Source organism: Diorhabda sublineata, chromosome 4, assembly GCF_026230105.1.
Source record: "Diorhabda sublineata isolate icDioSubl1.1 chromosome 4, icDioSubl1.1, whole genome shotgun sequence".
Classification (NCBI taxonomy): Eukaryota; Metazoa; Arthropoda; class Insecta; order Coleoptera; family Chrysomelidae; genus Diorhabda; species Diorhabda sublineata.
This window is the reverse complement of record NC_079477.1, coordinates 27108591-27169538: the sequence shown is the minus strand read 5'-3', so window position 1 is coordinate 27169538 and position 60948 is coordinate 27108591. Positions and strand designations below refer to the sequence as shown.

The window sequence follows — 60948 nt, the reverse complement described above, 5'->3', positions numbered from 1 at the left end:
AATTGAAAAAGATATCAGAATTCTAAAAATTCAAAATTCTGAAACATAAAAAAATGGAGAAAGCTGGCAAACGAAGCCAGCACAACAAAATACTGTAACAAAAAAAACAAGGGGAGGAATCCACCCCAATAAAGGGATTTGTGAGCATACAAAGCGCCAACCATAATCCAAGCGATTGAACGGTATAATGATGATGATGATTACCTACAAAATGAGGAAAAGCATTTCTCCTAACTGTAGGGTTGATCTCAGTTGATAGGGAAATCTTTTATGAGTATGCAGTTAGTTCCCAACGGAAATGTTTTCCTTGGGAAGGGTCAAGAATCGAAATCGAAATCCAGTTAAGTCTGCCAAATATTTTTACGCTGGAATCACTTCGCCAACGAGTTGCACCAATCACAACCTGCTTGAACTATAAATTTACTTTATGAAGGACAGTAACAAAGTTGTATTAATTGATTTCGTTAGACTAAACATATTTTAAGAGTCAAAAAGCAAGAGTTAATAAACAAAAGTCGTAATTTTCCTTCGATGACAAGAGGGCGTCATTTTACATTTAAGTCGAGTGCGTAGGGTGATACGTCCTCCTCTTCCTCCGGACTTGCCAATTGATATTTTCATAAAATATTAGTGAAGAGCAGCCTGCAAAAATTTGTTGGGTAACCCTTCATAATACTAATTTATAGTTTAATAATATATGGTGGCTAGCCAGGACCAATTAAATGGAAAATTTCAATTTCAATTGAAATGAGGTACTTTAAGGTACGATGCTAACCTGGCCTCCAGCCTTCAGTGGTAGGAACAGTGCTACTTACTACTCAGTCCATTCAGAAGCAGCTATCTCAGCGTGAAAAATAATGGAACTAACATATAAGTCGAAAGACAAACGATAGACTGGTAAAAGTAGTAAGGGAGATCGACCACGAAAGAGGTGCAATGATAACCTGGACATACGAAGAAGAAATCTATTGAGGAAGAACAAACGTTAGACTTAGTATCAAAAAAAGGAAATGAACTAGTGACTCTTGAAACTTAGTATTCTTTTTTATTATAAATCTATTTTATAGACGAATAGGTACCTCAATAGGTTATTTAACAATGAAAATTAGAAATGAATTGGCCATTGTATCAGATACCCTAAAACTAGTTTCCCTTTCTTGAAACTGAATTGTATATTTTTTTACAAGCAAGCGGCTGCTGATATAAGAAAGTAGAGGTCCATTTCTTGATAGAATGTTGTTTGCATCTTATATTTTCTGTTACATTTAGGGTTGGTAGTTATAAAATTTGGCAACAATAAAGCGAAAATGAAAACAAAACATTATTAAAATATTGAACCTAAAAAAATTCAAAGAAACATTTAAACAGGAATCTCTAGGTACTGAGATAATTTCAGTTTTTTGTTTTACAATTTTTGAGATAACTTTCATAACTTGATGATAATTATTTTTAAATATTTTCATTCCCAATTGTTTCACATATTTCTTAAAGAGCTTTATTTCCTATTGTGTCAGTGGAAAAAAATAAATTTTAAAGATGAGTGTCCACGACTATTGGAAGTAAATCACATTCCTGGTGCACTTCGTTGTTGATGATAAGTGCAGAGTATCCGATACCAATTATGTTTGGGTTAAGATTTTCTTTCACCTTGTGGAACACATTGTTGGTTACAGTCGGCAGTCTCTCCTGGAAGGATGGTAAATCTAGTTATATTGAATCTGCGAGCCACTTTTTAACGACATTTTGGACATTTTTTGATAAGTAGTAGCAGAAATATCATGAATCTTGCTACTACTAATTGCAATATAAGCAAATATAACTGTATACTTCATGTACCAGTATTGAAATCTTAATTTTAAATCAAGAACACAAGTTGCCATGGATTTTAGCGTACATGTATTAAAAATTATCATGTGGTACAATATGTCGATGTCAATATAAATTCTGTTCCTTAAAATGTGACATAATTTTGTATAATTACTTCAACTTCCTTATTAATATGGATGATGATGAAGAAGAAATTGAAGGTAAACATATTTCCCATAAAATTTTTGTATACTGCAATCAATTGAAGTGTATAATATTTTTATTTTTACCATTGTTCTAATAATTACAATATCAAATGCTTTCATATGTGAATTATTTCTTAATAATTTATTTTTCATTAGTTCCTATAACTAACGACCTAGAGCAAAGAGTAGCAGAAGCATTTGCAGTTTTTGACCCCTTCCAAACTAAAATAATTGAACTGAAAGATGTACCTTCTATAATAAGAGGTTTGGGTTGTTGTCCAACTGAAGCAGAGCTTCAAGACATCATTTTAAGCTTAGAAACTCAAAAGTATCCCGGCTCTGTTCATTTGGTAAATTTTTTGCCACTAGTAACGGATTTGTTTACACAACATAAGTAAGTTTTACAATCACAAAGGGTTAGAATAATTACAAAAAAAATGTTGGATACAAATGTTGTTTGTTTGAAATTGTTGAATAGAACCACACATAATAAGGAGCAGAAAATAAATTTTGACAACTTTCAAGTCTTTCTTCCTACTAGTACTCGGTATTACATCGTCGTAAAAAATTTTATGTAGAATGTTTAAATACTTTACTCAAAACAACTTGTAGATTCCTTCCTCCAACTCCCGACAAACTTCTAGAAGCATTTCGAAGGCTAGATCCAAGAGGAATAGGTTGTTTAACAAAAGAAGAGCTTACCAATTTGATGACTACAGAAGGAGAACCTTTCACCAATGATGAATTGGAGGAAATGATGGAGATAGCTTTTGATCCATTGAGTAAAACAATCAATTACGAGTATTATGTCAATCAACTACTGGTGAATATTTCAATTCTATTTTTTTATGGCTTATTAGATTAATATTTTAGTATGAACCGGAAGGGGAGAAAAATGTGTATACTTTGGCGGATCGCATTGAAGCTGAAAAACCTCCTCCACCACCGCCTCGTAAGACAATGTCTGAATATTTAAGAGAAGCTGCTCAACAAGCAGAATAATAATCATACTGTACATTTTAGCAAAATATAATACTTTGCTGAATAAAAACGCATGCTCAGATGAAGTTCAGCTGATTATTTCGTGCAAGATCTCGCACATGCAACATTATCGGTTTGGTGTCATTTTGATTGCGTGCAAGCAGCAATTCCAATTACTTAGATTTGTTATCATCATTTTAAACCGGCCACAAAATATTGAAGCAAATTTTAGATAAGGTATTTGTTTAATTCACTTATTGAATTTTTGTTAGTGGCAGCCATAATGCAATGGCAAGAGACTTGCATAATGTTAAGCGACGTGCAATATTCACCTATGCAATATTTTGACCTTGTAAAGAACGCTTGACGTGATGCAATATAACGTGCAATGCAACGCAAGACGCAATATTTCTTGATCGAAAGCATGCGCAGATGAAGTTCACCTGATTGTGTCATACAACAAAAACCTTGCAAATGCAACATTTTCGATTTGGTGCCATTTTTATTGCGTTCAAGTTACATTTCTAGAGAGAAATCTAGTTACTTTCGGTTTAACAATCAACCTCCCCATCCACTGACAACTGTTTTCTTGATTACTCAGCTGGTCATGCTCATTTTTACTAGTGATAAAATATTAAATAAAATTTGAGGTTAAGGATTTGTTCACTTTTACTTATTTTTGTTACTGGTAGCTATGATGTGTGGGGAAAGTCAAGAGACATAATGTCAAGCAACGTGCAATATTCACCTGGGCAATATTTTGACCTTGCAATTTCTTGCACAATGTCAAGCGGCCTTAAGAAAGTGCATGCAATTTCTTGTACCATGACAAGCGGCCTTTAAGCACAAGCACCATATGAAAACCACAACTATAGATAAAGCTCAAGAATAAGCAGTCATGAAATTGCAAAAATAAGGTAACAAAATCAAAAAATAATGAAAGAAATCATAGAATTACTTATTTCACATCCATTATGATAATTTTTGAACAATTTGTTCAAATAGAAATATGGTATATGCCTGCCTATGCCCATTTATACGGTCTTACATACAAGTCTTCACCGAGATCAATTTCTACAGATATGTGTAGTTTTTGTCCAGGTTTAAGGGGTTTTTCAATAGCGATGACGCGGCGCTTCTATCTAGGGATATACTTGGGTAGGGAAGGAATGAAAAATTTGACAGGAAGTATACGCTAAGGGATTTTTGAAACCGTTGGTAATATTTGTACTGAACACACACATTTCGATAACCAAGTTATCTTCTTTAGAGACGTGAAGGTGAACTGAAACCTATTTTATACTAAATTTTTGCACCAATGAACTACTTCCCGCGAAAAATAATTGTAGGGGGGAAACGTCTTCAACGTCTTCATTACTTAACTACTGAACTATAGAGTGAGCTGTAGGGAATAAGCCCGTTGTTCCTAATTAAACTGCTCTACCGCAAATCAACTGCAAATTTGTTATTTTAAATACACCTTGTATATTAATACATTTTTGAAATTTACATAAAATTTTAAAACATTTTTGTCCAAAAGCTTTTTCCGAAAAATGCATACTTTTTGATTATTAATTTTTTTGTAAAAAATTTGACCGTTGCAGACCCTTTAGGAAGATACCTTTAAAGATATGAAAATGGTTTCTATTCGGTTGCTTTAAGCAAGGTCAGACGTATTTGAATCTATATTGAACAATATTTCGTTTTATACAGGGTGTGTATAAAAAGTATTCAAAGGTTAACTTAAATATCAAATTTCTTTATTTTTCTAAATAGAACTACCCGGTTTTTTCTATTTTAATGCATTCAGGAGTAAAAAATAAGGCAAATTCATGTATACTTTCCTAAACCTAAATCTCACCGTTATCCAGATATTAAATATTTGAACCGTTGATACAAAGAAATCAAAGAGTGTTTTTCTTTATCTTGTCAAGGTCTGTAAAAAAAATCAATCACATATCTATTAAAGTAAGAAAGTTATTTCAATAGATCCATCCTATACATAAATACTATTTACTGGTTGGTTGAACAAGAAATCTATTAATTAATTAAAAAGGCATTCTATTGTCACTTAGAAGTGAAATTATTGTTGTTATTTCCGTTTAAATATACTCATACAGCCTGATAGAAAATTATCAATAAGAAACTATTTAAATTATTCCCTTGTATATGCACATATTCGGTCAAGTTCTCCAAAACTTAGTAGATTTTCCCTTGCCCAATTCTGTCTCCAATTAACTCCATAGAAACCGCAAGGGGTCGGTATTGTCCCACTCTGCACCTGAAAGGGTCAATGGTAATATCAAAGGCCCCACATGCACCATCGATTCATATTGTTACGGAGGCTCTTTACCGGAACGGATTGCTAAATTACGTTTACAGTCTGTGGTCTCTCTTCTCAGATTTATTCTGTGGTTTATCATCGGAAGCGTTGGAGTGGAGGTGCGCCAATATTTAAATATTTTATATTTTATTTTATACTTAATTAGTGCTTGGAATCGAATACAGATTAATTTTTCAATTTCTGAGTTTTTGTGCGGTTTTTGAATTCCAGATTTCACGTGGAATTAGTGAACAATTCGGTTGTGAGAGTTTTATATACAGGAAAAATAATTATAACATAGAGGTAAGTTTTTTTTAAAAGGTTTATTGAAATAAAAAAAATGAGTAAATGTATTTTTTCATTACGAAGAAGTAAAAAGAAGTTAAAATATATATTATTAATAGTAATAATTACTAAAAAAGATTTATATTATACAGAGAAAGAAAATATTGTTTCGAATAACTTTCTAAGGGAATATACATATATTATACTTTGATTCTCTTTATTATACAGAGTACATCTGATAAATATACCTATTGAATAATAATACAAAAAGAAAGCCTTAATATTCGAAGTATAGCTAATCGAAATCATATAGTCTCCACTCAACGTTCAGTAACCTCTTTGAAGCCTTTGTAAAACCATTATTTGGTCCTAGTTCTCACTACATCCTTTGGATTTAATTTTTTTCCCTACGCCTGAGATCTAAATAAATAATAATCTACTGGATTAAATTCTGGATGTGGTAGGAGTTCGATACCACCAAGTTCTTGGATCTTATTGCGCGTAAATTTCGCATTGTCCTGTAAGAGAACCCGCTTTAGTTTACCTTCAGTATCTGAAGACGATAATTTGGTTATCGAAACGCGCATCAATAGTGTGTTCAGCAAACTAAACCTGTATATTTCTCCAATAAAACCTAATACATTTGGATCAGATGTTCACTATATATTTCGGCATTGATAACTCAACCATCTGGAATGATTTAGAAGTATACTAAACCTTCATAATTCCACCATATACATAACAAAACTTCCCTCGAATTGACCTCTCTTTTAGACTGGTTCTGGTAATTGTTCTTTGTCTAACAACTGATTTTCTATGTTCAGATTGTTTATTCGACTCAAGTAACAATTCGTTATATAAAACTATCATATTTTGGCAGGGCAAGGAGCTGTATACATGTCGTTGGTCAATAGATAAGTTGGGATTTTAAATAATATTCCAGGATAATAGGCAGTTGGCTGATGGCGCGCTACGTATGCCTATTCTCCCGGAGTATTAGCTAAATACCGGACAATAGATTACACAAAAAAAAATTTGTTTGGTGCCGCTAATTCTATGTTATAATTTAGTTAATTAGTCCGCAAGACGTCGTGGTAAGCTGTCAAAATCGCGAAGCTACGTTCAGGTTTGTATCGATCGATCATAACAGGTTTAAGTAATGAAAAACTAAAAGCTGGTATTTTTGATAGTCCACAAATTAGACATTTAATGAAAGATAACGATTTCATTCATTCAATGAATAATTTAGAAACAGAGGCTTGGAAATCTTTTGTTGCTGTTGTAAAAAATTTTCTAGGAAATCAGAATGCCGAAAATTACAAAGAATTAGTTCATAAGCTCTTAATTAGTTTTAAAAATCTTGGATGTAATTTGAGCATAAAAGTACACTATCTGGACAACCATTTAGACAAGTTTTCTGAAAATATTGGAGCGTATAGCGAAGAACAACGAGATTTAAAGGTGATGGAAGATAGATACCAAGGTGGCTGGGATGAGCATATGATGGCAGATTACTATTGGAGTATTACACGGGAATGTCCTGAAGACATCCACCGGAGAAATTTTAAAAAGAGGTGCTTCTAACCTGTAAAATAATGAGTAATTTAATCTATTTAAATGTTTTCAATTAATGTTCTTTTGTTTTTTTAATAAATTTATTAAATGTTTTTTGATTTATTTACCATTGCGAAATCTCGAACACTACACGTAGCATTAAAAAAGTAAGTATCACTTTTTTATCAGGGTACCGAACGTACTTGAAATCTGTTTTACTTTTAGCGGCACCAAAATCATTGTAGGCCTGTGTTATTTGTCGAAAAATGACCAAGCGATTGTCTGTTCTCCTGGGACTCTAGCTAAAATTCGGATAACAGACTATTGGGTTTACAGAATAAGATAAAAAAAAAATGAAAGAAGTCTTATTTGTTTATTTTTTGCATGCCAATCAATCATTTATTGCAACACGTGAAGGCTTGGTGATTCTGATTTACATTTTATTTTATTTTTAAAACAAGAACACCGGTTTATTCCACATTGTTTATTTGCGGGGTTGCATCCACATTTTTTTATACCCTTGTCCTCCCGAGACTGACTGCATAGAAGATGCTTCTCGTAATGATATTAATTTTTCTTTATCGACATCCGAATTTTAGCTAAAGTCCCAGGAGAATAGACAAGAACTTGGTCATTTTTCGACGAATAATCTGTTGTCCGGCATTTAGCTAATACTCCGGGAGAATAGGCATGCGTGGCGCGCCATCAGCCAACTGCCTATTGTCCTGGGATATTAGCTAAAATCTCAACTTGTCTATTGACCAACGTCATTCATAACTCTATTCGACGTTTGGATTGAATCTCGGTTAATTCGTATGGCATTATTCAACAATTGGCACTTATTTTCGTAATGCAATGGTTCTTATAATCGGCGAGTGCTGGTACTAGGTTGGTTTCTACTGCTTCCCTTGTTACCTCAATACTCCACGCTGGTGGAGGACGAGAAAGCGAACGATCTTCAAGCGTCGAATTTTCACTATTAAAGCGGTATACAGAATTAACGCGACCATAACATAAATGTCAAAGATAGTTGAGAAACTGTGATAACGCACACAATGATTGCGTTTGTACGCGCTCTTGACGTCGAAGTTAACCAACTTTCTAATTTTTACGTGCTGATCGTCGCTGAACGTCAAAAAAATAACCTCATTTTTCTAATATAATTGTAGGTGCAAATACCCTCAAAAATTACTTCTCTGCGTGAAAAGCTGATAAAATTTGTAGGTGCTATGAGTGTTTCTATAACAAACAGTCGACTGGGTACAAGAAGACTAAAATTTGGCAGAATATAGGAAATTCCATGACCAGAGCTGGTGATCAACTTCCTGATCTAATTGACAATAAGGTTTTCTTATTGAACTTTTTGTGAAGTCTCTGCTCAATAAATTCATCGTATAAACCCCGATTAAATCATCTATGCTCAAAAAATTCGTCTTGAATCTATTTCGTTCATTTTAGAATATGTCGTAGTTAAGTAACTAGATATTTTTATTTAAATTGAGGGGTCTCACCCATAAACGCCGTGTCAAATGTCGCTCTGTATATATTTCTCTACACATTTCATATAATAAATTATAAATAATTCAAAATCGTTGATTACCGTTCAAATTTCTTTATATACATGTACTTTTAAGGTTATGTTTACCTGCGTCATGTTCGCGTTCATTCTGTGCACCGCTTAATACTATTAGACCAACGCTGTACTCTTCACACATTAAATATGTCTTCCACTTCAATTTCATATAATTTTCTTGCTGATACGGATGCTTTAAACTTTTGTTCCAATACTGTCATAACAATACACGACTTCATATTTATCGCACTTTATATTATTTATGTTGAAAACATACTGTATCGTAAATAAACAAAGAGAAAGGATTAACAGGGAGTGAAGCAATTGTACTATTCATAGAATTAGAGACTAGTCTTAACAAGTTACGGCATGTTTTAATTGATGCGTAAGAATTGATAGTAAAGCTTCTCCCGAAATAATACACTATACAATTTATAAGCATAGATTTTTTTAGTCCAAACGAAAAGTAAATAGTTACTTCATTTTCGCACCAAATTGTCAATGGAAAACAATCTCTAAATTTGTTGTTATATGCTTCTATTAGAGATGTGTCGATACCTAAAAAATCGATTCTCGATACCGATACCACCGATGTATAATAGCCGTTTGTAAAAAAATTCTCTTACTAGAAAATCCTTAACAGAGGGAAACACATGGTCTACGTTAAGCTCTGATTTTTTTATTATTGTATAGAAAATCAAAATCATTATCCAAGTTATTTCGAAAGGAGGATTTTTCTACACTCTACACCTAAACTGGATTAAAAAATAATTTTTCCGTCCATTTACTGGTATCGGTATCGACTCTTTACGATCGAATCTCGATACCGATACCAATGTCCAAGCATCGGTATCGAGAATCGACTCATCCCTATAGTTTATTTCAAAAAGGTATAGAGTAATAAAGAAACCTCATTAGATATGCAAATGGACCACAGAGTGACCCAACGAATATTTAATCAATGCCACTTTCATAGTTTGGTAAAAATTATTTTTAGTGTAGGTAGTACCACCCGGTTTGAGGTCAATTTATGGGTTTAGTCTATTGTTATCCATTCACAAACACTGAAAATAGTGTACCAAAGGCGTGCCAGTACGATAATCGTAAAAAGGAAAGCCAAATCTGAAATAGTGTGTGTTTGTGTGTTTGTGTGTTTGTGTGTTTGTGTGTTCGTGTGTTCGTGTGTTTGTGTGTTTGTGTGTTTGTGTGTTTGTGTTTGTGTGTTTGTGTGTTTGTGTGTTTGCGAAAACTCTCTCGACAACGTTGCATGAAGTGAACTTTCCTGGTTCAAGTATCTGTCAGTCAGGTGTGAACGGATAATCGTTTTATTGGAGGAACTTGTTCGGAGAAATCTCTACCTGTATTAAGTATTTGTGGGTTGATCGCGACATTTTCATCAACGAACGTCCTGATGAGAAATATTTGGCGACAAAGTTAGTAGTTTTCACAACAATTCCATCGCTTCTATTATCTAATCAATTACATAATTTATTTTCCATCTAACTCAAAATGATTTAATATTATTTCATAAGTTATGTATCTCCTTACTTAGTTTCATTTTCCCTGTACATCAACCCCTTTTGGGACCAACCACATCTGTTGTATCCGTTCGAAATTGTTATATAAGCACGTGTGTACTACTATTATTGTTATAAAGAATCAATCACTCATTCAACCCCTTTAAAAAGTATTTGTACAACTATGAAGGGTTTTATTTGTTCACTTTTAGTGGAAAAAACTGAATGAATATTTTCCTAAACTTAGGGTAATGACCGTTTAAATATAGACACAATGTACAAGGTGTTTGTTTATCTTTGGATCTATAAAATGTGATAACGCGAGAATGAGCAACGTTGCCAAAACTTTAAAAGAAGGATCTTTGACGAACGGCATAAAATAAATATAATAATTAGATCGTAAGCCTTCACGGTGGACAAACTTTTGAAAACCACTAATAACGATTTATTTGTAACAAATTAATGAATCATAATAAACAAAGCCCGTATTATTTTCATTTAGTTCCGCATCTATTCCGTGGTTAGTTTAAATTAAAAATTAATTATTGTTCATTCGAATATAAAACGGATACCTTCGAAAATAAAAAACAAATTCACTAAAATATTGTTCTATTGTTAACCATTAGACCGGAAACAGCGAAAGTATTGCCTTCCGGTAACTTGATGCTCCGGAACGTTAATAACTATCACAGCTAACTTTACAACAAGGATAAACTCATATTTTGATGAAACGTTGCATAAAAATTGTGTCACAATAAATATTTCATAATACGACACTGCCGAGGGCAGTGACTTTCGTTAATGATGCCTATTAAATTAATATCATTTCGATTTATCGGTAAATTTATGAAAAAAACTGAATTTACAAAAAATCAAATTATCAGAACAACAACATAAAAAATTTATCTATTTACGTCAGAATTTTCAAATTATTCTACACTTTATTAACATAAAATAATGTGATAAACTGAATAAAATGAAGCCTGTTTCCTGCTTGTCTACTTGTCGTCGCGTTTTTCTTCGCTTTGCATCGCGCATTTACGATATTCACGCATGTGTATGGCATCCCAGCAGTATCACAATATATAATTAAGGCGCTAACACAAGTTATAAATGTGGTATTACTCACATAAAAACTATTTAAATAGCATATTCATATCAAGTGTCGAAAATAGTATATTAGTATAATTCAAAACGACATATTTGGAAACTGCTTATGTTAAATCCTTTGCTATTTGTTCTATCAACCAAAACATCAACGAGACCTAAACTTTTTGAAGTTTTCTCAATACTATTTGCTTTTCATTTCCTTGGAGAAATTAAACTGACACCTATGGAGAAATGATGCACGTTGTTAAAATACGCAGAATCGGTCGGGAAAGAGAACAGATTCTAACGAATGCTAAATAAGAAATAAAAAGGCCTTATGCGTAAAAATTGTTTATAATGATAATGATAATGATGAAAAAATAACTAAAACAATAAAAACGTGTATTAAAGTGAATTAAATTTATTGAGAAAATAAAACTGAGTAAATTATAGAGTGACCTCTAATATTTTAGGACAAAAATTACGTTAAATTGTATCGTGGAATAGAAAATTTATTCACATGTTCCTTAACCTTCGCAATCATATTTCTGATCGTTATTGTTATATGAGTTTTGAAGTCCTTCATCAGATCCTTAACCTCAATTTATAAATTGAATAAATTAACTCAAACCATTCGTCTTCCTTTACTTCATCCTTGGATAATTTTTTTCACCACCTTAACATAAATCACCATTGCGTGATGTTGAAAAAACAGTGAAATTTAGATATTTCCAGATTTAACCTTGGATATAAAGGGGTTAAGGGTTGTTATATCAAGATAAGAAACTTGCTTGATCAATTTCTTAGTGTTAATATTATTAATAATTTATGATTTATTCAAAATACTTTGAGCAATTAACTGTAGTGCCAATGGCACAGCAATTGCCTGGTTTTAACGGTTTTTCGATCATGGTTTTATAGTAAAAATACGAATTTTTCGTTTAACAATAGAAATTCATAATTAAAGATTTTTGAAACAGAAGATTTCTACTGATTTTATCGACCTTGGTGCTGAAATTATGGATTGTTGGAAGATACTTCACACAAGAGAATATGAATTCCCATACCTTCTTGTACGTGTTTTTCACGATCCTAGCACTTTCAATAAATTAACAAAGTTGAGAGAGTGTTCACTAAGTTAAGGTATGGTACTGGAATCATTTCACCCGAGGCGGCACAGCAGGAAAGTTGGTAGGATTGTAGCGACCATCCAGATATTTACAAACGTGAGGAAGGGAACGACGGTAGCCGCAGTGGCCCCTTACTACAATATAACCCCCTGAAACCATCCTAGGTAACCGCCTGGCGTCTATCCTTTCATATCATTCGTGTTTTCCAACATAGTAACCTAACGAAAATAAAGGAAAGCGTGATTAGTTCAGTTTTCAACTGTTTAACCAATAAGCCCCAATATTGGCTGATGTGATCCTAACGAACGCGTATTCCATACAATTATAGAGATGGCCCCTATTACCGACAAGCTTTATCTTCACCAAAAGGTAGCAGAGAAAACAGTGTAATGCATTTATTTTAGAAACAACCCCAAAAACAATCGTTTGTAGTATAAATACCTTGAATAAATTTCCTTGGGTACCTTTTCCCCTTTTTTCTCTAATAATATTTGTTTTTAATCCTATTTTTCTTCGTATGAATATTAACAACATCTCTTCATATCTACTTATTAAGTTAAAATGAACTTCCACACTGCACAAAATTACTCACTATTAAAGTATATTGTTATTCTGTTCAAATGGTCCTGAGGAACTAGACAGCTCAGAAAGTCGCGGAAAAAACTATTTACTCGGCATCTAACCACGGTTAATAATAAAAAAAGCACGCAGAATACGATCGTGCAATCCAGATGAATAATAATACTACAACAACGTTAATTTGAGTTGTCTGACGCGCATCGGACAGTGTAATCATTTTGAAAACAGTTTCAGTATTTTCCTAAGGTATGGTACAGGATGTGGATGATATTTTCGCTATATTCAATACGAAAAAGGCAAATGTGGTCGAATTCATTTTGAAGCTCAATTGAAAATATTCATCTATAGTAATTAAAAACAGTAATAGATTAAAATTTTATGTCTTTAGGAAAAACACCGCTACTTGCAGATACATCCTGGCTGATTCTTTTCATTGTATCTAGCATAATATGTCCAGTCTCCATTTCCACTTAACATCAAAAATTACAATAAGGAAAGGACCTTTATCAAGGATGTATCTGCACTCAACGGTTATGATTGAGAATTGTAAATAGGTTGGTTAACCGTCATAGATTTAAGAAATCTATCTGAAACAAGTTTTTTCCCAAACTCAAAATAATAAACAAGGTAAATTTACTCTGGTACCTTTCAACCCTGTTTATACAAATGAATTGAAACATTAAAACAATTGCCGGGTAATTCTAAGTATAAAATACAATATTTGGAAAATAGTGGTATATATGAAATTAGCTGTGGTGATTGGGACGGGAAGAATATTGGGCAGACTAAGTGATCCATTATTGTCCGGTTTAAGCAGCACATACCTCATTTAAACTATGGACGGACTATGAAAGTATGCATTGATAAATTGTTGTATTGCAAAATTGAAATTGCTAAATGGAAATAATTTTCGCGGGAGAAGGTCTATTGGAGGAAAAATTAAGTGTAAAATCGGTTAATAGGTTTTGGTTTACCTACATTTCCTGAAGACGATAACTTGGTTATCGAAACGTGGGTCAGTCAGTGTAATTGTGAGTGTTGATGTAGTAGTAATGTATACAGAATGTTCGGTATGAAATCACCAATGGTTCCAGAAATTACAACTTAAAATGAAATAGGTCAGAAGTGTGGTCTAGTCTTTAGGTATGGAATGGTATTCTGGACCTTCAAACATTAAGAAAAAGGAAAGGAAATTGACGGCAAACCACTCTTTAGTCAAAATTCAAAAAAAAAATAGCGTTAATCCTAAACTTTCCTTCAAATTTCTACGTATGTGTTAACAATATTTCATCATCAACATCTATTATTTAAATAATTTTTTAAGACCAGTTAAACGAAAATTTCAAATAAGGTGTGTTTTTTTTCTAAACTTCTACTCATTATATCCATATTTGCTTATTAAAGGTCACCTGATACGAAGAAAATGTGGTTTTAATCGCTTTGATCTTTACGATTTCATGTTCTCAACCAACTCATTCTAAATAGAATAAAAATTGTAAGTTTGCGCATTACGAAATGGGGTTGATTGAGCACAAAAATTGCAGTGAAGTTTCTCGTACGACATATTTAAAACATATTTAAGAAAACGAATCAGCAGTAATACCAGGACAGGGTAAAGACAGTGTAGGTGCAAAATTATCCAACCATAGATAATGTTTTTGATTATTTAAGAAACGTCAAAGGTAAATTGTGTAAAGTGTATATATAAATTTAAAGTATTATTTTTTTGTTATTGAATTATATTAGTAAAAAATTATGTATATAAATATTTACAAAATAGACTTCTTCTTGTGTTCGTAGTATCAAAAATTATTAAAAATATGACAATAGAAGTTATACACGTAGTTATACTCTTCGCAGCAATCACAGTAGTACGAATATGGTCCCAGAAGTACCTGGCCTGACCTAGAGATGGCGGTAGCTGTTTGAAAATAATAGAAAGTTTACCACAATCTATACTCCAGGAATGTTGACGAAAATCCACAAAGCGGTACTGGACCATCATCGACAGACATAGTAAGTATTTCAAAAAGTGCCATACACCGCATAGTGAAAATTTGGACAAGAGAAAGCTGTGCGCAAGATGAGTGTCGCGTTTGCTTACAATGGAACAAAAACAGAATCGTGAAGATGTTTCCATCGAGTATTTGGCAATATTTCACAGAAATGAAGCTAAATTTTTGCACCGTTTCATAATCATAGATAAAACGTGGGTCCATCACTTTACACCAGAAACAAAAGAACAATCAAAACAATGGACTGAAAAGGGAGAACCGGCTAAAAAGAAGCAAAGACTGTTCCATCTGTAGGCAAGTTCATGGCGTCGGTTTTTTGGGATGCGTGAAGGATAATTTTCACTGACTATCTTGAAAAAGGAAACCTATCAACGGCGAATATTATGGGAATTTATTGCAACGTTTGAACGAAGAAATCCAGCAGCTCACACATCCGTTATTGCAATAACCAAAATTAATGAATTAAAGTTTGAATTGCTATCTCACGTACCCTATTCGCCAGATTTAGCCCCCTTCGGATTATTTTTTTTTCCAGGCTTGAAAAAATGACTCGGTGGTCAAAGACCAACAATGAAGAGGTGATGTTGACAGTTAATAACTATTTGAAGAGCTTGACGATTCTTATAATAAAAAGTTTATGGAACTCATTGAACATCGTTGGAAAACTGTATGGAGCTAAAAGGAGCTTAAGTTGAAAAATAAATATATTGTTTACTAAAATTGTTTGGTTTTCTTTGTTGGGCCAGGTACTTCTGGGACCATCCTCATTTAAATATCGAACGTACATGCAGTACACAATGTACTAAGAGATTTTATATTATATAACTATTTAATTTATAAAATCCCATTAAATTTTTTATTGTACTCTTTCTTCCATAAAGTAGATTCACTGGTGGAGTTTTCCATTCCTATTCTTAGTTTTAACTCTTAGATACTATAAATGTTTTGATGTTAAGCCACTCTAAAACTCGAATCTTTTTTGGCTAACATCCTGCTGTAGAAGTTTCGATCGATTACATCCAATATGTATATCTAAAATTGGTAGAATCTACAGTACTTCAGTTTTGACGTGTCAAATATTTTACAAGAAACAGTGTGATGTTATAACAAGTTTACATATTTCTGTAGTTGTACGTTTCGTCATCTTCACTAAGTGATATGTGAATAACAAATTTAACGACCATGACAGAAATCTCAATGAAGAATTTAATACCATAGGTACATAGTTATATTGCCTTCTCTTTAAAGCTACTAGAGGCGACCGTATCTACCAACCATTATCGAAAAAATTTCACAATTTGTCTAGATTTTTGAATTGAATTCTTTATTTATACTAAGTGTTACAAGAGACCCTCGTAGATTGAACTTTTGTTGAAAACGAAAATGAATGTTCTCGCGTGTTTTGGAACGGAAGTAATCAGCCAAGGAAATATTAAGACAAATTCTGTTGTGACCAACAGCTACATTCAATTGTGCGGTAGCAGAAAACGTTGAACCAAAACAGAAGCCTTATTGGATAATACAATAAATATAAGCACAAATATTTAATAGCATATACTGGGTGAATATTGGATATTGACAGTTAAGTAGGAATTTAGATTTGAAAATATCGAAAAGAGATTTTTGAAAAGAGTTTCGAGCTGTTTTCGTTTGAAATAACCTATCCCAGTAAAAAAAAGAAATCATTTTATAAACTCTCAGAGAAAATAATATATATACCACCATTTTCTCTTTTTGGCCCAATGTTTTTGATAACAATGATCGCATCGTTTAATTTTCGTGAAATCAAGTTATTCAACACGCTATAGATGTATGATCAAAGCTCTTATTTGTTTATTTAAATTAACCGATTTTGAAAATTGACTTCAAAATTGCTAAAAATAGTTATTTTGCTCATAGAGAGTACAAATATTGGGCAGAGAAAACGTATAATCAAGAAAGAACCAGAATTCATCAGTTTCGAACAAATCATCTTCATCTTTGAGCATCATTTACGTTAAGTTTATTGACTGAAAAGCTTTTTTATATGTTTACAATAAATTAAAATTTTCAAATTCATATACGAGGTAGACATAATATATTTGCTTTTGGCTGGTTATCTGAAGACAATTGGAATTAACATCACTAAAGTAGAAGAAATTGTGATTAAAAATCCTCACTTAAGTCATTGAGTGGCTGAAAAGTTGCTCGTATCAATTGTCAGTCACCGAGATAGTTAAAGTACCTTTTTGCTGTTTATAACTTAATTTACTTGAAAGCTATCGTTTTGAGGTATTAGAAGAGAATTAGTTTTTGCGCCATGTGTAGTTCAAAGAGATGTTGTTTAAACAATTCAGATGATTTTTGTTGTATAAGCAGAGAATGTGTATAGGAAAGTTATATCAGAGTAGGTGCAAAATACCTATTTTGAGTAATTTGGGATGAAAAATGCACTCCCAATTCTGTTTGTAGATAGTGTATGGAATATTTAAGATTATGGAAAAGTAGTTGATTTGGAATACTGACTATTTGACTAGAACCACCAAATCATCTCTGAGACTGTTATTTTTATAGCATGAGTATACCTAAACGGTTTAAACTCTAAAATTCGAGCTAAATGGCAGAATCCAGCTCATCACTCACTTCATTTCCTAAAAATATATCTGAACTTTTAGAACAAGACATTGAAGGGCCAAGCTTATTACAAAATGATGCTGATTTTGAAGGTATGTCAAATGAGCTTCTCCCAAAATGAGTTAGATGATCTTGTAAGAGATTTAAATGTTCTGAGCTGTTAGTATCAAGACTAAAAGAAAAAAATGTGCTTTTCAAGCACTCAAATAAGTTTTTATCGTGATTGAGATAACGAATTGGGGCGTTATTTTTCCAAAGAAAATGGTATTAACTTTTGATCAGATATCAAAAATTTCTTCTTGGTCAATAAAATGGTTAAACTATGTTTCCCAGTTTTATATGTTTTTGGGTCAGTAGAGTTTGTTAAGAGCATTGGGTGAGAAGAAACTGGAACTCGAGGGAAAATATAGAGTCTGAAAAGTAAAGAATAGTCCAGAATTTATTTGTAGCTCTTGACGAAATTACTCTTTCACCATTATGTATAAAACTGGGTATCATGAAACAGTTCGCTTCATGGAAGAGCGCTCTCAAGGTTTCTGGGATATGAATATGATGTCTGACTGTTGCTGCCTTTGATATGTCATTTTCCAAAGTCTGCACCTCAAAAAAAAATATGAGTTTTTCATAATTCGACGCTTTTTTTTGTAACTACAGTTTTTTTCTGTTATATATCTACATAGCAGAAAATCAGAAACCAGAGCTGATTAATTTTCCTTCAGTCTCTGAAGATGGATACTTGGTTATCGAAACGTGCGCCAGATACTATAATTGTTATTGTTGGTGTAGTGGTAGTGTAAACAGTGTGTTCAGTATGGTAGATCATATGTAATTAGCAACAGCTAAAATTTCTTTCGCAATAGATGAACTGTAAACTAATGTAATTTCCGAAAAGGTATTGAAGGAAAAACAAGCAATTTGGACGATAAACAAGTCATTAGTTCCATAATAGTTTTCAATATTCTCGATATGGAGAAACAGAGGAATGAATTATAGTTAATAATACATGCTTTTATAGTTGATGAAAAAGTGAAAAATGCTGCTTAATATTAGATTATCTGATAAGAAAAATTGTTCTAAACGCATGGAGTATTTTATATTTGGGAATAAGTAGTAACAAATTGTAACGATTTATATCGAGAACCATATGCTTCTAGAACTTTTTTAAATATGTATTTATTGGTCAAATAATTAGCTATTGTTACATTCCTCACTATTTTATTTAGATTACGGTCGGTATGGTTGCCTGGTTCGCCGGAAATGTTAGTCATTGGTACATTCTATAGATATTTACGTAAAAAATATGTTATCATTCTGTGAACTTTCCAGTTTCAATTTAAATTATTAGTAATTTATAACAATTATTCAATAATATAGTAATATTTCAACTCAGTCATTACTACGAGAGTTAAATGAAAAGTTTCCAACCTCCTAGCATTATTACAAATAAGATTTGCCGTCTTTTTTATCGGAATATGCGTAAAGAAGTAGATAAAGATGCAATGCGATTGTAATTATGTACTTAAAAAATTCAAATATGTTGATTGAACAGGAAATAATGCACGGTACAAATTTTAAGAGATTACAGTGATCGTAAAAAGCTTATATGAGATAAATCACTTATATGTTCAATGATAACATATCCAAATCGCAAAGAAATTACCAAAATGGCGATTTTGAGGATTATGAAATATTTAAAATAAGTAGGCTCAATTAATAATCGCCTTAAAACAAGCTAACGAATGACTGATGATGAAAAACCCTTAAACATTATGCAAAGCTGGTAATTTTATACTTTCGCTCTAGAAATCGAAAAATTATCAGATTTCGATTATTTTTTTTTTAAATCTTTGTTTTTAGGGCGGATTTATGAAAAAAATATGGGAAATATTTCACCTGGAGATTTCATATAGTTTTATGACTTTAAATATGATCATAAACGCACTTCTTCGCATACAATCGTTCACAACTTTTTTACAAAGCATCAAACGCAGTTCATATATTTTTTGGATAAACTTCACGAAGAAAAGGACATTTTGGAAAAAAAATTGAAAAATATTTGTTTACTCATTTTTTATCTCTAACAGTCAACATCTCAACAGTCAATCTTAGTAAGATACCATTTTTTTAAGGGTGAAAAATTTCAATTTTTTAAAGTTAACTTTTAATATTGAACACTTATTGTAAATAAGCGATTTTAAGAATGTTTTTGTTTCATATAACTTTAATGATTACAAACTGTTATTATTTTTTATTGTAAAAATATGATGAATCAACATTTTTGTATAATTTATATATTTATAATAATTTATATATAATAACAACTTCATTTGAATATTTGGATAAAAGTTATCAACAATTATACGTGAATGAGTGCATTTTCACGAACATTTAATGTCCTGAAATCAATATAAGTTTCCATTTTTATTATTCCCATAAGGTTATTAGAATCTCCTTCTATATTGATATGATTAATATGAAAACATTATTAAGAATTAGAAGCTAGTATGCGATTGATCTGAAAATGATCATGACTGCAGTATGGAATTTGACGATATTAATGTGAAAAAATGTAATCAAGTCATTCCACAAATACGGATTATATTCAGTAGAGCCTAGATAAGATAAATTATATTTTTACTTACAGACGTTCGATTATTAACTTTGTTTAGAACTTATAGGCGATCTAGATTAAATGCAAATGAAACTTTGAAATTTTTTCCATTCTTTGCTAACGCTTGAACTTTCAGCGCAAATTTTTTAAAGGCCAAATCATATCGTTTCTTGAAATTTTCCAACCAACCAATACTAGCTTTAAAATTATTTATTTACAGTGACTCAGCAAACTCTTCAGCTTTTGTACAGATTGATGTTTTTATTTCTACACTGTGAAACCATGTAAACAAGCATTGTTCTAAATTGGGGTATTCAGCAATTTTTCGTCTTTGACATAGAAGACTTTCCCGACTCTTGCTTCTTCATTAATTCAGCTTCGTTTTTTAATATCAAGGATAATGTATTTCAAAGTGGACTGCAACGTCTTTTCTCTTCAAACCACTTTTCACAGCTTCGATCGCTTTTAACTTCTCAGCATATGTTAGTTTCAGTCTATTGTTTACATTTGAATTCATTTGGTGAACACGTGTAAGCAATGGACAATAACAATGGAATACAGGAAACCTTTTTTGTTTGCACATTTATTCAAAATCACTCATTGATAGATGATAGAAGTTACACAGGTCGTCGTCGTTTCAACTTTGAGTTACTGAGGTGCGAATCCCAAATTATTCGTTTAAGTTAAAGAGAATTCATATTTTAAGTGAAAGAGGTTTTGGACTCCGAGGGGAACACATCATTTTTCGAATTTAAAGAGGTTAAATTACGTTATCGATGTTTAAGTTAACAAGTACTGTATCTTATACGATTCTTTTATCCCAATTATTTGCTCCTATTAGTATTGGGGAATTATTCCCAAATCCTTGGAGTTGGGGTAGATAGAGAAAAGAATAGAATAGAATATATAGATTAACGAGCAGATGATAAACTATCGTGGAAATAGCGGTCATCACTAAAAACAAAGACCGACAATGCAGCTGAAGTGAGGAGCTGGAGATGTAGAAAAACCAAAAAATTATAAAGAAAAGTACTGAGAAGCTTCATAATGTAAAAATTACATGAAAATAAATATAGAATATTTATGAACTACTAAATATGGAATCAGATGGAAGGAGGAAACGCTATGAGTATGATAAGGCACCCCAGGAAGATCATCATGAAACTCTATACATAGACTATTGATCATATCTATTTTATGCGAAATCATTTACTTCCGGAGATAACGGAAGTGGCCATAATCTTAGGAAGGTTAACAAGCATCGAACCATGGATAACTTTGTTCGATCGATCTCATCAAGATCTATTTGTGAGTGAAAAGTCATGATGATTGACACATGCGCAGAAGAGTTTTTGTGAAAAAAGTATGCAAATGCATCATTTTTATCAGAAAGCCTAACCTAACCTAACCTAACCTAACCTCACCCAACCTAACCTTACAAAAATTACTAAATTTTCATTTTATCTATTGATTTTTCGGGAAAATAATGTATTTGCTACAAAGTTATTCATGGTTCGATATCTGTTAGCCTTCCAATCGATTTCTCGTAATATCAATAGTCTATGTATATAGTTTCATGATAATTGTTGTGGGGGAAACACAGTAAAGTTATGGATTGAAGATATTTCGGATATATAAAAAGAAAATACGACTCTTCCTTTTAAAAAGTATCATAACACAATAGAGAATAGGCCAAAAGAGAGATCAAAATTCATGTGAGAAGACCGAATATACGAAAGCCTAAAAGTACTGGGGGCCGCGAATTGGAAGAAAATAGTAATAGGCAGTAAAGAATAGTACATAAGTAAAAAAATTACGCCTTTTCCATAATAGAAATAGCTAAAAAGTATATACGAATTGATTATTTTATTTAAACAAACTTGTCTAATATAGATTTTTAAATCAATTATTTTGCACGTAGTGAATACTATAAAGGTACATAATTTGAATGATACTATAGAAGCAGATGTGTCTTCCCATGATACCTATACAAAATCCAATAAAACTAGTAATTTATTTAAACAAAATAGATCAATCTAATTACTTAATAACCTAGTAAAAGTTATTTTAAAATTTCGATTCTGTAACATTAAATTAGGAATTGGGGATAACAACTTTCAAGGTGAAACAATAAAGTTTTCAAAGAAAAGACTATTGAATAATTCACTGAAACAGTAGAAAATATGACGATTGATATGATATATGCAATAATTATGATAGTTGAATTGAATAGGAAACAATTTGTGGAAAATCTTGGTGAATTTACAATCAGTTGAAATAGAGGATCTAAAATGGTTTATTTAGGAATTATTTTGGTTCATTTCGTGAATAAGTGTAAATATTTTGTACATTCTTCTATATTAATATCATAAAAAGGAAATATTCTAATGAAACATATAGCAAATCATTAATGTTTCAGCATCATATGGCACGTTCATCAGTGGATTGGATAATTTCCGTTTCGTTTTCTTAAAAACGCTAATTCAATTTTCCAATAGTCGAATACAATTTATGCATTCCAATTATCCAAACAGTACCAAAATATTATTTTTTTCTTCTTTTCCCAAGAATAAATAATCAATTTAAATTCGTCGAAAATAGAAATAATTTCTGATTCATCTAAAGCAATTGAAATTCTTTTTAATTCTGACAAAAGAATAGAAAATCATTTTCGAACAATCAAGGAATTGAAAACGCATAAAAAACTTACTAACTCGTTACAATGTTAGCTCTTCTAGATATTTTGCAACTTTCTCGATCGAAGTAGTAGTTCATGTTAATGTACAATGATCTAATCAGGGCCCTCGTACGGGCTACTGGCGCCTGTGTGCAAACAAAGATTTTGACGCCCCTTAAGGCAGCTTGAATTATCTTTTTTTATGGTAGGTAGGTGCTTGAAATAAAGCAAAGAACTGAACGTTACGTGTCACATTTATGTGTAGACTAAAATATTAAAATTAAATAGTAATAATAAATTCTTGTTCACACTCATTTTAAAGCATTTACTTAACTAATGGGGTACAGCCACGTTGTTCATAAATACTAGAAAATAACCTAAAACTGAAAATCACATTATTTTAGGAACAAATAACAGAAATATTTCCTCATGTCTACATATACAACGTGTTAATGAGAAGCGCAAAACCTGAAATCAGTTTGTTCAGAATATTGAGTAGAATCAGTAAACTAATAAGTTTAAAACGCCTCTGGTATTGCAACGCTTTTATAGCTCCCGGCATTATTCATGTCTGAACAGGAAAAATAAAGAAACTACCGCCTGACATGTTACTTATACCTAATCCTATTCGATTTCTCAACTTTTATTTTAAAATTATTTTTGTTTCTTTTTTCAAATTTTTTTTAGGCCTTTGGTTTTGGCGCCCCTAAAGGGTGGCGCCCGTGTGCATTGCACACTTTGCACATATGGTAACGTGGGCCCTGGATCTAATACTTCATAATTATTATTGGAAAAGTCTCCGTCATTGTATATCAAACTATCATAATTATTTCAAAAAATGGGTAAGATCGAAAAATATTAACAAAATGAACTGAAGGCTCAGTTACATATCGATTAATTGAGTGAGACAACAAAAAATGCTTTATTTGATGTACTTATAACACAGAAAGCTGTCTTCTTTTTTCCCTACGTCCGATATTTTCAGATAAGGATCTGCCTTTCTCTGTATTTCTCATAACTTCTCTCGTTTTTTTTTTGATCTCAATGAAATGATTGTATCATCACAACCATCCCGTTCTCTCGTTGCTTTAATTATGAGTTTGACTATTGAATGTTCCTTCAGTGAAACTAGTCTTGTAGTTTAACTGTTGTGTATGCATATGATTAAAATGAAACGTCTTCTTACAAAAAATGGATACTTCCGAAACATGTAGCCTTGAATTTATCTTTAGTGCGTATGTGTAGCCAACAGATCTTCTTTCAGTGTGAAAACATACCTAGAACCCGTAGTACATGAAAATCACGTTGATATTCTTTCCACTGCAGCTTCTAGTCCAGATTATTGAGTTTCAAACATGTTTTCAGGATTGTTTCTCCTTGATTGGTTTTAGTTTCATCCTAAATCATACACATTATTACTGTTCTCTCTTTGGGAATTTAGAGTTTGAAGGAGCTTTTTTAGATGAGACCTAACAAGATATCAAATACTCTTGTTACATAACTTTTACCTTCTCTTTAGCTCATTTCAAAGTGGAGTATCTTTCAGGTGGTTTCTTCTTTAAAAAGAAGAAAAATAATTATATTAACAACGTTAATAGAAACAAAAGGGAAACCTAGATTAAATTCATAAGAAATTTATAGAAAATCTGCTGAAATTTGAGATTAGGAATCAGGTATCGCTGAGAAGCAATGACTTTTGTTGACTGGTCCTTATACTATCCTTATATTTATTGAAAATGTCTATTCTTCGTAAAAATAATCTAAAACTCATAAGTTTTTTGTTTGAAGTGTTATTTTAGATAAGTATGACTAACTTGTAGTCACGCATTGAGCGTAACAGAAAAGGAAACAATATATCTTAACTGATTCGAGGAAAATCTATGACTCCTGGACTTTTCTGTAATCAATGTTAACCTAGTTTTGGTAGACAAATCGTTTGCATTTGCATATTTAGGTAGAAATTCGCTTTGCTGTTAATGCCACTTTTATATAGGTCATATATTTACTACTAAAGCAATTAACAACTTGACAAAAAGGAGGTGAGTAATCTACCTATTATAAATCGATTCAGATGATTTTTTTTGTTTGGTAGATCATAAGTCAGAGATAGTCCCATATGAATTTGGGTAAAATTGTTTTCGAGAAAATCAACAAGGAACGAAATATATACCCAGATGTTTCATAACTGTTATCACAAAAATATCGAATATGAACAAAATAGTATTGTGCAACAAGTGGGAAAAGTTCAGTTCATGTGTTTGCGACACTCGTGAGAAAAGTACTTTTCCCACATGTTGCACACTATACTTTTTCTACAACTGCACAAATTGAAAGAGTAAAAGTAATGGAACTTAATGTTTATTTTTATGATTAGTGAAACCAAAATAATATTTAAATATCATCTTAACTGTTGAATAATATTTAATTATTATCAACGTTAATTTTATTCTTAATAGACTCTTCGACGTATTCTTCTGTCAGGGTATTGGATTGCCATCCTCCATGGTGCTTTAAGGTTAATATGTCCTCTCCTGCATTTACCAAAATTGTTGCCGAAGAACGTCTGAAGCAGTGACCTGTGTATAAATGGGGGTTCTCTAATTTTAAAAAAAATTTCAATTGTCTTAGCCATACTACCGAATTTGTTCGAAGCGGACACACTATCATCCACTGCACCATTGACCATTGATTTAAATGTATTGGTTGAAAGTATAACCATCAATTTGATTTGTGGTCATGTAATACAACAGGTACTAAAATTTAGATAATTAGGAATAGAAGTAACGAGCTATGAGGTGCGAGAGTAGGTCGTCAAAACAAATAAAGTAGCAGGATACCTTAACAACACTATTTGGAAAAATTAACATCTTACAAAATAAACAAAAAGCAGAATATGTAAAACAACAATTAGACCTATAATGACATACACAGCAGAGACAAGACCCGATATAACTAAGCAGAATGACAAGCGAAAGACTCTTGCGTATCGCAAGGGATAAATCGCCAACAGGTAGAAGAAGTATTGGTCGACCGAGAAAGAGATGGTGTGACAATCTGGATCCAGGAGGCTGAAACTAAAGAAGAAACAAATTTTAAACCTACCATACAAGAAGGAAAAAGGAAATGAAGGTTAAAAGTACAAATAGTACCACAATTTTATATAGAATTTTGAATGATTATTTGATTCTTTTTATCTACTGAAAAACCCACTAAATAGGATTATATTAATTCAAGAAAAAATTAAATTAAAATCTAAAAATACTTCCTCCTAAATAAATTTTCTTTTATTAGTAGATATTCCTTGTCTGGAGCTTCGTTTAAAATTCTTTGCAATTGGCAATATGTTTGATTTTTTGGGGACGAAATTGTAGGACTTTCTTTTCAAAAATTTACGTAATTTCTGATACTTGGATATATCAATGTTATTTTTTTATATTAATACTACTTTGCAACATTGAATATTGTGACCAAAGTGTAGACGCCTTTAAGGTTTTCTCTTCAAAGTATACCAAAAATACAGTTTCCGAAAAAGATTTTTTTTGTATTTCTTCTCCATTCCATCAATTTCTCGTAAGCTAATTCGTATTTTTTTTTTTAATTTTCCGGCAACAAATCTAAAGTTAGTTTTGCTGCTTTTATCGATATCTCTGGCGGAGTATTATCAACTGGGCACACGAGAGGCGAAAGGAGTTTGCAGAGTTTGCAAAGAGACTACCAAGGCATTTAGGTTCAAAAATGCTTCTCCTTTCTCGGTTATAGAGGTAGTAGTAATTGAAAATTGATGAAGGAAAAAGTCTACATACAAAATTGATAACAATAGTTACTTTCTGTTCCTAACTATAAACTAAAATTTTTATATTTATTTCAGAAAATGTGGCATGCGTTACTGCCGACTCTTTTACCATTATTGGTAACTGCAAAACTGGATTGTTCCAGAACAGAATACAATAGATGCATAAGGATTGCAGATCCTTTGGTGAAGGAAGTACATCTAGTTTTTCCCGATAATCTCAATGACATCGATCAAGTTTGTAATACTTGGAATCGATTTGTGGATTGTTTGAAAACGTATACGGATGAGTGCTTCACCGAACAACAAAGAAAACAATTTAACAGAGCAGTGGAAAGTCCCATTGAGAGCGTACATGAGATGTGTACTCAACCCAGTTATCAAAAAGGTGAAAATTTAGATTTTCAACGATTCATCATTCAAAATAATCATTATTTATCGTAGAATATCTTCGATATGCTCCATGTATCAAGGGAACTATTGTACAAAGATTACATTGCGGACCGCAATATAACTTATTGGTGGATCAAGTGGAACAAGGCGATATCATTTCGAAATCTACATTATGTTGGTCAGTATTAGTTAACATAATGAATTAGCTTTATTTCAGGTAAACATTATTTACTACTATTGCATGATGCGGTTAAATATTGTTTGAAAAGCTACATGTGCAGTTACATTTCAATCAAGTACCTCTTTTTAGAGGTATACAATCTAACCTTTACCTTTAGAGTAACAAAACTTATCAAATCATCATTTTTCATATAAATCCAATAATTATAAACTTCACTAACATTGTAGTGTGGTTTCTTCGCAAAATAGTCAAATCTCTTCAATTGTCTCGCCACCTACATAGATTCCACGAAAGTGGCTTCTGGTCCATCCCACTCCGAACTATTTACGTCTATTGTGGTCCTCTGAATCTAGATTAATTCTTCCATTGTTATTCTTATGATTGATAGTCTACATATTGAATCTCTCATGAAGTTGTCTGCATATTTTCTAATCCTTGTATACAAAATCTCTGCCCACTTCATCAATTTTAGATACCCTTTTAACAGACTCTGTACATATCACTTTTGCCATGAATTTTGGTATTATTACCTAGGTATAACCATTTTAATCTGGTACCTAGGTAAATATCACTTCAATACGGTCACACAGCGTGTTTGAATTGTTTTTGGTGTATATGATACATGAGTTCTTTTGTATGTCAATATCTATGATTTGAAATATATATTTAGTAGCACATTTACAAATTTTGATAGATCAGAGCCACTTCTAACGACCAGGTTCATGTACAATGATCATTAATCGTAACATATATTGATTCTATAGTTCACACGACAGATTTAAGCAGTGCGTTTACAGAGAAACTAGAAGACTCTGTGATAGGGGTATGGCTGATGGTCCAGCTACTCGATTTGCCACTCAGATAATAGATAAAGCTCTACGATTTCTACAAGAGCAATGTGTCAACTATATGTAAGTATTTGTACAATAAGTAAGTTTGTTAGACAGTCGAAACGTGAATAATTTAAATTTTAGTCCTAATTCCGGAGACTGCACAATCCACCTTACAGACCCTTACGCAGATCGAACTGATTCTATGGTGATATCAACTTCATCTAGTGAGACTCAACCTTGGAGCACGTTTCAAGATTTAAGACCAAAAGAAGATTTTTCAAGTAGTATCGGCCCAACGAAAGTTCCATTTAGTCCTTCTAGAGCACCATTTTCATCACCAAAATTTCCTTCTACCTTTCCTTGGAGCTTCTCAAGCTCCCCTACCAGTCCAAGTTATTCAACATATAGTACTAATGATTTCTTAGGGTCTAGAACTCGTCCAGGAATATATGGAAGAGCTAGTTGGAGTGAAGGAAGTTCAGCGTTACCAGCTAATACCGTCCAAATGTTTCCCGATGTTTCTTCAACGAAATCAACTAGGCCGGAATGGGGTAGCTCTTTAGCATGGAGTACCAGACAAGGAAGTACCAGTCCAAGTAACTAAATTTGAATGTTTTCGATTTAACTTAAGTTTTGATATTGAATTTGTTCAAGGTTCAATTTCAACTACGAGGAGAAATTTTTCTCCATCTTGGAGCACACAGGAAGTGACTTCGGAAACGTGGTATCCCGCAGCTGGTAATCAAATAAGTAATGAAGTAGATGAACCAAATCAACTCGGGTTGCAAAAACCTAAAAATTCTGTTAATAAATTATATCCGTTAGCTTTAGTTTTACTCATTTTCATAAGTAGTTCAATACATTTAGTTTAGTTAATTAATAAGCTGTTGACGTAATAAATATGTCTCAATATGTCGTTAAACACACTTTATCGAACTGACACAATAACAAATAATGATTATTCCTTTGAGAAAACATAATATAATTAGGTTATAAAAGACTAAAGTGCCTTCGAAACGATCAATTAAATTATAATCGAGATTAATGAGGCTCCAATGAACACCTCAATGTTTTATCAATCACCAGCTGCTCTCGAGCCTATTGTTTGTGAAGAGTATGGTTTCTTAAGGCCGCTTGACATGGTGCAAGACAACGTGCAAGAAATTGCATTCAATTTCATGCAGGGTCAAAATATTGCATATCGCTTAGCATTATGCAAGTCTGTAGCCATTGCATTATGGATACCACTAACTAAATTCTATTAGTAAAATTAAACAATTTCCTAACCTAAGTTTTTGTTCAATATTCCGTAGCCGGCTAAAAATGAGAATAACAAAACGAGTGGCGAAGTGAAAAAGTGGTCAGTGGAGAACTGTCAAATCTGCTGCTGTCTTGATTTTTGAGCCTGATAGACAGGTTGGTTGTTAAGCTAAAAGTAACTAGATTTCTCCCTAGAGCTTGCACGCAATAAAAATGGCACAAAAGCGATAATGTGTGCGAGATATTACATATGACAATCAGCTGAACTTCATCTGCGAATGCTTTCTATCAAGAAATATTGCGTCTTGCATTGCATTGTACGGTGTATGGCAGCATGTTAAGCGGCCTTTAGCTGAACTATATCATCGCTTGCTTTAGATCAAGAAATATTGCGACTTGCCTTGGGGGCTTTTTGGCATCAACTTTTGCGCTATACGGATGAGACGAAAGAGAAGTACAAGGTGTTTTTTGTAAAACAATTTTTATTCATAAAATCTTTAGATTTTACTTTCCACGGCTGTGGATGATCGCAAATGGATATGCGCATCCATTTTGATCTTTACATAAGGTACAGCGTCATGAATTTTTGACAAAGGTGTATCAAAATGAACAGGTTTTCTCAAAAATTATGTTGAAATAGGTATTTCCTCCCAAAAGGGGTTGTTTTCATAAAGTAGTGCTAAAATAAATAATACCAATATTTAATGTTTATAATTTTAGGTTGAAACGGTGATTATGCGACATTTTTCTTACAGTTCTTGAAATGACGACACTTGTCAGAAGCGTGGTAGGAGCTATTACACACTAAAAAAGTTTTCTTGATGTACGGACCAAATAAATGTGTTATAGTGTTATAACGAGTTTCGAAATATCACAGTTTTTATGCAAGTTCAGAAGTAACGTCCAAAGTCTGCAGTATACCGTTTTTTCAAATTTACCGCCGAAACTAAGATAAATATGACAGCTTACAGCATTAGTACGTTCATGCCATATATGTACTACTCCTATATGGGCAGTTCTTAAGGGAAAAAACGTCTCTACGCTACGGTGTCGACAGTATTCATTTTCTCTTTCGTTCGAGACACTTTATCCATACTGCGCATGCTTCATGCGCGCAAAAGACGCGCAGAACTTATTGAAGCCCACGGAGGAAAGAGAGAACGATACACTATTTGTTTCACTTAGTCGGAACACCTTTCACTTATAGAAACTGTCGAAATAGGAGTATTACATATATGGTCCATGCATATTGACGTTTATTCCCCCCTACATATTTGTGTTATAAAAAAACGCTATTGAAAGCATCACGCGTTCTTTATCCGCCATGTTTTCGAAGTACGTGAGGCTCAACGGGGTACCTATTATCATGGCCGACCGATTGTCAATCTCTAGATTTGACGATCAATTGCTGCCGTCAATCGGACCCCTGAATGTGCTTCAATCAAATATTCTTCAATCGCAGTCAAGTCATCAATCGTTTCCAATCAATACATCAATGAGACTGATTGTCAATTTAATTGAGCGTCTAGAGGGCACTTGAAAGTCGTTTTTTTGTCAGCCAATATCAAAATTCAAATACGTCCTTATAATATAATAAAATCTAATATATAAGAAACAATCTACAATAGAATTCAATGGTGATGAACAAAATGTATTTTCGATGATATCATTTTGATATTATGAAAAAAAAACTAGTCGATACTGTGTCTGCTTGTACCTGTAAAAAGTGAATTGCTTAGCAAATACCTTATATGTAGTGAGAAACAAAATATTGATGGCTTAAGCCATTGATTGAAAATTATCTTCTAGTATAAATCTAGTTGAAATGAATGGGTTGGAATTTTATTAATTTTCTGAGTATACTGGTTAAATGAAAACATATCAATTTTTGAGTGTACAGAGGCACAAAACAGGTTTGATTGTCAGATCAAAACATATATTTTCGTAAAGTAAAAAATACAAACATAAGCTACATTTAGATATATTATTATTTTATATATAATGGTGAATATTTGGCTTCTAGAAAGTCTCCAACAATAGCCTACTAGCATTCCTCGACTTCAGTTCTCTTCATGGCGCTTCTCCATTAAAGAAATGTCCTGATGGAACCTCTCGCCTTGTTCGTCACTTACATAATCCTAACTAGAGTCAAGAATTTATATTTTTAGACATATAACACCCCAAAACTTTATATGACACTATAAGTTTACAGCACCAGCGTTCACAAAATATTTCCCGGCGAGGTTTTCTGATCATTCAATTTCTCTCCAAAGCTGTTATCCTTTATTAGTTGTTGTCTTTAAGGATCACAACTATTCCCTATCTAATTTTTATACATTTTTTTTCCCATCAAAGAGGTGTCCAAGTATGATTCAATAATTGGTTTGACTACATTCTGAATATAAATGTTACCACGCCTTAATAGTTTTTCGTTGTTACCGCAAACTGAAAATTAGAATATATCTTGTTTCTCACTAAAAGATAATATTATTTTTCTATCTTAAATAAACCTCAAATTTATTGTTAACAAATAACCGCACTAGTCAAAAATTGAATAGTCATAATGTATTTTAGAAATTAAATTTTATAAATGTAAAATAACATTATTCAATAAAAATTTAATCGTTAATGATTTATTATTATCACCAATAAACGTTTGGAAGCGAAAACTTTCCTTGATCTACACTCAAAAGAAGCATTTTAATAGGTTGAATTGTTGATAAACCAACGTAGCAAACTACTGTATCTGATGAAGAAGATGATAAAATTTTATTGTCTTCACTCAGTCATACAGCACACTACCTGCAATCCCTATACAGAGCTTTTTCTAGAAGAAAATGCAGTTTAACAAGAAAATATTTAGATTGTCGTGAAATGTGGCTAAAATTTTCTATAGCTAATAATTTAGTATATAGCTTCAAAACAACTGAGATTTTTCCTTTTAATTCAATTGCAGGATATGCTTACCTCAATTAACAGAAAAACAACACGTACATATTAGAAAGAAATAGTGACTCTCCGCAACCCAGTTGTTCAACAAACAAATATAGTCAAGATCAGTCATCAACTGTAGTTTAGGGAAGCAATTCGTTGAAAAACGCACTTTGTTACAGCATAAATTTCGGGAAAGTCGTCCAAAATCGGCTGTTGTGCCCAGAGCCGAGCCGTGTCGGGGGCTCAAGTGGTGCATGGCACTCCGGCGGCACTAACCCGGGGCAGCAATACGAAGATATTTGTTCCAGTATAGATGTTACAGATTTAATTAGAGAATTTGCTTTAAAGAAGGCAAGAAAAGTGTTATCGCGCACGAAGCAGTTCGAAGCAAATGGTCGCTTGTTTTTTAGAATAATTGGACATGTCGCCAGCGTTCCATTAGTTAGAGCAACGAAGACCGGTTAATTCTAAATGGTACATCAGCATTTGTTTGTCAGAAGTGGTCCTGAAAAACAGGGAAACCGATGCCAGCTCTCACACATCAGTTTTTGAACATTCAAAACATCGAATTGATGGGTTCTTGTTGGTAACCAATGATTTCTTCTTATTCTCACAGATCAAACATAAATTGCTGAAGAAGCGGTTGAAGCGTTCATATTACATGTTTTGAAGGTGCCTCAATCGGAATGGAATAGTAACTCTCCGCAACCCAGCTGTTCAACAAACAAACAGAGTCAAATTCAGACGTCAACTGTAGTTTAGGAAAGCTATTCGATAGAAAACATACTTTTCAGTGGGAATTCGTCGCTAGTTACCTCAAATAAGAATCGACAGACTCAAGCAACAACTTCTCTGACTTCGAGAAGAAATTCTCTTCAATAGTTATGCTCCAATAAGTCAGTTATTGTCGATTGTGAGCACAATAGTGGTCAATAATTGGAATCTGGGAAAACGATGGACAATATGTATCAGCAGTTATCTAGTTAGAAAAATGCACGCAATTCAGCATTATTATTTATAATTATAAATCAAATTTGAAGGCGAATATTGAGCAGATAGAAAAAAAAGTTAAAAGAGGGGACGGTTTGAGAAAAAATGTAAGTAAAGTAGTATAAGAAAGTACAAGAAAAGCAATGATGAATATATTAAGTGATAGAAAAAAATTTCCGTATTTTGAAACAGTAGCGCCATCTTAAAGTTTCGACAGTTAGTACAGACACTTTTCACACAAAAGATAGTTTTCCTTACCTTCACCCTTCATGTATAAATCTTATTATTACAACCTCATCCCTCTTTCCGATATAATAGAGATTATGAAGACAAACAGAAGTCGGTAGCGTTTAGTATCACATAGAAATCTGTAAATACAATTACAGAAATTGTTTGTTAAATTTGTTAAAGTTGACTGTCAATAATTCGAATGTGAAATCATAGAGATCGCCACTAATCTGCTTTCAGATTTCGTGCTAAATATTTATCGAATGCGTTGTTTTCTCTTAGATTGAAAAAGTAAACCGATATAATCTTTGCATTAAGGCTTAACCGCTCCATAAACAATTAACTTGGCATTAAGGAAAGTGATCGACAACCGGATGGATTTTGAATTTTATCTGTTGATTGAATGACATAATATTGTGAAGATTACCGGCCAAACCCGATTTCAGGACAAACTAGTTTTGTATAGGCTAAACTAGTTCATCAAATATACGATAGGATTAACTAGTATAGCCTAGTCCAAACTAATTAGTCCTAAGGCCGATAGGATAAACCAGTTTAGCCTAGGTCAAACTAGTTGATCCTGATATAAACACGTACACTCTAGAATAAACTAGTACGGCCTAGAAAGTTATAATAAATAGGTAAACTGATTAAAATACTCCTTAATTGGAAAAATAATCATTTTTAATAAAACAATAATGATTCGTCGTTAAAAGTTGGATAATTGGAAATAGAAACTATAACAAATGATAAGTTTTTTTAAATAAAAGCAATAATCAATCTCAATTTTTAAAATTTATTTTTACATGGTGGGCTTCGGTAACACTTAGAATTGCAGAGTATCATTGCATAACCTAACCTAACCTAACATAACCTAACCTAATCTACCCTCATTGATAAGATATTATAATGAGAAGACTTTTTACTCTCTTCTGCCAAAAATTTTTCCTCCAATTTTTTTGATCTGCTTGTCGACTTAACGTCGGTTCATCCATATTAAAAATGAAAAAAACTTCATAATGTACTTTAATACTACTGTACTACTGTAATTAACTGAATAAGTTTCGTACGTCTAGTAACTAGACGTAAACTGCGTTTAAAACTCTCGCATGTACAAATCCTGACATGTTTGCTCAGTTATTGTCGACTCTGGAATATTGGTTTAGACCTGGGTGTACTAGTTTATTCTAGAGTGTGCGTATTTATATCAGGATCAACTAGTTTGGCCTAGACCAAACTGGTTTATCCTATCGGGCTTAGTTTGGACTAGGCTATACTAGTTAATACTATCGCGTAGAGGAAGAACTACTTTAGTCTAGACAAAAGATGTATATAAAATCGTGACATGCGACAAATCATGGATCTATGCATATGAACTCGAAATTAAACTACCATCGATCGCGACCAACAAAAGTTGTTCGCGCACGAAGCACTTCGAAGCAAATGATTTCCTTTTTTTTCGTTATAACTGGACATGTCGCCACCGTTCCATTGGAGCAAGTAAAATCAAGTAAAAAAGCAGGAACACCAATCGCAGAAGACGAATCATTCTTCACCACGATAATGCGAGCTTTCCACATCAGTTCAAACTCAAACGTTTTTGAACAGTCAAAATATTAAATTGATGGGTCATACTCCGTACAATCCCAATGATTTCTTTTATTGTGACAGATCAAAAATAAATTGCCGTGTCAACGATTTTCTACACCGGAAAAAGCGGTTAATGCGTTACAATCACATGTTTTGGAGGTTCCTCAATCGGAATGGAAAAAATCAGTTCAGTAAAAGTACAAATTAGTTGTCTATTTCAAGATGAGTAACAGCCGTCGTATCTATGTCCAAAGTTTATAAAAACTAAGTTAAATTACTTATTTTGTAACGACTTATTGTTTGTTTGTGAGTGAATCCACAGTCTCTCGAGACAATTTTGGACGAATTTTTTGTTCCCGATATTAAATTTTGAATAGGAAATCTTTCTTCTCCACTAAATTCAATAAATTTTCTTCTAATTAAGATAAAACATTTCAAAATAAACAATAATATTTTGCAATAAAGCTTTTTCATGTGTGACTACCAAAAATGATGTCAAGTCAAATATTCTATATTCGTTATTGTTAAATTAAAATTTAATTCCTAGTAAACAACCGCCAAAACATTTTTTATATTGAATTTGCTAGCGCGGTACTGGTCCTTTCGAGATACTTAAGCAATTAAGCAATTAAGTTGCTTATTACCTGATATTTAAGTTTGGATAGAAGATTAATTTTTTGAACAGTAATTCTGCTTAGAAACTCTATTCTTTAAAACACTACCTACAATTAACTCGAGGATATTCAAAATTTTGTCCATTCTCTTTGTAACAAACTAATTTAAGTGTTGTTCTGTTTCCAGTTTCTTCATTCCATGATTGGTTTTGTATCAGTTTCGGCAGGGCGTCGCGACGCTATCTTTCAATGTTCGTTTTGGAAGTTACGGCATTTTCAGTGTGCGCGTTCCTGTCTAATGCGAAACACGTATAGTTTTTCGAAAGTGAAAAGCGCGTCAAAGCTTTCGAAAGTTTTTCAAAATACTTGTGTGGATATTAGGCGAAGAAAAATAATGTGCTAATGGAAATTTACAGTAATTTTTTTATCAAATTATGACCATAGGTTTTAAAAAATGTTTGCATAAAATATAATTATAATTATGCCGAGTGTATAGATTTTCTAAAAATATTTTTTATTACGTAGCTCTGAAATTGAATATATTAACATCATATAGAAATGAATTTTGCAATTACATTAAGTCCGCGCTAGCACATTCAGTTTTAATAAAAATATTTTGACTTAAGAATAAAATTGGCATGAAAAATCTTCATTGTATGCTATCATTGTTCATTGTCACAAATTGTTTTCGTCGCCAGAAGGAAATTTATTAAATATAGTGGAAATGTAAGTAGCTGAAGTGAACTTTTTAAATCAAATTAAAATATGAGGAACAAATACTCATCAACTGCAAGTATTTGAAGTTTGAAAAGGATCTGAGGTATTTAAGAACCTCAAATTCCTAAAAACTATTTATTAATAAATTAAATTTCAAAATACCTCTAACTAAAATCCTCAAATCTAGTATACGAGTAGACTTAAGAAGTATTATGTATACTTTGAAAACTTCTAGATCTTCAATTTTACTAATACTCAAATGCTTTTTTTATGAAATAGATGCTTCTATGATAATAAATGCATGTATTTATTTAAAATTTAAACAGCACAGAAAATATTTTTTTCTATGTCCGCTATAATATTCACGTTATTTTTCATTCATTTGCAATCTTAAAGAATGTAATTTCTGAATCGGTCGAAAAGTGTGAAAAAAGTACTGTAGCGGTTCATTTTTTCACACTTTTGCGTTAAAACAAGCGCTTTGTATTCGTTCAAGAAAATTCGTTTTGTATTTAATTAAAAGGAGTGTAGTATTATTATTAGTGATGGAGAGTAATAGTGAAGAAAGTTTAAGCTGCACACCAGAAGATGTTGTTGAATCGGCAACTGCAGCGACTTTGAGAAATCCAGGGAACAGTATTTGAAAGAATATAATTCTTTTATGGTGTGGCGTACTAAAAAAAGCATAAACAGCTTCACCAAAAGAATGTTACTAGCTTATTTTGAAACTAAATCCAAAATGTGGAAGTCTTCAACACTTTGGTCGACTTATTGAAAAACTGAAAGGCACCCTTATGGTAAATAACGACACAGACATCAGTAAATACTCGAAATTCATTGCATATTTGAAAAATAAATCAGTTAGCTAAAGACCCAAAAAATGTAAAACATTTGCCCGTGAAGAAATTAGTTAAGTTTCTGTTGCAAGCTCCAGACGATCATTATTTCATGCGTAAGGTATGACAGCAAAAATTATATTATTTGTAACATCTCTCAGTGTAACGATATTAATAATACCGGAAATTTTTTAATTATCACAGTACCTGATACAAAAACTCATCGTCGATTTACTGTTATTGGAGAAATATCTGACAATAGATTAAACTTGGTAAACATTTATAAAAAATATAAAAACCAACGACTCACAAATGTCAAAAAAGATCATTTCTTTTTGTAGTATAGAAATGGAAAATGCAAAGCCCAAGTTGTAGGTATCAATACCTTTTCAAGAATTCCCTCGCTTTTCGTAACATATTTGAATTTACCTAATCCAAAAAACTACTCTGGGCATACATTTCGACGATCTTCGGCGTCTCTGTTAGTGGATTCCGGTGGTGATATAATTCAACTAAAGAAGGGTGGAAATACAACACAGTTGCGAAGGGTTATGTAGACGACTCAATAACAAACAAAATGGATTCCGCAGTGAAAATTTAAACGGGAACAACTAGTTCGACTTCAAGCAACATTGTAAATGTTCACTATCCAACCAACAATCCAATAAGTACTAATAAAACTATAGAAGATATTATTTCTTTGAACTCGTTAAATGTTGCCAATAGTAATGTAACTTCTTCTTCACTTCAAATTAATAATGCTCACAGTTGTATTTTTAATATTACTATTACAAAATAAAAATTGATAAAAGATCGAATTTTTTTAAGCAGAAAAAATTTTGTATGAAACTCGTGAATAACGTAACTTGTTTTCACTCGTAGGAATTACCTTCAAACCGTCCTACTTGTAAAAGAAGTATTACTTTACTCACTTGTCGCATAAATAACTATTATTCACTTTCCAAGGGATGTAACTTTTGATCTTAGACTAAATATCTCAATTTATTAAATATTTTTTTGTTACACATTGTATATCATATCGGGTGTAATAATAAGGTTTCCTATAAATGCTTTAGGCCGAAATGAACAATACATTTGCATACTTTTATTTATTATAACTGTTTTTAATACCGAAAACGCGATTTCCTTTTTTTTGTTTTTCAGCATTACGTGCCTAAGCCGCGCTTGTCATTGGCACACAAAACAAACAAAAAATATAAACGATACATAAAAGACTGTTAAAAAATCTATAAAAGTACATAGATTTAATTTTCGATTCAGTTTTGTACCTTCCAGGAAGACTTTCTCGATTTCTGTCGAGCAGTTGAGTGTCTTCTTCAAGTTAGGTTCCATTAAATTGCTGGCTTATATTAGAGTTGGTGAAGATGTGCTTGACGGATACAGTAACGTAACAGCTTTAGCAGATCGGGCGATTTTCTGACGACTAAGTTTTTTGCTTTTAATACGGAGGCTTCTTGTGATAGTTTCTCTCCTACTCAAAAAATTAGTTTTTAAAGTTAATGTTAAGATCATTATTAAGCTGAACTAGGATTTCTAAAGGGTTGTTAGAGGTTTCCTTAATAAGGGATTCTGTGGATTCGTTTCTTCTTTTTCTAGATGTTTGGTTAACTTCACACGATAGTCACAGTATTATAAAAACACAGTTACACTGTTTTAATAGTATGATGATCGTAAAATATAAAATAATACCTTTTGTGAACATAGCGTGAGTTCGCTGATTTGAGCCTTGTCACTTATTTGGTTCTATTATTTGTAAATTAGAAGTTTTTCTTACCTGATGCATTCAAATATGTATAAAACGTGAACATTTTTACAGAATAGTGAATGCACTGTTTACACTACCTCCTCTCAAACACAATTAGCCTGTCTGACGCGCGTTTCGATAACCATACTATCGTCTTCAGAGATTGAAGGTAAACTGACGCGCTCCAGACAGTGTAATAGTGAGTGTTGGTGTAGTGGTAATGTAAACAGTGTGTTCAGTATGAATGTTATCAAAATGCAGTGTGTTTTTCTTAAGTTGATTTATCAGTATTCCAACATAAAGAAAATTTGGTACTCAAAAACACAATTGACACGACCTTATTAACCAAAAAACGGTTTTTGTTTTCTTGAGAGATCGTCCTCGAAAAAAGTCACTGTTTCGACGTTTTTTTTTGATTTGGGGGTATAATGGTATAACCAAATTTCATTTACTATGACCGAAAAATTTACTTACTCATCCAAAGATTTTATTAATTATTTCTGGAATGGTTACAGGAACCTTCTAAAAACAGGACGGTTTATTTAATTCTTTTTCTACCAAAAAAATATTGATATTGATACTCGATATTCTTTTTTCTTATTTAATGTTTTTTATAACAAAGTAGAATAAGCAGAAATGATACAATTAATGATAATAGCGGGGAATAAGAAAAGAAAAGGGATAGAAGCAAAGAGACATAAGAAAAAAAGGAGAGGAAGACCCAAGGAAAACTTGGAAGTATCACAGGAAGAAAGACAAACGAAATAGTAAATGAACCTAGAGATAGGACAAATAGAAAAAAGGATATTAAAAGCTAAAACCCAATGCTCTGACCCTCGAAAGTGCATAAAGAGTACTAAAGAAGAAGACAAGTATAACACATATCGATGTTTGACTAGAGCTGCTATAGGAAAATCTCGAAGTAGATCATTCTACATTCAACGTTTGACTCAAAATATTTTTATTGAAGAGCAAAATTGGAATTTATTTCGTAGAAAAACCTAGGTTAAATCAGTCAATCCAGAATTGTCTTATGATTATAAAATTATTATCTAATACTGAATATTAACTGAGAGGGTTTACTCAAAATTCGCCCTCCCGCACTGGGATTACTGTTGTTGCTAATCCAGGTATATAATATGAAGTTATATCAAAGTGACTTCCCGTATTTATATAATTGCAGGATACACTATTTATAAAATGAAAATCTAGTTATCTGGAAACTTGTGGTGTCCGTGGGATAATTGCTTCTTTAAAGTAAATTTAATAATGTTCAAGCTTTTAGTTGGATTATTCTGATTTACATGTACTCAGTCATTTCCAGGAAAATTTATTGAAGAATTAGAATATGAATCGATCTTTTGTTTGGTTAAATACTAAAAGCACGTAATAATAACTGGAGTAGCATTGCCTCGGAAGGAAATCTCTCCACAAGATGTTGGATATTGATATCGAAGTGGCTTAAACTGATTTTTAGCTAGCGCTACATATCAAGCTCAAGTTTACAACGTGCAGCCGTGGAATTGTGTTTTCCACATGATAATAATGCTGCTGCTATGGGAAAAAATCAAACATAAAAGTAGTTTGCCACACAGATCATTGAGTGATGATTAATGAACTTAGTTAGTAAGGAATGGGGTATCTAGAAGCTCTTGGGGATTAAAAAATTGTTTCTCGGACTTCAATAATCGAAAAGAAGATCGAGTTTAAACACGACGTGCTCTGAAAGCACAACTTGAAACTGATCTAGATAAATTGTCAAAGGTCCTTATTGGTGATGAGCCATGGGTGATACAGTATTGATCCAGAATCAAAGCAACAGTAAAGAGACGCTAGTCAAGACGCTACTTATATCATTTTTGATGTCAAGATAGTTTGTTCTCCCAGGTCAGTTTGCGTAACAGTATTTGGCAAAAAAGATTTGACACAAACAGGGACTGGTTTCTGCACAGTGACAATGCACCTGCATAAACACAGCCTACTCATTTAGATAGATTTTAGCTAGAAATGACATGATTAAGCTGCCCTTTGCACCTAATTCGCCTGACCGGGCCCTGTGGAGCATCTCCACTCATGACAAGACTTATGTAAAGACATGATTCTTTAACATTTCTAACATTAACATTTCTACAAATGAGTATATAAAATTAAATATTTTTTGGGTCCTTCCTCATAGTTAATTAATCTTATTATGGAGTACTGCTGTTTGAAAAATTGAAATTAATAGTTAACAAGTTTTTTTTAATGTTTTGTTTGATCAAAGTAATCATTGCTATTACTACTACTACTACCAGGCGTATACTGTATATTAGATATTTTTTGAAGTATCAGTAGAAATATAACATTAATATTCAATTAAATTGTGAAAATGTAACAGTAATTTTATAAACTGTACTTTTATTATCCATTTTCCATCATAAAACACTCTGTCATAAACAAAAAGGTGACGAGTACTCTTTTCCTAACATCCTCGTCTACTAATACAATGGAAATTGTTTTTTGGAATTTATTACTGTTTTCCTACTTTCTTTAATAGCTTTGGTGAATTACTGTTTAAGATGTTGACAGGTGTCTACACAGAATGCCTCGATTTGATATGTTGTGCTGGGCATCTTGAGGGAACAGCAAAATAATTCATTCTATGATACGTGTTCATACAAGTACGGATAAGACATCAATATGTTCATAAATACACTTGTGGGATATAACTCTATGTACGGGAGTTATCTGGAAAGTTTTCGATCTCAACCTGATCTGATTGCGGCACTTTGTCAATCACAGAAGTGAGAGAAAATGAAAATAATTGAGTATCGAGCTATCATCAAATATTTGTTTTTGAATGACAATACGGCCACGAGATTTATGGATCGTAACTATCTGCGGGTTGCGTGCCGCATGACTTTACACAAAAAACAAATTTGAAGGAAATTTCCTATATCCTATTGACGCAAGTTACAAATACTTTTTTACAAAGATTTTATTTTAAACTTGATGACTTTAACAAATGGTGATAGAACAAATAATGTTTTTTCTTGAATTGAAAAACAATAAAAAGAAATAAGAATATTGATAATGTCTAAAATGTGATAAAAAACCATTACAAGATAATTGTGTTAACAAGATGTTTACACGTGTCTGTTGGTAATATAAAAAGAATCTAGGATGATAACAATGTCCCTCGCTTGGTTTGCAAGCCTGAACCAGACCTGGTTGCCTAGATAAACCCAAGACTGGTCTGCAACCTTGGGCCAACAAATTTCTATTGAAGCATTTTATTATTCATAAAAAATTATTACTTCTAATGTTAAGATATCTATTATGGATAAGATATTAGAACTTTATATAGTAATTCTGTCAAGCCTGGCTGACTATAGGATGGCCGAGTTCGGGTTACCCAGAGTTCAGCCAGGATTGGCTGACTATAGAATGGCCAGAGCTAAGTTGTCCAGGCCAGGTTTCCCAGCGTTTGCCCGAGCTAAGCCCCATCGTTCAAGTCGGGGGGCTCCTACATGAATCAAAGCAAATTATGTGGGAAATGTCCTGAAACTAAGTAAAATTATTAATAAACTCACGGTTTAATGGATCAAATAATTTGCGTTTATACATAAGTGTAGATCAAATTTAGATCTATAAATAAAGAAAGAGCTTTTCGATCAGGACAATGCACGTGGGTAATCGCTATAAATACTGTACCTCGAATTGGTTGGCCAATCACTGAGAGGAGAAGGATAGGAAAGACCACGAAGTGTGGAAAAGGTTAAAATATTACTGACAAAAGTATAAGGACTTTTCACAACAATGGGGTGATAAAACTCATAATGGGTAGTTATAAATGTTTGTGGTGTTGTGACAGTCTTTTTAATGCCTTTGATCCCATTTTTGACTAAGCCGTTTCTTTCGAGATGATACCGCTTCACCCAAAACACGTTAATACGTTTTTGATTTATATATTTTTCAATTTTTATGATTCCTCGCAACCTGTCGACTGTCGAGATTTTAATAAACGAAGAAGAGATCGAATCGATAATAGCAAGTTTACTAAAAATAATAGATTGGCACATGAAATAAAGTTTCAATTCGTTCTACTAATATTTTATTGATAGGAAAGTAACAAAAACTTTTTTTGAAAAATGAGATTAAAAATTCAATGCTTGGGTGTCATTTTTAAAGCTCGAAAATAATCTCCACCATTTTATCCTGTACATTATTACATACAATTACTTTTCGAGATACGGTGAATGCTTTTCTCAATTATCTACCCGGTACGTTTCACAACATATATAAGTACACAGACACCCATCCGTACAGTATAATTGGAGAAGAATTTACAGGAATGAATGTTCAAAGGATTCCTGAAGTATATTACATATAGATTAAAATTTTTTTCCAACATTTCCTGCTAAAAAACAAATTATGCTACGGTAACTTTTGATCGGAGCATTAGCTTCTGCAAAATAGTAAAGCGTATCTATGCCAGGAAAAGTAGTATTTAACTAAAATATTAGTCCACACAATTTTCACACACCATTACGTCTTCAAGAGGAGCCTCATCTAAATGTATTTCACGTGCGATGTCGATAAAACATAAATTTCTAGCGCTACGGAGAGACTGAAACGTTTCCTTGTAGTTTAGTTTGAAAAGTATATAAACGACCTTTTAGGACATTTCGTAGTAGTCCATCTTTTAACTGGCATTGCTATGCCGAGAACAATGTTTACAATTCAAGATGTTGTTCTTGAAGTTTTTCAATATTTATTCTACATAATGAAGATTAATACTGATGAGCGTATATTCTTGTTCATATTTGTTTGTTGTGAAACTGAAAAAATCGGTTCAGTAGTATGATATTCCATATTTTACAGGGGTATCTCTTGAGTGAAGTAAACGCTACCACTGTCTCCCTTTTCTCAATCTTGTTTTCCATCTATTTTTGTTCTTCCAAATTTCCTTTCCTCATTGCATACCTCGTCAAGATTTTCTGGATTCGGAGGCAAAATAAACCAAAATAACTTTAGAAGAAGTCCGTACAACAGTAGAATCAGTTAAAAATCGGTAAGCGGTCGGAACAGTAGACATAGTACAGGAATTTGTCAAACACGTATCCGAAATACGAATTTTGTTCCATAGTGTAAAAAACGGAGAAAACAGACCGAACGAAAGGCAACAAGGATGCATGACATACATCAATTTTCAATAAAGGAGATCGCAAATTGGGTGAGAACTGTCGGGATATGTGTCACGAGTTTAATGGGAGGAATATATGGAAAGAGACTTAGAAACAGGATTGAAGAGACAGAATTCACAGCAGGAAAGTCGCCAATAGATCAGATCTATACAATTCCACCACTGCTAGAAAAGAAAAAAACTAATAGCAAAAATGTACACTAAAATGTATAGACATAAAGAAGGCTTTTGATACAGTGCCAAGAAAAGAAGAATGATGAGCTATGGAATGAAATGGATTCTCTCAGAGTATAATACAAGCATCGAGAAATCTATACAATGAAAACTTGAATCACTATGAGAACTGGATACTACCAATAGTTTTCTAACATCGAAAGGACTTCTATAGGGAAGCTCCTCATCATGTACACTGATTTTTTTCATGGAATACACCCTAAAGTTAGAAATGGACATCTATAAACATAAAAATTTGCGGATGCCAAGTAATCATAGCACAAGATGGTGGGTAGATGCTCAGAAGTAGGTTTATAAATGAGGCGTGAAAATGGGGTTGATCTAAAGAAAATTTCGAGGTAATAGCAACTGTAAAGTTTCAATAATTCAAGGGTTTATTAATGAGACGTACTATTTACAAATATCTAGAATGCGGTAGAAAAAATTCAAAGCTATTAAACATCAACTGTGGGCAGGTTATTTGATATGGCAAAATATTTTAATTGGGGACATATTATGAGAATAGAGATAGATAGATAGACGAGAAAAAAATTATGGAATTAACTAAGCAAATATTGAGTCGAAAAGAGAAGATAAAAAAGGACAGTGGAAGAAATGAGTTGAAAAGTCAGAAGAATTCTCACCCAATACTAGACATATAGAAGAAAAACATAATCTTCTATTGTAAATTTTACGAATTTTATTTATATAATCATGAAAACTCATCCTATTTTTTTGGGATATGGAATTTTGAGTCTCTAATTAAAAATAATTTGAGCCTAATACTTTCCTGAATTATCTAATAAATTGTAAACCCTTAAACAAAAAAGAAAACACAAAAAAGGTTGTCGATTTATCTATATATATACTATATATATATATATATATATATATATATATATATATATATATATATATATATATATATATATATATATATATATATAAATATTGAAGAAATGAGAAAAACTAGATGGTGCGATTGCTAACATACTTTTAAATTCACATTATCGATAACCTTAATATAACCTCCAAAACTATTTGCTTTCTAGCTATAAAAGCTATAAAATGCCCGAATGCCTTTCTTTCTAAAAAGATTATTTATGCCTTAACTTTTGATTGTATTTTAAGTGTCTGTATATTGTAGAACAAAAATCTCGGACCCCAGGTTTCTCGATAAAATAAAGTTCTTAATAGCTTTTAGGATATAATCTACAGGGTATCGCGTCTAATATGTATTAGTTTCGATATTCTCTTTCCGTCAATTTTAAGACGTATTTCAGAATTTTTGAGAATTCAACCCTCAAAGATGTAATTAGAAAGGTGACAGTTGTATGAAATTTCGTCAATTTTGAATTCAGGATTCTCCAATTTTAGGCAAAAATTAAGCTACATATTTTGACGTTTCTGAAAATAAATTTTTCTGAAGAATTTTCAGAATATTCTGAAGTTGGGATCTTCCCATTTTGTGTTTAGGACAGAAATTAAAAAATAATGAAAGCGAAAAGGAGATGAAGGTTTATACGAATGCTCTTCGATTTCCATGTTAATATATTCTGAAATCATCAATTGGGCTTATAATCGATATCTTTTTATTTTACTTTATAGTTACCCTGTTGTATAAAGAGTATTGACGGCTTTCTAAAAACCGTTCCCTCCTTCCAGAATTACATCACTCAATGAGTCGTGTGACTGACACACAGATGGCGCTGACATTGTCAAATAGATATGACGTTTATGAAGTACAAATTTTCAAAAGACTGTATGTAAAATTTAATAATATTTCGGTAAATGGTTTGCTGAACCGATGATAGTGAACGTCTAATTGAGGTTGTTACTCCAGAAAACATCAAAAAAGTCCACAAATTGGTTGTGTCTAATCGTACATTGGAATCTGTGACTTTACTATGGAATTAAAACGATAATCTGAGTACACTGCTGCCGGTGAAATATGTCCGAAGCGTCTAAAGGCATAACAGGCAGCTGGCAGCAATATTTTGGGATGCGTGTGGAATATTGTTCATCGACTATGTCCAAAAGGGAGAGACAATCAATAGTGAATACAACATAGAGTTGTTGGATCTTTTGAATACAAAAATCAATGAAAAACGGCTTCATATGTCGAAGAAAATACCACTGTTTCACCATGACAATGCACCGATTCACAAGTCGATGGCAACGATGGTTCAATTAAACGAATTACACTTCGAATTGCTTCCTCATCCACCGCTTAGTCCAGATCTGACCCTTAGTAACAACTATCTATTCGCTGATCTTGCTGGTAAGAAATTCAATTCAAATGAAGAAGGAATTGCTCGGCATCGAGAAGTTAGAGAAGCATGGGAATAGTTGTATTGCTCTCCAAGGAGATTACATTGATAAATAAATTCGATTTTTGGAAAAAAATGTGTTTTTCTCATTTAGTCACACGACTTATTGAATGATGTATTAAATTTGCGTGAAATTTGCAGAAATGCTTCCTAAATCAAGTGAATCACGTATCTTGGTGATGTAAGTTCCATTTTCAAATATTTTCAGTGGATCTGGACATCAATAATATCAGTTTCATTTGTAGATATATTTTCTATTTTCATCTGGTTCATAAATATATAACGGTACAAGTAACAATGGTTTATTTCGCGAAAATTTCATCTATTCATCTCGTCGAATTAGTAATTTCAATAAAGATAAGGATATTCCGGTGAGAGCGAGATTAATAAAAATGAATGATTACCTCACAGAAATAGTTTACAGTCGTTATCCCTAAGGAAAAGGTACGCAGTTCGTGTTTTAACAGAATATTTAGATGTAATTATCACTGTCGGCTATTTCTCTCAGTTAATATTATCATTTTATCACATTTCTTTGTTGTTGGTGGACGGAAAAATGCAAAATTTAATGAAGTTCGAATCGGGAATAGTCATTTGGGATATTTAGAAATTCCAATCGAGCGATTATCCGATTGACCATTTAAATTCATTGTTAATCAATTAGAAATTACTTCTCCAGTTCATATGATTCTCAAATACTATAGAAAAATAAACTATTATTATTCTTAATTAAAAACAATATTCTTAACTACTCTTTTTAATAAATTATCTAATATGAAGAAAAAAATTTAGAAAGAGTCATATTTGTAAACCCGTAGAAGGTTATAGGATTTTAAATTTTATTTGTTTATCTTTGGATATGTATAAAGATTCAATTCTTAATTTTCTCCATGTTGAAGATTTCTGCAGTCAATAAAAACTCGTATATACACATGTTATTGCAGCGCAAAGGTAAAGATAGTCAAGTGTCAAAACCACGAAGTATACATATAAGGAGTCCAAAAGTAATGTTGAAAAAAATGACATCAATTTGAGGGGACAGATTTTTTATCACTAAAGAAAGATACTTTTTAGGAAGTACTAGTTGAAATGATTAGGAGAAATACCGTTTGTCTCTAACTCATGTGATAATATTTTCTTTCAAAATTAAACATCAGAAAAATAACATGATGTAACCTGAAATCCCCGGCAGGAGACTTTTCCTCAGAAAGTGGTATTCGGCCTCAGTTAAAATATATAAAAACTGGTACTCAGATGGAGTGAACAATTAATATTAAATTGGACGCCACTAGCTTTTTAACGAACGACGTTAATAATTAATAGAAAAGGCGGAAAAGCTGGAAATACCTTATGAATTAAATTAAAATAAAAATTAAACCATCTAAAACTATTCCCGGACACGATTATCCAAATTAATATTTATTGCTAAGAACAGGACGGTTGCAGCTGTGAACTGGATTTCTAGATGTTAGAGTTGAGGTTGAGTTTGTAGTCTGGTGATTGATCTGGAAATTCCCTATCTGGCAGTTGTAGAACTGCGGGAAAAAATATAATGAGGACGGAAATGGGAATGAACAGATTTGAGCAAAAGGTGCTAACATTTAAAAAAACTGAATTTATATTATTTAAAATATAACCAAAAAGGAATCTGTTCTATTCTATTCGTTCTGTTCTCCAAATTAATAGAAAATACGAATTCATATGAAAATTATCATACAAAATTTACTTAAAATAAAAGGATATTCAGAAAGATAAATGAAATTTTTGTGATCACAATAAAAAAAGCAAAGAAAAACTCACCAATGGATATAAAGAATAAAATCACCACAAATTTATTAAAATTTACTTTTGCTTGAAGTGTAGCTAGAGGAAGAATTCGAATCAATTTCGAGGTTTTGTTGAATTTCTCGAATTTAGTGGGAGGTCGATAACAAATTAATTTCCTCAAAAACTCGAAAGCTAGAATAAATAAATCTGAAGTGACTACTGTGCCACAATACGGATTATTCAGAATGTTTGAAGAAAAACGCAACAAGCCGAAATATACTTATAATGAATATAAAGATTAAAAAAAATATATGGCAAGCGATGAAAACAGTTGATGCGTCCTCATTAGCGTAACCAGTGGCTGAAAATTTAACAATATTATGGTATGTTATTGGTCTATAGTAATATTGTGAAAAAGACTACACCGATTAGACTATATTTCGTGGACAAAACTCGGATAATAAGAACAATATAAACTAAATAGTCTCGATCATCGTGTCCTATTCGTTTGTAGCTTAATGTATTCAAGCAATGTGCGTAATTTCAATTGTAAAACATGAACACACGTGTACTAATCATTTATCAACAGTATATTGCATAACGAGTTTTAAAAATTGCATCGTTTTTGTGTAATCAAATCGAATTTCAAAACTAAAATGTATAATAATCAGTGATTTTTTAAGAGGTATAGGATTTGATTTTGAAAAAAAAACACAAAAAATCTGAAAAAAATTGATGAAAACTTTATTGGAATCGATAGAACGATCAGTATAATTTAATGTTTGAAGATGATTTCGTGCAAATGTTTGCCGCGGAACGCTTTAGATAGCCCATGCGCTAGGCTAGATGTTTCCATCGGCCCATAATCCGCACTAAACAGTGACTTTTTCGGGATGCATTGGTAGCTCTTGTAATGCTTCTGGCTGGTCTTCACTCCAGATGCGGCAATTTTGCTTGTTGACGTATCCATTCAACCAGAAATGAGCTTTGTCGCTGAGCACAATTTTTCGATAACAAATTGGATCTCCCTTCAACTTTACCAGCGCCTATCCACCAAATGTTATACGTTGTGGGAGATAGTATGGCTTCAATTCTTGCACCAGCCGTATCTTATAAAGTTTTACACCCAAATCCTTTCGCAAAATTTTCCTCGTAGTGGAATAACAGAGTTCCAATTGCTGCAAACGGCGGCGAATCGATATTTCACAGTCATCAGTAACACTGGCAGATACAGCCGCAATATTTTTTTTGGTCCTCACTGTATGTTTGCGTGTTAGTGGTTTAATGTTCAATAGTTTGAACTGGGTTCGGAATTTAGTCACAAGCTTCCGAATAGTTCCCTCAGTAGGCTAACCGAACTGCCCATAAATTGGAAGAAGTGAGCGATGCATGAATTTTGATAGTAAAATTCAATAATTTGCAAGCGTTGTTCGTTCTCAAGTCGAGTCATGATTAAATTATGGACCAAACTGAACAAGTTTGACAATGACACAAGATACTATCTGACAAAAAAATCACTCGTTACAAATTGTAACCTTTCTTGCGTAAAGGTTTTTGGAAGAAATTTAATATTTTAAATTTTATTTCATATCAATTTTGCTGTGTACTTTCAATATTCAACTACAGCTTCCAACTTCCACTACAGTTATGTTTTATTAATTCAGTTTTTTGTAGCTTTTTCCCCCCTAAAACCGCGCGTGAACTGTCATCAAAATCTGGTTCTGGGTTAGGAGCCACAATCAACTTATTGATGATCTCCCTGACATCAGGTAGTCTCCAACGGCCTTATATAACTTAAATATTATGTCTAAGGCTTCAAAATTTCACAATGATATTAACAATGAATTGTTTTCTTTTGGATATTCCACAATCTGTTCAAAAAGAATGTTTGACGGGGGCAATGATAAAAAGCTTTTATTGTTTCTCGCAGTTCTACTACCAATATCCGCCTACGATATTCTGGTTTTCATCATGCCCTAGATGTGATATCGACTGAATAAGAACGATATTAAGAGTCTGTTTCTCGGGAAATTATTCCGTCACCAAAACCCTGGTCGAGTAACAAAACGTTAGGCAAACAATGCTCCTTACGACTAGTGAGGAATTTCGAAATGTTGAAATTTTCCTTTATTTTCCTCGAAAAGTTGGCGAATTCGGCGGTTTAAATGTCAATGGAAGTTTTAATCTGGGTACAATTGTTTCATATTGGAAATAACAAACCGAATAAAAAGTAATAGCGTGTAAAGAAATTGTCTATATCTGAACGAGTTTAAGCAGATTAGAAAAAGTTTGGTATCGAGAAAGTTATAAATAGTTAGGCCAAGTCTTTCTTATCAAAAATGGAGTAAATCTTGATAGAAAAGTATAAAGTATATTGTTAGCATACAGGTACAGAAATATAAAGTAAAATTAGTCATATTACTGTCTAAAAATCCGGTATTGAGTAAAGTTACACTTTATTGCTATAGATACGAGGTTTGTTTTTTTTGTTCGATATACCATGGACTGTAAATAAAAGACATATATACAAAAATAATTACATTAGCAACAGTAAGGTACATCTTATTTCTCTACATAATCACCTCGACGATTAAGGAATTTGTCATATTTATGAACAAGCTTTGCAATACCTTCTTCATAGAATGTAGCTGCTAATGATTAGAAGTGAGTTGTGACGGTTTCTTTGAGCCCCACGTCAGTTTGGAAGCACTCTCCTCCAAGCCACTACTTCATTTCAGGGAAAAGGTGAAAATCACTCGATGCTAAGTCGAGGCTGTATGTGGGTGATCGAAAATGTCCCATTGAAATTGCCAAATAACTCGTTGACTTACACGAGTGCTAAGGGGAGTGATATTGTCGTGGATCAGAACAATTCTAGAAGTCAGTATTACTCTTCGTTTGTTTTGAAGAGCTCTCCGCAATCGTCTTAACGTTTGGATGGATTAAGTTGAAAAGTACCTACTCATCTTTCACAGTATTGCTCTATTCAGTTTCTTGTAGCTTTGGAGCCTACACTTTTTAATATTTTCATTTTGCCATCATCATTGCTAGACTCAAATCCCCATGGCGTGTTAATGAAATACACGCAGACACATTGGAATATTTAGAATGCCGGATTTGGTAATTCCAAAACTTTCGTTATATATGTTGTTATGGTGCCAAATTTATTTATTTCCACGGGCTGTTTTGTACATTGCCATTCTGGTAAGTGATTTAACAAAATGGTCGAGGCTTTGGATATTTGTAAATTTGGTAGAATAACTAACATTTCTGCGTAGTTTGATTATAGTATCGGGCAGGGTTATTGGAAGGGCCGTATCAATATATTCCATATAATGAAATTTCCATCACAGCAGTGAATCACTGAAATAGTCTGAAATTAAAACAAATTTCTATAAAATTAACAATAAATATTTTTTCTCAGATGCTTTTTCTTAATTTTTTTACCGTTTTGTGATACATTTTTTCGATTTTTGTCTCAAAAAGACTCTAAGTCTTTCGTATTTTGGTATAGCTACACAGTTTCTAATAATTATGATATTCTTCAGCATCAATTACTGGGACCATAATATTAATAGTATTAATTTTCTCAATAACTTCTTGGCTTTGTGTGTGATTCTCTTAGTTATATGAAAAATGTTTCTCTGTACGAACTATCTTTGAATTACAATAACTACTTAGTTTTCTTAACCTTCGTTTCTTATCATCTCTTTATATTCAGAAAAATTCTTCAAGAATATTAAATATTCAATTTGGATAATTGAGTTATTCAGTTGGTTTTGGAATATTACAAAAAAAGTTATATTTTAGACAGTTTCAACAACAGCACGGCTTGCAGTAATACCGAGATAGGGTATAAAAGCTCAACAATGCTCAGTTTTGCGCTATTTCAAATGGCGCCCTAATCTAATTCGTATCGCATTTGACGCTCCTATCCAGCGTCGAGCGTCTATACGTCGATTTTATAGAGTTATGTTCTATTACGTTAATTTTTCGTTGACAAACTTCTTTCAATAAAATTCAATCGATTTTGTTAATTAGTAAGAAGAGTGTAAGCAATTAAAATTTTTGAATCACCTCAAGTAAATTGAAACGTAGTGAAAATGATGGCTTTTCATAAGTGAGATGGTAAATTGATTTGGAAATCACAAATAGGTGAAAAAAATTGGGATTGCAAAAATGCTACTGAAGAAAAAGTTGGATGTTAACAGCTGTGATACCTAAAGTGGGGAAACTTCCCAGAACGAGATTACATATGGTTGGCTTAACTTCATAGAACCTAATTTTACAGTAGACACAAAAAACTTGACGTTTAAAAAAATTGAATGAGTAATTGATCTGTTTTGTTTTAAATAAATGATTGAAATAGTGGCCAGACGTCAAATTTCGAAAAAAGAATTGAAGAAAAACAATTTCTATTTAGAATAAATTGTCACGGATTGTTTTGAGTCTTTACGAGTTTTTCTGTTAGATGCATTCGGAAATTATTTATCTAATGATATCAAACTGTTGATGGAGGAAAAAACGGAGTCGTGCTTTGCAACTTAAGCCGACGATATTAGTGTTAAGGACGCTTGATATAAAAAAATAAGGTGCAAGATACTATACAAGGGCGCTTTGACTCAAAATCTTGTTATTGTGATTATATTGTTAGTTTACGCCATGTTTCTGATATAATATGTAAAAAGTTTACACAAATCTGACATATAGATTAGTTTTGATACTCATAAATAAAAATGATTTAGTTGTGGGTTAATTATAGAGAAAAAGTTACGTAAACATTATCCTGAAATAGTTACGTCACAAGGAAGGATTTGCAAGTGGGTCTTCTTCTTCTAACAGTGATCATGACTAATAAAATCCATGCTCTTCTATTTGTTTTGCTTCAAATATCAGAGTTGCTTAATGCTGATCCAAAGCTCGCTTGCATTAAAAATTCAAACGAATATTTGGATATTTTTGAGAGGATATTTCCGTTGATATATCATAGTAGATAGTTATACTTATGTTACAATATTGTGGAATTCTAGAGGAATAATCTTTATTGATTATTTAGAGGAAAAACTGACTAATTTATGGTTGATTTACTAAAAGTTTTGTTGCCGACTCAAGAAAAAGTCAGATTAAACTCTGGCACTCATCTGATTGATTCATAGAAAATCTTCATTTGAATCTTTTAAAGATAATGATTCAGTTAATTCATTACATTCATTATTCATTACATTATTTTATAAAGCATGTTATCCGGAATCGATATGATCATGAGTATTAAAATATACGTAATGTTAAAAGGTCCTCAGGATATTTTAATAATCCCCACCTTACATGGCTCATATATTGTACATTTAGTGAATAAGTGAAAAAAAATTCTTTGAATCATAATAATCTTGATTTTCATTTATTAAAATTTCATGTTTCTTATAGAGACATTGTTCACTTAGTTTATATAATTTATTTTTCGTATTTTTACATATAAAAATAAAAATGAACCTACATTATTGTAACTTATGCACATATGCACGCTTACAACTATAACTAATGATAATAATCTCAGTCAAAAATGAAAAATTAAAATAAAAAATGAGAAAGGGGTCAAGTGCCTTATGCTACATTGAGCAGATTTTGATAAAAATCTTTGAGTTTCTCTTTTTCTAAATAACGTATTTTCGTAAAAAAGACACCAGGGTGATTTTTATCTATCTTGAGATTGACAACCTTACTGATGTTTGCGTTTTTCTTGTTAATTATATCTGTGTCTGCAGCAGACTGAATGTCAAAGAATTGGTTATACATTTCAAGTACCTCAAACCTACCTGTGTGGGTATTAGACATTATAACGTCGTTCAGGTCACCATTGCCTTGACTTTCCTTTTGCGCTTTTCTATCAAAGCAATGTCGTGGTCACATTGCAGAAAACTATGACCACTAAATAAAAACTTTGCTCTATTGTTTCAAATAGTCCATAACTTACTAGGTAAAAATAAACTGAAACTATCATACGGTTTTTGTTCTGAGCAGCACAGTTGTCACTCCAAAGTATTAAATGTTTTTTATTCGTAATGCCCATAGTTAACACCCTTAATAAATATGACGATATCTCATTACCACCCCGTCCGGTAAATCCATCATACTAAAGGCACATATAAGATTTTTTAGTATCAGCAAAATTTACACAGAAGTTGTAACATGATAACTGGCTTAAATAAAATATGTAGTACTTTCAGGTTCTTGAGATTGTGAAATGTCGGCTTTCATAGCAAAAGTAGAAGCGTCAACTATTCTGTGGTGCAGCTCCTGGTTTTGTCTTGTTAGATTAGTACCTTCATTTGTAGCCTGAACGTTTTTCACGTGCCTGTACGTGGCGGCTTAAATGAAAGATTTGGAAAATATTTTTAAAAAATGCTACGATAAAACCGATACATTACAAGACTTTCTAGGTGCCGATCTTTAAATGCTTTATGTAAACGAATAATATTTAAATCCAGACTTAAAAAATTTGTAGCAGATTTGGCCCGAGAATAGTGAGACTCATTCCGCGGAATAGAGTTTACATGTTGCCTTATAAGTGGAATATCATTATTAAGGCGGGTTCTCGCGGAGTCGTAAGCACCCACCAAATGTGAACAATTGATAATATTTTCTACGTCAGCATTCAAAACAAACACTTGTTGAATTGTATCGCGATGCGGAATGTTTGTGGAAAATAAATTCTGAAGTGTACAAAGACAGAGATGCAAGAGATGGAGCCTTAAAAAATATGCGATGAAATGAGTATCGCTGGAGGTCGTATATTATCCGTCGCGAAAATCAAGGAGTCGTGAGACATGCGCAGAACAAGTAGTATTCTCGTCCAGTTTACGACTCCGTGTGAACCCGCCTTTAGTGAACTTACTACCACAAGTACGAGTTCTCTTGTCGACAAAGGTTGTTTCAACCTTTTTCTTTTTATTGATAATGGTAAAAAGTCTTTTCCTTCATACTCCAAAAATTTTCATGAAGTTGTTCTTACAAACTTCCACGAGATTTCCAGTACCATTGGAAACAGTATAGTGCATTGTAGCCTGTCTATAACTATCACGAGCAGCATTGTATGTCCCATGTCTTCGACTGTTCACTTGTCTCACTTGGATAAGTCCATCAAAAAGGTTCCTTGAGTACTGTGCGGCGTTGAATGAAACTTAGTGAATAGCTCAAGTTCATATAATAAAGTTTTGCAGTCCAGCTTGCACTTTCACGGACCTACAACAGTTACGTATTTTTGTTCATCCCGTTAATTAAGATTATACAGAATTCAATTACCTCTAAATTTGGTTGAGATTTTGTTGGAATTTTCTTATTTTTGCGGGTCTGATATGCTTTTCCAGCTTTTTTTGAGCGTCTGCCACTGACCCCTTACCTTTTTTTCGTTGTCCATTTTCCATATTTCAGGTTAATTTTACTAACGTTATAAAATAATACACTGGCGAGCAAAGTATTGAGGTCACTTCAGAAATTGCGAATAACTCAGAAATTGGGAATAATTTTAGCGTCAATATTGATAAGGATTAGTAAGCATTGAAGCAAACTTTTTTCGAGACTTGACAGCTGTCATTCGATGTATAATAGTACGACTTTGATGAAAAAGTCCCTTTGCGCTAATTGAACATTTTACCTTGCCTGTTTTTCAGTTTACTGTTGATTCTTTGTGTAAAACCTAACAATTGCAATGTGTAGTGATTTAACAGACCCATAATGTCTTTAGATCTGATTGTTGTGGTAAGAATTGTTGAGCTGTTACAAGATGGTCGGGGGCAACGTGAAACTGCATGAATTGTTGGTGCTGGTCTTTGTGGTGTGCAAAGGGTGTACCAGCACTTTCTGGAAACTGGCCTGATCACTAGAAGACCAGAGTCTGGGCGAAAAAGAGTTACCATTCATCGAGATGACCGTTTTTTGGTGTCCACAAGTTTGCGGAATAGGACAGATACTGCGGTTTCACTGCGGAGGTAATAGAAGACCATGTTATGCCTTTCATGGTGACTAAGGAGGAACATGGCATTTTTATGCAAGATAGTGCGAGACCACATACAGCCCGAATTGTCAGGGAGTATCTGGATGAGTTAGAAATTAGGCGGTTTGACTGGCCAGCCCGTAGCCTAGACATGAATCCCATAGAACATGTCTGGGATGAGTTGAGACGACTGATCCGCAGACACCTACCAGCACCAAGAACTGCCCAGGAGCTGAGATGATTGCTGTTGCAGGAATGGGATAACATCGACTAGAATGTGATCCACAACTTAATTCAAAGTATGCCCCGCCGACTTCAAGCAGTAATCAATGCCAGAGAAGGGAATACACGTTATTAGTATCAAGTTTTTTATTTTGTTCGTTCCATAGCTTCCCTAAAAACAAAATGTAGAATTTCGCCCAAAATGTTGCTTTTTCAGAATAAATCATTAAACCCAAGAAAAAAATGCATTTTTTTCAGTATAGAGTATAACATGCAGTGATGTACAGTTTGCGAATACTATCTGAAAATGTAAAATTTCAAACAACGTGAAGATTTTAAGGTGACCTCAATTTTGAGTAGCAACAACACAGCCAATGTATTCAATTAAACTACTTGTTGCTGCTTGTTTGGAATACATCCAGTCACGTCGTGGCACTTGGCACACAAATACAGACGTGGTACTTGGCACCAACGCCATCTGGCAATATTTTTTTTTACTTACTCCTTACTTAGGTTGTACCCGATGGCTTTTGGTTCCTTTCTATGATTTCAATTGAAAATGATCAAAATTGGCACTTGACCCCTTTGATCTTTCAACGCTTTAATTGTTAAATTATTGTGAGAAAAATATTACACTTTTTGTAATTATACAAAGCATAGTTCATGAAACACTCGGTATTTGTGATTGATACATTGTATCCAACTATCACCAAATGGCAATAGGCCATTGGTACTGATAAAATATTACTAGAAATAATCTGTAAATTTTCCATTAAAGAAGAACTAAACTTGAGTAATTCCATTAGCACCTTTTTATGATTGATTTGAAAGTATATTATATGCCCTTGAGATATATGCACGAATTGCAAATGTAGAGTTTACGACTTTTCGGTACGTCAATGAATAGTCGGAAATGTGTTTGTGAAACTGTACATTCTGTGCGTGATTTTTAGCGATTTTATGGTATCATAAAGGGGAAGAACCAATAAAATGTTTATCTTCATTGCACTTTTTTTCTTTATCGCCGCAGGAGTTTATGTAAACCAAGCAGGTAAGTATTTTTTTTATTTCTAAATAAACTACAATTTCTTGACTACAAAATTATTATGTTATAATTGCAAAGTACACTAAAATATAAATATGAATACGTTTCTTTCAAATCATGATCAGTTGACCCGATCATAATCTGATTGTTCGGAAACTAACCCGGATTACGTTCCTTATTGTGCAGAAACTGATCGAGTTAATAGGGTCGTAGCCATATGATAAGATCCTTTCCACCCTGGTAGGTAGACATTTGCCTATGGTTTTTGTGAACTTTAAGAATTATTTATTCCAATTCAATGGCTGTCCAATATTAATTCTCACGAACAGCGTAATTGATAGGTTACTGGGGTTTGCGCTTTTTATGCTTTTCGGTATTTCCGCTTATGAATATTGAACTTAAGTGCAAAATAAATGTGAGTGGATAAATCGTTGATAACTACTCATTAACAATTATTTAATAAATATTTAATAAAAGTTCTTGTTGATCATGAAATTTTCACCAAATATGGCTCACAAATTAAAATAAATAAAAAAAAAGAAAATAAAAAGTAAAACGGTGATTATATAGAACTTTCTTTAGGTACATTTTTCTGACTAAAAACCAGCGAATCCACATAATATTTCGTTTTTTCGTTTGAAAAAACAATTCAAATATTTAAAACTTCTCCTTCTTTATTTTACGTTTTTATAGAAATAAATTTAACTTTCATCCCTAGCATTTATGAAAACAACATTAACAAACTTACATATGAAAACTTACAAAACATTAATAAACAAATGCAAATCATCCTATTTTTTCAGCGCATTTTATTTTCTTATTAGCTCAATTTTTTTGTATGTATATCATCCTTGCGTGCCTTATGCCGCCTTATTTTATTCGATAATGATCATTCAGCCCTATGAGGCCATGGGCGCGAGCTTAGCTGACTTTATTCAATTTCGGCATTACTTGTACCGAAGCTTGATGCTTCCCTAAAATTTTTTCCGAAACTACGACAATTTTGTAGGGGTTATGTTTCCTTTTGGATATTCCACAATCTGTTCAAAAAGAATATTTGACGAGGGCAATGACAAAACGTTTTTATTGCTTCTCGCAGTTCTACAACTAATATCCGCCTACGATATTCTGACTTTCATCATGACCTAGATTGTGATATAGACTGATTGAGAACGATTTTGAGAGTCTGTTTCTCGGGAAATTATTCCGTCACCAAAACCCTGGTCGAGTAACAAAACGTTAGGCAAACATGCTCCTTACGACTAGTCAGAAAACTCGAAACTCGGAATGTTGAAATTTTCGTTTATTTTCCTGGAAAAGTTGGCGAATTCGGCGGTTAAATGTCAATGAAAGTTTAAATCTGGGTACAATTGTTTCATATTGGAAAGGACAAATCGGATAAAAAGTAATAGCGTGTAAAGAAATTGTCTATATCTGAACGAGTTTAAGCAGATTAGAAAAAGTTTAGTATCGAGAGAGTTATAAATAGTTAGGCCAAGTCTTTCTTATCAAAAGAGGAGTAAATCATGATAGAAAAGTTTAAAGTATATTGTTAACATACAGATACTGACATATAAAGGAAAGTTACTTTCTAATAATTATATAGAAAATCCGCCATTGAGTAAAGTTACAATTTATTGCTACAGATACGAGGTTCGTTTTTTTATTCGATCTACGATAAGCTTCTAAAGAAAAGATAAATATATAAAAAATGTTACATTAGCAACAGTAAGGTACATCTTATTTCTCTACATAATCACCTCGACGATTAAGGAATTTGTCATATTTATGAACAAGCTTTGCAATACCTTCTTCATAGAATGTAGCTGCTAATGATTAGAAGTGAGTTGTGACGGTTTCTTTGAGCCCCACGTCAGTTTGGAAGCACTCTCCTCCAAGCCACTGTTTCAGTTCAGGGAAAAGATGAAAGTCAGTGAGGACTGTATGGTGGGTGTTCAAAAATGTTCCATTAAAATTGCTGAAGGAGTCGTTGGTTTACATGAGTGCTATGGGGACGGGCATTGTCGTGGATCAGAACAATTCTAGAAGTCAGTATTCCTCATCGTTTGTTTTAAAAAACTCTCCGTAATCGTCGTAAAGTTTTACAGTATAAATCTGCTTGAAATGTTGTTCCATGCATTAATACCACAAGCAACATACATTTGTTAGGTTAGATTAGGTTAAGTGAAAGTTGCTATAATCTTATGAGTCTTGAAGGATCTTTTGAATTTTGCGGTCTCGTTGAAGAATTTGTGTGCATCTATAGTTGTGATTATCTCATCACCTGTCACAATGGATATCAAAATATCTTCTGCTTCAGTATTATCACGGTAGAGACTCTCTGCACCCTTAAGGCGAGTTTCTTGGCATCTGAGCGATATTTGGAACATCTTCGTATGGCAGTGCTTCCAGATCTAATTGCGGCATTTCTGGAGATAAATAATGGGCAAAACTTGGATCCCAGAATAATGTTCCAACAAAATGGTGCACCACCATATTATAATCTCAATATTCGTTTCTGGATAATCAGTTTGATGGAAAGTGGATTAGAAGACGTGGATCTATAGACTGGTCGCTTAGGTCATAAGATGTTGCATCTCTTGTTTTTTTTTATGTGAAGACATCCAAATAATCGGCTCTATAATAACCGACCAGAATTAAGCAGATTATCGGAAACTATTGTCTTGGCGTAACTCAGATATTGAAGGGGATACAGGAAACAATTTCTGTAAGATATAGCGAAAGAATATTGATTACGTCGTAATTTTGACAAATTCAACGTTTTATTTTTTGACTTATGTCAAAAGACACGCAACAAAATGAAATGTTCGATTTTTTTCTACATTTTGTGTATTACTTTATATTATAAATATAAAGTTTTATAAATATCCAACAATTCAAAACCAATTTTCACTAACTGTACTAAATTTTCTTGGCATCAAATATCTCGTCACACTGTTCTAACCTTCATATTACGAAAAAGTGTTGCAGACAATCTCGCGTAAAATCAAGTGTCATCGAAAATATAGAAAAGTTTTAGTGGACCTCAGACTTGTCTGATTGGTTGTTCGATGTGTATCTGCAGCTGACAATCAGTTTCTTATAC

At 32.7% G+C, this 60948-nt stretch overlaps 2 protein-coding genes across 2 annotated transcripts; both read left to right on the top strand.

Annotated features, from left to right (window-relative positions):
* Nucleotides 1-1999: 1999 nt before the first annotated feature.
* On the top strand, nt 2000-3014 carry LOC130443341 (dynein regulatory complex protein 8-like). The gene is made up of 4 exons (XM_056777911.1): nt 2000-2027; nt 2169-2406; nt 2625-2835; nt 2886-3014. Exons 1-4 carry the CDS (start codon nt 2000-2002, stop codon nt 3012-3014), a joined length of 606 nt encoding a protein of 201 aa, XP_056633889.1.
* A 2315-nt stretch (nt 3015-5329) lies between these two features.
* Nucleotides 5330-32045, top strand: LOC130443606 (uncharacterized). Its single transcript, XM_056778369.1, has 7 exons — nt 5330-5435; nt 5548-5619; nt 26828-27137; nt 27194-27320; nt 28088-28234; nt 28298-28752; nt 28811-32045. The coding sequence occupies exons 3-7, from the start codon at nt 26831-26833 to the stop codon at nt 29026-29028; spliced, it is 1254 nt and encodes a 417-aa protein (XP_056634347.1). The 5' UTR covers nt 5330-5435; nt 5548-5619; nt 26828-26830; the 3' UTR covers nt 29029-32045.
* Nucleotides 32046-60948: the final 28903 nt, after the last annotated feature.

What these genes read in the sequence shown, in the direction of transcription:
- LOC130443341 (XM_056777911.1), top strand. Translation starts at nt 2,000, where the DNA reads ATGGATGATGATGAAGAAGAAATTGAAG. An exon ending in TGATGAAGAAGAAATTGAAG is followed by an intron (nt 2,028 to 2,168) that starts GTAAACATATTT and finishes ATTTTTCATTAG; the next exon opens with TTCCTATAACTAACGACCTA. An exon ending in GATTTGTTTACACAACATAA is followed by an intron (nt 2,407 to 2,624) that starts GTAAGTTTTACA and finishes AACAACTTGTAG; the next exon opens with ATTCCTTCCTCCAACTCCCG.
- LOC130443606 (XM_056778369.1), top strand. Translation starts at nt 26,831, where the DNA reads ATGTGGCATGCGTTACTGCCGACTCTTTTACCATTATTGGTAACTGCA. An exon ending in TCAACCCAGTTATCAAAAAG is followed by an intron (nt 27,138 to 27,193) that starts GTGAAAATTTAG and finishes TATTTATCGTAG; the next exon opens with AATATCTTCGATATGCTCCA. An exon ending in ACAAGGAAGTACCAGTCCAA is followed by an intron (nt 28,753 to 28,810) that starts GTAACTAAATTT and finishes AATTTGTTCAAG; the next exon opens with GTTCAATTTCAACTACGAGG.